Raw genomic sequence first — 72089 nt, 5'->3', positions numbered from 1 at the left:
TTGCACTATTGCTGACTGACTAAATACTTTTTTGCCCCACTGTATGCACGCGTACACCCCTTAGGGCAGGGGTGTCAAACTGCATTCCTCGAGGGCTGCAACCAGGTCATGTTTTCAGTATTTCCTTGTACTGCACAGGTGATAATTTAATCACATAATGATTGCAGCACCTTGTGCAATGCTAAGGAAATCTTGAAAACACGCATGGTTTGCGGCCCTCGAGGAATGCAGTTTGACACCCCTGCCTTAGGGGGTAAACATATAGAACCCCAACAAAATCATAAGTACATACATAATCTCAGATAATAAAGAATATATATATGCATGTACATTCACATAGCCATATCTACCCACCCACCGAAACTAGTAAGCATCATGCATAGTCCATAAGAAACAGGAGATGGTGTCCATGGTCCACAGTAGACATCCCATCACGCATAGTCCCAATGTTGCACTTCAACCTGCGTGACCTGGTGTTGGTAGCAGCGTCATCTTCCAAAAATCTTGACAATGGTCCACAGAGGTCAGTGTCCTCCCTAAGTGTTTACAAAAACAGTCACCCATCCTCACGTGCCACAATCACTAGTACTAGAAAAAGATTAAAACCCATTAAAACCACATAAAATAAAGCACATGCGGGAGTGTGCACGAAGAATAAAACAGCAGCAACCAGTGGATTACAAATATGGGGCAAAAGAAATGTTCTCATTCAGACCCTCAGGCTGGATGGTCTGGAGACGCCATATCCACTGCGTCTCAAGCCTCCCAAGCCTCTTAGAAAGGTGACCACCCCTAATGTTAATTTTTAGAGCATCTATCCCCCTGACCCTCAGAAGCGCCGCATTGCATCCATGAAAATCCTTAAAGTGTCTGGGTAAGGTTTTAATTATAGATCCATCCGTGTGGCAAGAAGGTCAGGGGATGCTGGTTCACATGGTGGCTACGAACCAAATGATCCCGAAGGTTTCTGGCACGTCTGAATGTCACAGAGGGTCGAGCCGGGAGGAATTTCTTAATGGTAGGGTCTACCATTAGTATTGGCCATGCTTTTTCCAGTACCTGGCGTATCTGATCAGATTGCGAACTGAAGGTAGTAATGAACCTCATTTTACCGTTACTGTCGCTAATAGAGCGATCAGGAGCCTCATATATAAGATTTTCACGTGGGGTATGTTTGGCTCTCAGGTATGCTTTTTAATGGATCTACCACTACCATATATTTACTCCCCAAGATACATAAAGGCCTCCAGTCCCCACCTGGCATTCCCATTATTTCGGGTAGGGATAACCTGCTGGAGCATGTCAATAGGAGGATAAATTTCCACTTCCAGCCACTTGTAACTAGCCTTCCGTCCTTCCTCAAGGATAATGGGGATCTATTGCGTAGGGTCGACGGATTGTGTTTAGAGGGTGGTACTCTATTGGTTTCAGCAGACGTTGAGTCCATTTACACCAATATCAGGCAGAAAGATGGTATTTGTGCCGTAAGATTCTTTTTGGAAACCTCGTCACTCTCTATGGGCATGAGATAACTTCTGCTGGAACTTCTGGAGTTCACCCTCACCCACAATTTTTTTGTGTTCAAGGGGTCCTTCTACCTACAGCTCCAGGGGACCGCCATCGGAGCGGCCTTCATGCCTGCCTATTCCAGTCTCTCTCTGAGGCTGTGGGAGAGGGACCTCCCCCTGTAAGATGAACAGGGATCAATCGACCGTGTCCCATTATGGATAAGGTATATTGATGACATCTTCTTCATCTGGCAGGGCACATCCGTCGACCTTGGGCATTTTATGTCTCTCCTGAACAGCAGCAACCATAATATTCATCTTACGTTTGTATTCGATACTGAATCTATAGATTTTTTGGACGTGATGATTAAGAGAGACCCTATGGGTATCTTAATTATGGATATTTTCTGTAAAAAAACATCGTCTAATACTCTTTTGCATGCTACTTTGGGACACCCGAGGCATATGATAAGATCCATTCCAGTGGGGCAATTCCTTCGCCACCTTCCTTTGACGGATTTGTTCCACCAACGAGGATTTTGAAAAAATGGCTGAGGAGTTGTGGGTACGATTCAGGGAACGTGGATATAGCAGTAGATCAATTAAAAAAGCATACCTGAGAGCCAATCATTCCCCACGTGAAAATTTTATATATAGGGCTCCTGATCGCCCTATTGGTGACAGTAACGGTAAAATGAGGTTCATTACTACCTTCAGTTTGCAATGTCTGGCTGTAGGTTCAGCAGTAAGAGCCATAGATCTGTCTGGTCTGTTATTTCTTTCAATAAGTCTGCTGAGGCAGTGCTGCAGAGCTTCCAGCTTCCTGCTCATGTGAATGACATGCCCTGAGAAAAAAACGGAGATAGAGAATGAGGAGGAGCAGGAGAGGGTGCAGGAACAAGTGTATGAGGTAGAGGAGCCACTGATAGGAATAGGGCTAGCAATCCTCGGTGTCGGTAGCACATGTGCTGTGCCAGGATGGGACTTAGCCCATGCCTCCACATTGATTACCCAGTGGGCCTTCAGGGAAATGTACAGTCCCTGGCCACAAATGCTTGTCCACGTGTTAGTCATTAAGTGTAAAATCCCAGTACCTGCATTGGTAAGGGCATGGGTGATGTTACTGAAAACATGAAGGTACAGGGCGGGACACCACACTGTGAGAAATAGCTGCTGCCATGAATCAATGGAAATTCTCCATGTCTACAAGCCTAAACTTAAACATTTACATGGCAAGAAGCCTGGAAATGTGCCTGTTTAACATTTGGGCCTGTGGGTGGGTGACTGAGAATTTTCTTTTGAGTTACAAGGCTTGTGGTATGGACACCTGAACGCTCTGCTGGGACAAGATTTGAAAGTGCCTGATGATGGTGCCTCAGAATGTGCAAGTACAGGTGTAAGGCAGGAGGCATCTGCACCAGTGTCATGGACAGGGAATTGAGATGCACCTAGCACAGGGAAAGAAGCAGTGGTGTCATCCGCTGGCACCAGTGATGGACCCAGGTATTTGGCCCATTGAGTCAGATGCTTAGTTGACATGTGCCTGATCATGCTGGTGTTGGTTAGGCTCTTAGTGGTCATGCCCCTGCTGATCTTGGCATGGCACAGGTTGCAAATGACATTTTCTTTGTCTCGGAACTCTCTTTAAAAAAAGTCCCAGACTGGGGAACACCTAACTTTTACGGACAAATTCACGACTGCATAAGAGTTGCCCGACCTCCTCCCTATGGTTACCCCACTGCCTCTTCCTGCTTGTTTCAGTGCTGCTAATCCTTACCCCTCGCAACTGCCAGCCTCGCTCTGCATTCCAAAATCCCAGTTTGCGTTGGTAACTTTGTCATCCGCAACCTTGTATTCCACTGCTGCACGCTGGTCCTCATGACTTAACAAAAACCTGACTTATCTGCAACTGTATCTTATCGTCATCTACCTCCTTGGCTGTTCCTCACAGTCATCTTCTTGTGACCATGGCTGCTCTAAGTTTTGTGCATCACTATACAGCATTTTTTTTGTAGTTTATATACCACTGTAATGTAACACTAATAGCCACGTTAAAGTCGATGGATAACTAACTGAATATAGAAAAAAAAGTTACGTTCTTATGAGTTTTAAATACCACCGTAATGTAATACTAACCACTTTAAACTCTATTAATGATTAATCCAATCCAGAAAACAATTGTGAAATTTTCTTGGCGGTTTGATATACCACCATAATGTAACACTAACCACGTTAAACTGTATGAATAACTAACTGCATCTACAAAAGATGTTGAACTTATTTTGGAGTTTTATATATTTTTATATATCACCACAATGTTAGACTAATCACATTAAAATGTATTGAATCCAGAAAAAAATGTAGAACTGGCCAATAGTGATGAGCGAGCACTAAAATGCTCAGGTGCTCACTGCTCGGGGCGAGCAAATTGGAATACTCGGGTACTCGACCCGAGCAACGAGCCCAATGTACGTCTATGGGAAACCCGAGTATTTTTATCACGCTCCCCTCCCAGGGGTCATTTTAACCCCTTCCCGACCTGTGATGCCACGTAGGCATCATGAAAGTCGGTGCCAATCCAACCTGTGATGCCTATGTGGCGTCATGGAGAGATCACGTCCCTGCAGATCGGATGAAAGGGTTAAGTCCAATTTCACCTGATCTGCAGGGACAGGGGGAGTGGTACTTCAGCCCAGTGGTACTTCAGCCCCCCGTGGCTATGATTGGCTGTTGAAAGTGAAACAGCTAAGCGATTTGTAATATTTCACCTATGAAAACTGGTAAAATATTACAATCCAGCCATGGCCGATGCTGCAATATCATCGGCCATGGCTGGAAACACTGATCTGCCCCCCCCCCAACCCCCACCCCAGCACCGATCTCCTCCCCAGTCCTCCATTCTGTGCTCCGCTCCCCCTCCGTCGTCCTCTCTGCTCCCCCATCCTCCTGTCTACTCCCCCCGTGCTCCGATCCCACCCCCCCGTGCTCTGATTCCCCCGTGCTCCGATCTCCCCCCTCATACTTACCGACTCTCCTGGTGTCCGTCCGTCTTCTCCATGGGTGCCGCCATCTTCCAAAATGGCGGGCACATGCGCAGTGCGCCCGCCGAATCTGCCGGCCGGCAGATTCGTTCCAGGTACATTTTCATCACTGTGATAAAACCTATCACAGTGATCAAAATAAACAAAATAGTAAATTAACCCCCCCCTATCACCCCCATAGGTAGGGACAATAATAAAATAAAGAATATATATATTTTTTTTCCACTAGGGTTAGGGTTAGAACTTGGGTTAGAGTTAGGGTTAGGGCTAGGGTTAGAATTAGGCTATGTGCACATGGTGCGGATTTGACTGCGGATCTGCAGCGGATTGGCCGCTGCGGATTCATAGCGGTGTTCCATCAGGTTTACAGTACCATGTAAACCTATGGAAAACCAAATCTGCTTTGCCCATGGTGCGGAAAATACGGTGCGGAAACGCTGCATAGTGTTTTCCACAGCATGTCAATTCTTTGTGCAGGTACTGCAGCATTTTACACCTGTTCCTCAATAGGAATCCGCAGGTGAAATCCACACAAAAAACACTGGAAATCCACAGTAAATCCATAGGTAAAACGCAGTGCCTTTTACCTGCGGATTTTTCAAAAATGGTGCGGAAAAATCTCACACGAATCCGCAACATGGTCATATAGCCTTAGGGTTAGGGTTGGAATTAGAGTTAGGGTTGGAATTAGGGCTAGGGTTGGAAATAGGGTTAAGATTAAGCTTGTGGTTAGGGTTATGGTTAGGGTTAGGGGTGTGTTGGGGTTAAAGTTGGGGTTAGGGTTGGGATTAGGGTTAGGGTTGGGATTAGGGTTATGGGTGTGTTGGAGTTAGGGTTGTGGTTAGGGGTGTGTTGGGGTTATGGCTGTGATTAGGGTTATCGCTAGAATTAGGATTAGGTTTAGGGGTGTGTTGGGGTTAGTGTTGGAGTTAGAATTGAGGGGTTTGCACTGTTTAGGCACATCAGGTGTCTCCAAACTCAACATGGCGCCACCATTTATTCTAGCCAATCTTGCGTTCAAAAAGTCAAATGGTGCTCCCTCTCTTCCGAGCCCTGACGTGCGCCCAAACAGTGGTTTACCCCCATATATGGGGTTTCAGCATACTCAGGACAAACTGGGCAACAAATATTGGGGTCCAATTCTCCTGTTTCACTTGTGAAAATAAAAAATTGCTTACTAAAACATAATTTTTGAGGAAAGAAAAATGATTTTTTATTTTCACGGATCTGCATTGTAAACTTCTGTGGGTTCAAAGTGCTCAACACATATCTAAATAAGTTCCTTGGGGGGTCTAGTTTTCAAAATTTGGTCACTTGTTGGGGGTTTCTACTGTTTAAATAAAGTATAAAACACTGCACTCTGCTGGATGGTGAGATATGGCGCTCAAGTAGGGTCTCCAACCCGTCAATCAATGTATACAATAAACTTGGCACTCAAATCGGTTGTAAGGTGAAGTTAATTGACTTTATTGCACGTCCCAGATACAGTTTCAACAGTTAAACGTTTTCGGTCCCACTGGACCATCTTCAGAACAATTTCCAATTTATCTGGTTATGCTGGTTATAACATGTGGAAGGAAAAATCACCTTCTAACGAGAAACTGTGGAGCAATGCAATAAATGAGAAAACTAAGGGGCTCTAGGCGAACTAAGCCGCTAATGGAGTCTGTGGCCCATAATCAGGATGAGGAGCTCAGATCTGCGTGACGCTGGATCGCCAGAGAGGGACGCACTTTCTCGTTAGAAGGTGATTTTTCCTTCCACATGTTTCTACTGTTTAGGCACATCAAGAGCTCTGCAAACGCAACGTGACGCTCGCAGACCATTCCATCAAAGTCTGCATTTCAAAACGTTACTACTTCCCTTCTGAGCCCCGACGTGTGCTGTTGTGAATTTCGCTCTTGGGCTCCCTCCGGTGGTTGTAAGTGGCACTTTTGTGAGTTCTGCTCTTGGGCTCCCTCTTGTGGTTTCTAGTGGTATGGCTGCTCCTTGGAGTTAGCTGTCATCAGCTGCCTCCACTTATCTTCTCTTCTGCTCGGCTATTTAGGCCTGGCTCTTTCTTCAGCCAGTGCCACTTGTAAATGGTTCCTGGTTGGATTCACATCTCTTTGGAGTTCCCTGTTATCCTGACCAGTTCAGCAAAGCTAAGTTTTTGCTTGCTCTTTTCTGTCCATAGATTGTGGACTTATCCATTCTGTGCTTTCTATGTTTGTCCAGCTTATAAGTGTGAATTAATTCTGTCTTGCTGGAAGCTCTGGGAGGCAGATTTGCCCTCCACACCTTTAGTCAGGTGGGAGATTTTTTGTAAACTCTGCGTGGATTTTTGTAGTGTTTTATACTGACCGCACAGTATTCCATCCTGTCCTATCTATTTAGCTAGACTGGCCTCCTGTGCTCATCCTGGTTTCATTCTGTGTATGTCTTTTCCTCTCCACTCACAGTCATTATTTGTGGGGGGCTAATCTATCCTTTGGGGATTTTCTCTGAGGCAAGATAGCTTTCCTGCTTCTTTCTTTAGGGGTAGTTAGCTCTTAGGCTGTGACGAGATGCCTAGGGAGAGTTAGGAGCATTCCACGGCTACTTCTAGTGTTGTGTTGAGCTTAGGGACTGCGGTCAGTACAGTTACCACTTCCTTCAGAGCTCATTCCATGTTGCTCCTAGACCACCGTATCATAACAGTACAAGTGGCCTAAAATGAATTAAATGCATCTCAAAAGAAGGAAAAGAAAGTTCTGAACCATTTTTTTTCTGTGCTCTGGTTTGTCTTTTTTTTCCTCTTGATATCTGGGTGGTTCAGGTTATATGCTTTGGCATGGATGTTCAGGGTTTGTTTTCTCGTGTGGATCAACTTGCTGCAAGAGTACAGAGTATCCAGGACTATGTTGTCCAGACTCCTGCTTTAGAGCCTAGAATTCCTACTCCTGATTTGTTTTTTTGGGGACAGATCCAAGTTTTTGAACTTTAAAAATAACTGCAAATTGTTTTTTGCTTTGAAACCCCGTTCTTCTGGTGATCCCATTCAGCAAGTAAAAATCATCATATCCTTGCTGCGTGGTGACCCTCAAGACTGGGCTTTTACTCTTGAAACAGGGGATCCGGCATTATTGAATGTAGATGCATTTTTTCAAGCGCTCGGATTATTGTATGACGAACCTAATTCTGTGGATCATGCAGAAAAAACCCTGTTGGCCTTGTGTCAAGGTCAGGAAGTGGCAGAGTTATACTGCCAGAAATTTAGGAAATGGTCTGTGCTCACTAAATGGAATGAAGAGGCTCTGGCTGCTATTTTCAGAAATGGTCTTTCTGAAACCCTTAAAGATGTTATGGTGGGCTTTCCTACGCCTGCCGGTTTGAGCAAATCTATGTCTCTAGCCATTCAGATTGATCGGCGTTTGCGCGAGCGCAAAGCTGTGCACCATATGGCAGTATCCTCTGAGCAAAGTCCTGAACCTATGCAATGTGATAGGATTTTGACTAGAATAGAATGGCAGGAATTCAGACGTCAGAATAGGCTGTGTTTTTACTGTGGTGATTCGGCTCATGTTATCTCTGATTGCCCTAAGCGTACTAGGAGAGTCGCTAGGTCTGTTACCATTAGTGCTATACAGCCTAAATTTCTCTTGTCTGTGACCCTGATTTGTTCATTGTCGTCCTTTTCTGTCATGGCATTTGTGGATTCAGGCGCTGCCCTGAACTTAATGGACTTAGAATTCGCCAGGCGCTGTGGTTTTTCCTTGCAGCCTTTGCAGAGCCCTATTCCTTTGAGGGGTATTGATGCTACACCCTTGGCCAAGGATAAACCTCAGTACTGGACACAGATGACTATGTACAAGGCTCCTGCACATCAGGAAGATTGCCGTTTTCTGGTGTTGCATAACCTGCATGATGTTGTTGTACTGGGATTTCCATGGTTACAGGAACATAATCCGGTGCTGGATTGGAAAACTATGTCGGTGACTAGTTGGGGTTGTCGAGGAGTACATAGTGACGTTCCTTTGATGTCAATTTCCTCTTTCCCCTCTTCTGAGGTCCCTGAGTTTTTGTCGGATTTCCAGGATGTATTTGATGAGCCCAAGTCCAGTTCCCTTCCTCTGCACAGGGACTGTGATTGTGCTATTAACTTGATTCCTGGTTGCAAGTTCCCTGAGGGCCGACTTTTCAATCTGTCTGTGCCAGAGCATGCCGCCATGCGGAGTTATGTTAAGGAGTCTTTGGAGAAGGGGCATATTCGGCCCTCTTCTTCACCATTGGAAGCGGGTTTCTTTTTTGTTGCTAAGAAGGATGGCTCCTTGAGACCCTGTATTGATTATCGTCTTCTTAATAAGATCACGGTCAAATTCCAATACCCCTTGCCTTTGCTTACTGATTTGTTTGCTCAGATTAAGGGGGCTAGTTGGTTTACTAAGATTGACCTCCGAGGGGCATATAATCTTGTTCGTATTGAACAGGGTGACGAATGGAAAACTGCATTTAATACGCCCGAAGGCCATTTTGAATACCTTGTGATGCCATTTGGGCTCTCTAATGCTCCATCTGTGTTCCAGTCTTTCATGCATGATATTTTCCGCAATTATCTTGATAAATTCATGGTCGTATATTTGGATGATATTTTGATTTTTTCCGATGATTGGGAGTCTCATGTGAAGCAGGTCAGGATGGTGTTCCAGATCCTTCGTGATAATGCTTTATTTGTGAAGGGGTCTAAGTGCTTATTCGGAGTTCAGAAGGTCTCTTTTTTGGGTTTTATTTTTTCTCCCTCGTCTATAGAAATGGATCCTGTTAAGGTCCAAGCTATTCATGACTGGATCCAACCCACATCTGTAAAGGGTCTTCAAAAATTTTTGGGCTTTGCTAATTTCTATCGCCGTTTCATTGCCAACTTTTCCAGTGTGGTTAAGCCCCTTACTGATTTGACGAAGAAAGGCGCTGATGTGACAAATTGGTCCTCTGAGGCTGTTGAGGCCTTTCAGGAGCTTAAACGCCGATTTACTTCTGCCCCTGTGTTGCGTCAGCCGGATGTTTCTCTTCCTTTTCAGGTTGAGGTCGACGCTTCTGAGATTGGGGCAGGGGCCGTTTTGTCTCAGAGGGAGTCTGATGGCTCTTTGATGAAACCGTGTGCTTCTTTTTCCAGAAAGTTTTCGCCTGCGGAACGCAATTATGATGTTGGCAATCGGGAGTTGTTGGCTATGAAGTGGGCATTTGAGGAGTGGCGACATTGGCTTGAGGGAGCTAAACACCGTGTTGTGGTCCTGACCGATCATAAGAATCTGATTTACCTCGAGTCGGCCAAGCGGCTGAATCCTAGACAGGCTCGATGGTCCCTGTTTTTCTCCTGTTTTGATTTTGTGGTCTCGTATCTTCCGGGATCTAAGAATGTTAAGGCTGATGCCCTCTCTAGGAGTTTTTCGCCTGATTCTCCTGGAGTCCTTGAGCCGGTTGGCATTCTTAAGGAGGGGGTGATTCTTTCTGCTATCTCCCCTGATTTGCGGCGGGTGCTTCAGGAATTTCAGGCGGATAGGCCTGACCGCTGTCCAGTGGGGAAGCTGTTTGTTCCTGATAGATGGACAAGTAAGGTAATTTCTGAGGTTCATTGTTCAGTGTTGGCTGGTCATCCTGGGATTTTTGGTACCAGAGATTTGGTTGCTAGGTCCTTTTGGTGGTCTTCCTTGTTGCGCGATGTGCGTGCTTTTGTGCAGTCCTGTGGGACTTGCGCCCGGGCCAAGCCTTGCTGTTCCCACGCTAGTGGGTTACTTTTGCCTTTGCCGGTCCCTGAGAGGCCCTGGACGCATATTTCCATGGATTTTATTTCGGATCTTCCTGTTTCCCAGAAGATGTCTGTTATCTGGGTTGTTTGTGACCGGTTCTCTAAAATGGTCCATCTGGTACCTTTGCCTAAGTTGCCTTCCTCCTCAGATCTGGTTCCATTATTTTTTCAGCATGTGGTTCGTTTGCATGACATTCCGGAGAATATTGTGTCTGACAGAGGTTCTCAGTTTGTCTCTAGATTTTGGCGGGCCTTTTGTGCTAGGATGGGCATTGATTTGTCTTTTTCTTCGGCGTTTCATCCTCAGACTAATGGCCAAACTGAGCGAACTAATCAGACCTTGGAGACCTATTTGAGATGCTTTGTGTCTGCTGATCAGGATGATTGGGTGTCTTTCTTGCCGTTGGCCGAGTTTGCCCTTAATAATCGGGCTAGTTCGGCTACTTTGGTTTCACCTTTCTTTTGTAATTTTGGCTTTCATCCTCTTTTTCTTCTGGGCAGGTTGAGCCTTCTGATTGTCCTGGTGTTGATTCTGTGGTGGACAGGCTGCAGCAGATTTGGACTCATGTGGTGGACAATTTGACGTTGTCTCAGGAAAGGGCTCAACGTTTTGCTAACCACCATCGGTGTGTTGGTCCCCGGCTTCGTGTGGGGGATTTGGTTTGGTTGTCTTCTCGTCATGTTCCTATGAAGGTTTCTTCTCCTAAGTTTAAGCCTCGGTTTATTGGTCCTTATAAAATTTCTGAAATTATTAAGCCGGTGTCTTTTGGTTTGGCTCTTCCAGCCTCTTTTGCCATTCATAATGTTTTCCATAGATCTTTGTTGCGGAGATATGTGGTGCCCGTTGTTCCCTCGGTTGACCCTCCTGCCACTGTGTTGGTTGAGGGAGAGTTGGAATATGAGGTTGAGAAGATTTTGGATTCTCGTTTTTCGAGGCGGAGGCTTCAGTATCTTGTCAAGTGGAAGGGTTATGGCCAGGAGGATAGTTCTTGGGTTGTTGACTCTGATGTCTATGCCGCCGATTTGGTTCGTGCTTTTCACTTAGCTCGTCCTGATCGGCCTGGGTGCTCTGGTGAGGGTTCGGTGACCCATCCTCAAGGGGGGGGTACTGTTGTGAATTCCGCTCTTGGGCTCCCTCCGGTGGTTGTAAGTGGCACTTTTGTGAGTTCTGCTCTTGGGCTCCCTCTTGTGGTTTCTAGTGGTATGGCTGCTCCTTGGAGTTAGCTGTCATCAGCTGCCTCCACTTATCTTCTCTTCTGCTCGGCTATTTAGGCCTGGCTCTTTCTTCAGCCAGTGCCACTTGTAAATGGTTCCTGGTTTGATTCACAACTCTTTGGAGTTCCCTGTTATCCTGACCAGTTCAGCAAAGCTAAGTTTTTGCTTGCTCTTTTCTGTCCATAGATTGTGGACTTATCCATTCTGTGCTTTCTATGTTTGTCCAGCTTATCAGTGTGAATTAATTCTGTCTTGCTGGAAGCTCTGGGAGGCAGATTTGCCCTCCACACCTTTAGTCAGGTGTGGAGATTTTTTGTAAACTCTGCGTGGATTTTTGTAGTGTTTTATACTGACCGCACAGTATTCCATCCTGTCCTATCTATTTAGCTAGACTGGCCTCCTGTGCTCATCCTGGTTTCATTCTGTGTATGTCTTTTCCTCTCCACTCACAGTCATTATTTGTGGGGGGCTAATCTATCCTTTGGGGATTTTCTCTGAGGCAAGATAGCTTTCCTGCTTCTTTCTTTAGGGGTAGTTAGCTCTTAGGCTGTGACGAGATGCCTAGGGAGAGTTAGGAGCATTCCACGGCTACTTCTAGTGTTGTGTTGAGCTTAGGGACTGCGGTCAGTACAGTTACCACTTCCTTCAGAGCTCATTCCATGTTGCTCCTAGACCACCGTATCATAACAGTACAAGTGGCCTAAAATGAATTAAATGCATCTCAAAAGAAGGAAAAGAAAGTTCTGAACCATTTTTTTTCTGTGCTCTAGTTTGTCTTTTTTTTCCTCTTGATATCTGGGTGGTTCAGGTTATATGCTTTGGCATGGATGTTCAGGGTTTGTTTTCTCGTGTGGATCAACTTGCTGCAAGAGTACAGAGTATCCAGGACTATGTTGTCCAGACTCCTGCTTTAGAGCCTAGAATTCCTACTCCTGATTTGTTTTTTTGGGGACAGATCCAAGTTTTTGAACTTTAAAAATAACTGCAAATTGTTTTTTGCTTTGAAACCCCGTTCTTCTGGTGATCCCATTCAGCAAGTAAAAATCATCATATCCTTGCTGCGTGGTGACCCTCAAGACTGGGCTTTTACTCTTGAAACAGGGGATCCGGCATTATTGAATGTAGATGCATTTTTTCAAGCGCTCGGATTATTGTATGACGAACCTAATTCTGTGGATCATGCAGAAAAAACCCTGTTGGCCTTGTGTCAAGGTCAGGAAGTGGCAGAGTTATACTGCCAGAAATTTAGAAAATGGTCTGTGCTCACTAAATGGAATGAAGAGGCTCTGGCTGCTATTTTCAGAAATGGTCTTTCTGAAACCCTTAAAGATGTTATGGTGGGCTTTCCTACGCCTGCCGGTTTGAGCAAATCTATGTCTCTAGCCATTCAGATTGATCGGCGTTTGCGCGAGCGCAAAGCTGTGCACCATATGGCAGTATCCTCTGAGCAAAGTCCTGAACCTATGCAATGTGATAGGATTTTGACTAGAATAGAATGGCAGGAATTCAGATGTCAGAATAGGCTGTGTTTTTACTGTGGTGATTCGGCTCATGTTATCTCTGATTGCCCTAAGCGTACTAGGAGAGTCGCTAGGTCTGTTACCATTAGTGCTATACAGCCTAAATTTCTCTTGTCTGTGACCCTGATTTGTTCATTGTCGTCCTTTTCTGTCATGGCATTTGTGGATTCAGGCGCTGCCCTGAACTTAATGGACTTAGAATTCGCCAGGCGCTGTGGTTTTTCCTTGCAGCCTTTGCAGAGCCCTATTCCTTTGAGGGGTATTGATGCTACACCCTTGGCCAAGGATAAACCTCAGTACTGGACACAGATGACTATGTACAAGGCTCCTGCACATCAGGAAGATTGCCGTTTTCTGGTGTTGCATAACCTGCATGATGTTGTTGTACTGGGATTTCCATGGTTACAGGAACATAATCCGGTGCTGGATTGGAAAACTATGTCGGTGACTAGTTGGGGTTGTCGAGGAGTACATAGTGACGTTCCTTTGATGTCAATTTCCTCTTCCCCCTCTTCTGAGGTCCCTGAGTTTTTGTCGGATTTCCAGGATGTATTTGATGAGCCCAAGTCCAGTTCCCTTCCTCTGCACAGGGACTGTGATTGTGCTATTAACTTGATTCCTGGTTGCAAGTTCCCTGAGGGCCGACTTTTCAATCTGTCTGTGCCAGAGCATGCCACCATGCGGAGTTATGTTAAGGAGTCTTTGGAGAAGGGGCATATTCGGCCCTCTTCGTCACCATTGGAAGCGGGTTTCTTTTTTGTTGCTAAGAAGGATGGCTCCTTGAGACCCTGTATTGATTATCGTCTTCTTAATAAGATCACGGTCAAATTCCAATACCCCTTGCCTTTGCTTACTGATTTGTTTGCTCAGATTAAGGGGGCTAGTTGGTTTACTAAGATTGACCTCCGAGGGGCATATAATCTTGTTCATATTGAACAGGGTGACGAATGGAAAACTGCATTTAATACGCCCGAAGGCCATTTTGAATACCTTGTGATGCCATTTGGGCTCTCTAATGCTCCATCTGTGTTCCAGTCTTTCATGCATGATATTTTCCACAATTATCTTGATAAATTCATGGTCGTATATTTTGATGATATTTTGATTTTTTCCGATGATTGGGAGTCTCATGTGAAGCAGGTCAGGATGGTGTTCCAGATCCTTCGTGATAATGCTTTATTTGTGAAGGGGTCTAAGTGCTTATTCGGAGTTCAGAAGGTCTCTTTTTTGGGTTTTATTTTTTCTCCCTCGTCTATAGAAATGGATCCTGTTAAGGTCCAAGCTATTCATGACTGGATCCAACCCACATCTGTAAAGGGTCTTCAAAAATTTTTGGGCTTTGCTAATTTCTATCGCCGTTTCATTGCCAACTTTTCCAGTGTGGTTAAGCCCCTTACTGATTTGACGAAGAAAGGCGCTGATGTGACGAATTGGTCCTCTGAGGCTGTTGAGGCCTTTCAGGAGCTTAAACGCCGATTTACTTCTGCCCCTGTGTTGCGTCAGCCAGATGTTTCTCTTCCTTTTCAGGTTGAGGTCGACGCTTCTGAGATTGGGGCAGGGGCCGTTTTGTCTCAGAGGGAGTCTGATGGCTCTTTGATGAAACCGTGTGCTTCTTTTTCCAGAAAGTTTTCGCCTGCGGAACGCAATTATGATGTCGGCAATCGGGAGTTGTTGGCTATGAAGTGGGCATTTGAGGAGTGGCGACATTGGCTTGAGGGAGCTAAACACCGTGTTGTGGTCCTGACCGATCATAAGAATCTGATTTACCTCGAGTCGGCCAAGCGGCTGAATCCTAGACAGGCTCGATGGTCCCTGTTTTTCTCCCGTTTTGATTTTGTGGTCTCGTATCTTCCGGGATCTAAGAATGTTAAGGCTGATGCCCTCTCTAGGAGTTTTTCGCCTGATTCTCCTGGAGTCCTTGAGCCGGTTGGCATTCTTAAGGAGGGGGTGATTCTTTCTGCTATCTCCCCTGATTTGCGGCGGGTGCTTCAGGAATTTCAGGCGGATAGGCCTGACCGCTGTCCAGTGGGGAAGCTGTTTGTTCCTGATAGATGGACAAGTAAGGTAATTTCTGAGGTTCATTGTTCAGTGTTGGCTGGTCATCCTGGGATTCTTGGTACCAGAGATTTGGTTGCTAGGTCCTTTTGGTGGTCTTCCTTGTTGCGCGATGTGCGTGCTTTTGTGCAGTCCTGTGGGACTTGCGCCCGGGCCAAGCCTTGCTGTTCCCACGCTAGTGGGTTACTTTTGCCTTTGCCGGTCCCTGAGAGGCCCTGGACGCATATTTCCATGGATTTTATTTCGGCTCTTCCTGTTTCCCAGAAGATGTCTGTTATCTGGGTTGTTTGTGACCAGTTCTCTAAAATGGTCCATCTGGTACCTTTGCCTAAGTTGCCTTCCTCCTCAGATCTGGTTCCATTATTTTTTCAGCATGTGGTTCGTTTGCATGGCATTCCGGAGAATATTGTGTCTGACAGAGGTTCTCAGTTTGTCTCTAGATTTTGGCGGGCCTTTTGTGCTAGGATGGGCATTGATTTGTCTTTTTCTTCGGCGTTTCATCCTCAGACTAATGGCCAAACTGAGCGAACTAATCAGACCTTGGAGACCTATTTGAGATGCTTTGTGTCTGCTGATCAGGATGATTGGGTGTCTTTCTTGCCGTTGGCCGAGTTTGCCCTTAATAATCGGGCTAGTTCGGCTACTTTGGTTTCACCTTTCTTTTGTAATTTTGGTTTTCATCCTCTTTTTCTTCTGGGCAGGTTGAGCCTTCTGATTGTCCTGGTGTTGATTCTGTGGTGGACAGGCTGCAGCAGATTTGGACTCATGTGGTGGACAATTTGACGTTGTCTCAGGAAAGGGCTCAACGTTTTGCTAACCACCGTCGGTGTGTTGGTCCCCGGCTTCGTGTGGGGGATTTGGTTTGGTTGTCTTCTCGTCATGTTCCTATGAAGGTTTCTTCTCCTAAGTTTAAGCCTCGGTTTATTGGTCCTTATAAAATTTCTGAAATTATTAAGCCGGTGTCTTTTCGTTTGGCTCTTCCAGCCTCTTTTGCCATTCATAATGTTTTCCATAGATCTTTGTTGCGGAGATATGTGGTGCCCGTTGTTCCCTCGGTTGACCCTCCTGCCACTGTGTTGGTTGAGGGAGAGTTGGAATATGAGGTTGAGAAGATTTTGGATTCTCGTTTTTCGAGGCGGAGGCTTCAGTATCTTGTCAAGTGGAAGGGGTTTATGGCCAGGAGGATAATTCTTGGGTTGTTGACTCTGATGTCTATGCCGCCGATTTGGTTCGTGCTTTTCACTTAGCTCGTCCTGATCGGCCTGGGGGCTCTGGTGAGGGTTCGGTGACCCATCCTCAAGGGGGGGGTACTGTTGTGAATTCCGCTCTTGGGCTCCCTCCGGTGGTTGTAAGTGGCACTTTTGTGAGTTCTGCTCTTGGGCTCCCTCTTGTGGTTTCTAGTGGTATGGCTGCTCCTTGGAGTTAGCTGTCATCAGCTGCCTCCACTTATCTTCTCTTCTGCTCGGCTATTTAGGCCTGGCTCTTTCTTCAGCCAGTGCCACTTGTAAATGGTTCCTGGTTGGATTCACAACTCTTTGGAGTTCCCTGTTATCCTGACCAGTTCAGCAAAGCTAAGTTTTTGCTTGCTCTTTTCTGTCCATAGATTGTGGACTTATCCATTCTGTGCTTTCTATTTTTGTCCAGCTTATCAGTGTGAATTAATTCTGTCTTGCTGGAAGCTCTGGGAGGCAGATTTGCCCTCCACACCTTTAGTCAGGTGTGGAGATTTTTTGTAAACTCTGCGTGGATTTTTGTAGTGTTTTATACTGACCGCACAGTATTCCATCCTGTCCTATCTATTTAGCTAGACTGGCCTCCTGTGCTCATCCTGGTTTCATTCTGTGTATGTCTTTTCCTCTCCACTCACAGTCATTATTTGTGGGGGGCTAATCTATCCTTTGGGGATTTTCTCTGAGGCAAGATAGCTTTCCTGCTTCTTTCTTTAGGGGTAGTTAGCTCTTAGGCTGTGACGAGATGCCTAGGGAGAGTTAGGAGCATTCCACGGCTACTTCTAGTGTTGTGTTGAGCTTAGGGACTGCGGTCAGTACAGTTACCACTTCCTTCAAAGCTCATTCCATGTTGCTTCTAGACCACCGTATCATAACAGTGTGCCCAAACAGTGGTTCCCCCCCACATATGGGGGATCAGCGTACTCAGTACAAACTGGACAACAACTTTTGGGGTCCAATTTCTCCTGTTACTCTTGTGAAAATAAAAAATTGCAGGCTAAAAAATAATTTTTGAGGAAGGAAAAATGATTTTTTATTTTACGGCTCTGTGTTATAAACTTCTGTGAAGCACTTGGGGGTTTAAAGTGATCACCGCACATCTAGATTAGTTCCATGGGAGGTCTAGTTTCCAAAATGGGGTCACTTGTGGGGGAGCTCCAATGTTTAGGCACACAGAGGCTCTCCAAACGCGACATGGTGTCCGCTAACGATTGGAGCTAATTTTTCATTCAAAAAGTCAAATGGCGCTCCTTCCCTTCCAAGCCCTGCGTGTGCCCAAACAGTGAATTACCCCCACATGTGAGGGATCAGTGTACTCAGAAGAAATTGCCCAATAAATGTTAGGATCCATTTTATCCTGCTGCCCATGTGGAAATGAACAAATTGAGGCTTAATTTTTTTGTGAAAAAAAAGTACTTTTTCATTTTTACGGATCAATTTGTGAGGCACCTGGGGGTTCAAAGTGCTTACTATGCTTCTAAATAAGTTCCATGGGGGGTCTAGTTTCCAAAATAGGATCACTTGTGGGGGAGCTCCAATCTTTAGGTACACAGGGGCTCTCCAAACGCGACATGGTGTCCGCTATTGATTGGAGCTAATTTTTCATTCAAAAGTCAAATGGCGCTCCTTCCCTTCCGAGCCTTGCCATGTGCACAAACAGTGGTTTGTGACCACATATGAGGTATCGGTGTACTCAGGAGAAATTGCCCAACACATTTTAGGATCCATTATATCCTGATGCCCAAGTGGAAATGAACAAATTGAGGCTAAAATAATTTTTTTGTGAAAAAAAGTACTTTTTGATTTTTACGGATCAATTTGTGAAGCACATGGGGGTTCAAAGTGCTCACTATGCATCTAGATAAGCTTCTTGGGGGGTCTAGTTTCCAAAATGGGGTCACTTGTGGGGGAGCTCCAATGTTTAGGCACACAGGGGCTTTCCAAACGCAGCATGGTGTCCGCTAAAGAATGGAGCCAATTTTTCAATGAAAAAGTCAAATGGCGCTCCTTCCCTTCTGAGCCCTGTTGTGCGCCCAAACAGTGGCTCCCCCCACATATGGGGTATCGGCGTACTCAGGACAAATTGTAAAATTACTTTTGGGGTCCAATTTCTGTTTTTACCCTTGGAAAATAAAAAATTGTTGCTTAAAATCATTTTTGTGTCTAAAAAGTTGAATGTTCATTTTTTCCTTCCATGTCGCTTCTGCTGTTGTGAAGCAGCTGAAGGGTTATTAAACTTTTTGATTGTGGTTTTGAGTACCTTGAGGGGTGCAGTTTTTAGAATAGTGTCACTTTTGAGTATTTTCAGCCATATAGACCCCTCAAACTGACTTCAAATGTGAGTTGGTGCCTAAAAAAATGGTTTTGTAAATTTCGTTGTAAAAATGAGAAATCGCTGGTCAAATTTTAACCCTTATAACTTTCTAGCAAAAAAAATGTTGTTTCCAAAATTGTGCTGATGTAAAGTAGACATGTGGGTAATGTTATTTATTAACTATTTTGTGTCACATAACTCTCTCGTTTGACTGAAGAAAAATTCAAAATTTGAAAATTGCGAAATTTTCAAAATTTTTGCAAATTTCCATTTTTTTCACAAATAAATGCAAAAATTATCGACCTAAGTTTACCACTATCATGAAGCTTAATATGTCACGAAAAAAAAAATCTCAGAATCGCTAGGATCTGTTGAAGCATTCCCGAGTTATTACCTCATAAAGGGACACTGGTCAGAGTTGCAAAAAACAGCCAGGTCATTAAGGTCAAAATAGGCTGGGTCATGAAGGGGTTAAGGTCTAAAAACGTCTGAAACTGATGGAGACACTGCTCAAATGACATGGGAACATCATGGGGATTGCCATTGGAAGCATTTCTGACTCCAAGGTCACAACTTAAACAATGTTGTCAGAGTTTCACGCCATTTTTACAGGTGCACCAAAAAACATACAAAAACTAAACCAAAATGGATTTTGCTGGAAAATATGTTAAGGTACATCCTTTCCAAGGTAATGACTTATATATAAGGCAAAATAATTAACCCCAGACCAAAATGTTCCTCCACCACTTGGGCAATGTTCACACGCAGCGTTTTTGATGCGTTTTCAACTTTAACATTGCTTTCAATCAATACAAATGCATTCACTGGGAAATGTCATTGTAACATTTAACAACCCTAGCTGGTCATGTGGTGTGTGACACAAAAGGAGACACATCTTGTTTCATTTATGAAGGAGGGACACTTAAAGTCGCAAAGCCTATTTTTAGAGGGGCATCAGGTGGCGTTAATATTCTTAAAGGGCCATTATTAAACAGTGGGTCTCCTATGCTGTCATTGCCTATGAAGTGAGTGGCTGGGCTGCCAACAATTACAATGCACCACAATACCCCTTTCACGAGAGGTACAGGAGGGCTTCCTGAAAAAATGTTGCATTGAATGCAAGGCCTGCCCTGCTACCAAGTTGTATGCACCCCAATAAGCCTTTGAACCCAGGTACTGGATGGCGACAGGAAAACTGAATTCACATTCTTCAGTTGGTCCTACCATACTGTTTTGTTATGCATTACCTGCAAGACCTGTCCTGCTATCAAGTCATATGCACCCCAATAAGCCTTTTATCCCAGGTACTGGATGACCACAGGAAAACTCACTTCACATACTTCAGTTGGTCCTGCCATACTGTTTCCTTATGCCTTGAATGCAAGTTCTGCCTTGACCCTAATTTGCACGCCCCCCCAATCCCCTTTTGAAGAAACATGGAGGAAGGCCTCATAAAAAAATGGTCCCATTACAAAGGAGTGTGTCTCCTAGACTTTTAATCCCTATACACTAAGTGTATGAGTTGACAAACCTTTCCCCATGGGGGTTACATTTATAAACAATAATTTATGGGGATCATAGACGCCCTTGGCCAAAAATTGAATGGCTGTAGCACCATGGTGTTCTAGTGGCGGATAATGATGATATGTGGAGGAAGCCATTATTAAAAACTAGGTCCAATGTTAAGGAGCTTGTCTCCTAGACTTGTAATGCCCATACACTAAGTGTATGGGCTAACAAACATTTCCCCATGGGGGATACATTTGTAAAAAATATATTTAAAGGGAGGGTGCCGTGATTTTAGTTTTTGTATTAATAATTATTGATTATATAATCAATTATTTTTAATACAAAAGTAAATGTAGTACTTTAATACTTTTTTATTTATTCATTTTTACTTTTGCCACTGGAGGCCGCCATTTTCATTAGTGTGGGTGTAAGTGTCTGGGCACGACACTTGCACACCTCACTTACGGCAGCCATGGGCATAGGAGCCAACAGTCGGGCTCCGACCGCTCCTCCTGCCTCTCAGCTGTGACTTGGGCACGCCCCCTGGGCTGCTACGTCACAGCTGTGAGAGGAGATCGCGGCCATTTTGTTTTTTTCCTCTGTCATTGCACACATAGCTCAGTGTGTGCGATCATAGCAGGAGCTGCCAGGGAGAAGCTGCTGCTGGGAGCGAGGTTCAGGGTGAGTATCTGCAGCCAGGAGCTGTGATTGCAGCCTGTACTTAGTATTACAGCACAGGCTGCAATCACTGCTCACTGCCGACCTGTTCAGAGCAGGGAGATGTCACACTGCTCTGCCCTGAACATGATTCAGCACTTCCTGGAAGAGGACGGAAGGTAAGTACAGAGTTTTTATTTTCTTATGCATCTACCACTGCTACCTGCCCCTATATACCACTGCTACCTGCTCCTATATACCACTGCTACCAGCCCTTATATACCACTGCTACTAGCCCTTATATACCACTGCTACTAGCCCTTATATACCACTGCTACTAGCCCTTATATACCACTGCTACCTGTCCCTATATACCACTGCTACCTGCTCCTATATACCACAGCTACCAGCCACTATATACCACTGCTACCTGTCCCTATATACCACTGCTACCTGCTCCTATATACCACTGCTACTAGCCCTTATATACCACTGCTACCTGTCCCTATATACCACTGCTACCAGCCCTTATATACCACTGCTACTAGCCACTATATACCACTGCTACCTGTCCCTATATACCACTGCTACTAGCCACTATATACCACTGCTACTAGCCACTATATACCACTGCTACTAGCCCCTATATACCACTGCTACTAGCCCCTATATACCACTGCTACCTGCTCCTATATACCACTGCTACTAGCCCCTATATACCACTGCTACTAGCCCCTATATACCACTGCTACTAGCCCCTATATACCACTGCTACTAGCCCCTATATACCACTGCTACCTGCTCCTATATACCACTGCTACCTGTCCCTATATACCACTGCTACCTGCTCCTATATACCACTGCTACTAGCCACTATATACCACTGCTACTAGCCCGTATATACCACTGCTACCTGCTCCTATATACCACTGCTACCTGTCCCTATATACCACTGCTACCTGCTCCTATATACCACTGCTACTAGCCACTATATACCACTGCTACTAGCCCCTATATACCACTGCTACTAGCCCCTATATACCACTGCTACTAGCCACTATATACCACTGCTACTAGCCCGTATATACCACTGCTACCTGCTCCTATATACCACTGCTACCTGTCCCTATATACCACTGCTACCTGCTCCTATATACCACTGCTACTAGCCACTATATACCACTGCTACTAGCCCCTATATACCACTGCTACTAGCCCCTATATACCACTGCTACTAGCCACTATATACCACTGCTACTAGCCCCTATATACCACTGCTACTAGCCCTATATACCACTGCTACTAGCCCCTATATACCACTGCTACTAGCCCCTATATACCACTGCTACTAGCCCCTATATACCACTGCTACCTGTTCCTATATACCACTGCTACTAGCCCCTATATACCACTGCTACTAGCCCCTATATACCACTGCTACCTGCCTCTGTATACCACCGCTACCTGCCTCTGCATACCACCGCTACCTGCCTCTGTATACCACCGCTACCTGCCTCTGTATACCACCTACCACTGCTGCCTGCCTCTATATACCATCTACCACTGCTGCCAGTCTCTATATACCATCTACCACTGCTGCCTGCCTCTATATACCATCTACGACTGCTGCCTGCCTCTATATACCATCTACGACTGCTGCCTGCCTCTATATACCATCTACGACTGCTGCCTGCCTCTATATACCACCAACCACTGCTGCCTGCCTCTATATACCATCTACGACTGCTGCCTGCCTCTATATTCCATCTACGACTGCTGCCTGCCTCTATATACCATCTACGACTGCTGCCTGCCTCTATATACCACCTACCACTGCTGCCTGCCTCTATATACCATCTACCACTGCTGCCTGTCTCTATATACCATCTACCACTGCTGCCTGTCTCTATATACCATCTACCACTGCTGCCTGCCTCTATATACCATCTACGACTGCTGCCTGCCTCTATATACCATCTACGACTGCTGCCTGCCTCTATATACCATCTACCACTGCTGCCTGCCTCTATATACCATCTACCACTGCTGCCTGCCTCTATATACCATCTACGACTGCTGCCTGCCTCTATATACCATCTACGACTGCTGCCTGCCTCTATATACCACCTACCACTGCTGCCTGCCTCTATATACCATCTACCACTGCTGCCTGTCTCTATATACCACCTACCACTGCTGCCTGTCTCTATATACCATCTACCACTGCTGCCTGTCTCTATATACCATCTACCACTGCTGCCTGCCTCTATATACCATCTACGACTGCTGCCTGCCTCTATATACCATCTACGACTGCTGCCTGCCTCTATATACCATCTACGACTGCTGCCTGCCTCTATATACCATCTACGACTGCTGCCTGCCTCTATATACCACCTACCACTGCTGCCTGCCTCTATATACCATCTACCACTGCTGCCTGCCTCTATATACCATCTACGACTGCTGCCTGCCTCTACATACCATCTACGACTGCTGCCTGCCTCTATATACCATCTACCACTGCTGCCTGCCTCTATATACCATCTACGACTGCTGCCTGCCTCTATATACCATCTATGACTGCTGCCTGCCTCTATATACCATCTACGACTGCTGCCTGCCTCTATATACCATCTACCACTGCTGCCTGCCTCTATATACCATCTACCACTGCTGCCTGCCTCTATATACCATCTACCACTGCTACCTCTGTCCTGTGTAGCTAATCTAATCTTGTGTAGCTAATCCTGTCCTGTGTAGCTAATCCTGTCCTGTGTACAGTATTACACAAGATAGGATTAGATACACGGCGCAGCACAGTATCACACAGGACAGGATTAGATACACGGCTCAGCAGTCAGTATCTAATCCTCTCTTATGCACTCCTCTCCCCCCTGCGTGTCTTTCCCCATTGTGGTTTATTATTTTTGTTGTGGGAGATGAGGGAGTCGAGGATTATGCGTTCGGTATGGTATAAAAAAGATTAATAAAGGACTTTATTCTGGCCGAGTCTTTATTTACAATACATGTGAGATCTATGTGGCGGCATTATGGGTGATTATATGGCGGTATTATGTGAGAAGCATATGGTGGTATGTGAGAACACTGGCAGTATTATGTGTGATCTATATGGCGGTATGTGAGAACACTGGCGGTATTATATGTGATCTATATGGCGGTATGTGAGAACACTGGTGGTATTATGTGTGATCTATATGGCGGTATGTGAGAACACTGGCGGTATTATGTGTGATCTATATCGTGGTATTATGTGAGAACTGTATGACAGTATTGTGTGATCTATTTGATAGTATTGTGTGTGATCTATATGGCGGTATTATGCGAGAACACTATGGCAGTATTATCTTCAGAAAGCGGACCCATTCTATGGTGGTTCTGGCTGAGCACCTGCACGCGGGTCTGGGGTAATAGAGGGTAAAGCATGACCTCCAGTTAGGTGCAGTCAGGGCTGGTGAGGCAGCTGAAGAGAGGGGTCTCATTTTTATCGTTACTATATGGCTACATTTCCTTCCCAGCGTCACCCCGTACTTCGCCTGTCGCCTCGCTTTCACACATCGCCAGGACAGGATGGAGAAGACAGGATCTGAGGAGGGGAATGGGGTCTGCATGCAAAGTCTGGATCAGACCAGGCCATCAATCCGCAGAAATGTTTCCTGGATTTCTGTGGAGCAGACGGTCCATCCATGTGTATAAAAGACAGCGCTCTATGTACAATCCCTGGCTGCTCCGCACACCGAACAGGGGGCCCCTATAGACCAGCACACCACTCTCCTGAAATACTCTGTGCTGCTGTCACCCTGCTCCCTCCACCACATATCTCCCAGAAACCTTTTGCTGCCTGCCATCCTTGGTGACTGTCTACTTGTCAGTATAAGGCTGCCTTCACACTATCATTATTTGGTCAGTATTTTACCTCAGTATTTGTAGCCAAAACCAGGAGTGGGTGATAAATGCAGACGTGGTGCATATGTTTCTATTATACTTTTCCTCTATTTGTTCCACTCCTGGTTTTGGCTTACAAATACTGAGGTAAAATACTGACCAAATACTGATAGTGTGACGGCAGCCATACTCTGCAGTCACCAACAAAATGGCTGCTCACTGGGTTCCTGAATATCATCCTCTCTAATCCCTTAGCAAACACCAGAAGGGGAGGAGAGGAGACATCACACACGTCAGCAGACTCCGCCCATAATTACTGCAGTGAAGTAATGTGAGCTAGTTGTACACTAGGTTTTCCTGAAATTTCAGCAGCTGCTCCCCCTAGTGTTGAAAAGTGGAAATTCCAAAACTTTTCAAATTATTTTTCATATTTTACTAAATTATAAACAAATGATAATATTTTTTAAGAAAATGTAATCATTAATTCTTTACATTTTTACAATTTCTGAAAAAAAAATTTTTTTGATGGCACCTTCCCTTTAATTGGGATCACAGTCACCCTTGCCAAAAAATTGACTGTCTGTAGCAGCATGGAACACGTGAACTCTGGTGATCTAGTGGTGGAAAATGATGAGAGGTGGAGGAAGGCTTCATTAAAAACTAGGCCCAATGATAAGGAGCGGGTCGACTAGGCTTGTAACGACCATGCATGAAGTGCATGGGCTGAGAAACATTTCACCATGGGGGTACCTTTTTAAAAAATCTTTTATGGACATCATAGACAGGCTTGGAAAAAATTGTACTGCATGTAGCATCACAGAACACGTTAAGCGTGGTGATCTAGTGGTGGAGAATGAGGAGACATTGCTGAAGGCCTCATTAAAAACTAGGTCAAATGTAAAGGAGTGTGTCTCCTAGAGTTGTAATGCCCATGCACGCAGTGCATGGGCTAGCAAACATTTCCCCAAGGGGGGTACATTTTTAAAAAATATACTATGGGCATCATAGACACCCTTGCCAAAAAATTGACTGCCTGTAGCAGCATGGAACACGTGAATCCTGATGATCTAGAGGTGGAAAATGATGAGAGATGGAGGAAGGCCTCATTAAAAACTAGGCCCAATTTAAAGGAGTGGGTCTCCTAGACTTGTAATTCCCATAGACTTAGTGTATGGGTTGACAAGCATTTCCACATGGGGGGTAATTTTAAAAAAAATATATTATGGGCATCATAGACACCCTTGCCCAAAAATTGACTGTCTGTAGCAGCACAGAAGATGCTAAGCATGGTGATCTAGTGGTGGAGAATACGGAGACATTGCTGAAGGCCTCATTAAAAACTAGGCGCAATGTAATGGAGTGTGTCTCCTAGACTTGTAATGTCCATACATGCAGTGCATCGGCTGACAAATATTTACCCAAGGAGGTAAATTTTAAAAAGATATATCATGGGCACCATAGACCCTTGCTAAAAAAAATGACTTTCTGTAGCAGCCCAGAAGACGTTAAGCCTGGTGATCTAGTGGTGGAGAATGAAGAGACATAAGGATAAATCATAATGAAATAAAACAAATAAATAAAAATGGGAATTCATTGATGAAATTAAATAACAAAAGGGAGGGGCGAACACAGGTTCACAGATTTGAAGCCAGAATGTGTCCAACGAGATGTGTTTGTTCCTAGCAACAGCTCAGAGATAGGGCTATAAATAAAAATATAATATAAAAGCCTTTGAATTATGTTCTATTGTAGAGGTATACACTACCTAATTAGAGAACTGTCCAGAGATAGGGAAAATGGAAAATATAAGAATAAATGGGAATAATAGACATACATCTCTGTTTTATGACATTTTCCCCTGTGTTAGTAACATTTGTTTTGGATTATAATTAGTAACGAGCATCATAAAAACACCCTCGCACAAATAAAATTGTGACATTGGCATCACGGAATCCGTTCATCCTGGTGCTCTTCTGGTTGTGGATGATGATAATGAGGATGAGGATAAGGAGGATGGTAACAACAAACAGACCAAATCTGGAAACATATAACCATGTGTGGTTATGAAGAGGTGCCTGAGAGTACACCTCCCCAAAAAAGAGAATGTATTAGAGGTTATGTTTCACTGTTTTCACTTGGTGGTGTACAGAAGTCTTTCCCAATCCAGCCGTTGTTCATTTTCATAAGAATCAGCCTGTCAGCATTTTCAGTTCACAGGTGGATGCGCTTATCTGTTATAATTCCACCAGCGGCACTAAAAACCCGCTCTGACAGAACGCTAGCAGCAGGGCAGGCCAGGACCTCCAAGGCGTAGAGAGCCAGTTCATTGCACGTGTCCAGCTTGGATACCCAATAATTGAAAGGCACAGAGGAATCCCTGAGGACGTTTGTAAGATATGCAAGGTACTCCCTCACCATCTTTTCAAACATTGCACGTCTTGTGACAGTACCCCTTGCCTCTGTGCCGGCACGATGGGAGGGTCTGAGAAAACTGTCCCAGAACTTTGCCATTGTTCCCCTGCCTGAGCTGGATTGTACTTCTGTCTCTCTCGCTTTGACTCCTTGGTTGTACAACAAACTCTGACGTCTGCTGCCAGCGTTCTCATATGGGAATTTTCTAAGTAATTGCGCTACAAGCGCTCTCTGGTACTGCAACATTTTAGTACACCGCTCTGCCTCTGGCAGAAGAGATTGAAAGTTCTCCTTGTAGTGTGGGTCTAGAAGTGTCATCAACCAGTAATGAGTGTCACCAAAATTTTTATAATGCGAGGGTCACTTGAAACGCAATGCAACGTAAAGTCAGCCATGCTTGCCAGACAGCTAACAGGCAAGACTTCCGTGTCCTCAACAACAGGACGACTGCCCATGCTGTCCTCCTCCTCCTCATCCTCATTCTCCTCCTCCCTGTCCTCAGGCCATCCCGGTTGAACAGACGGCATGACAGCTGTGCTTGTAGTACCGTATATAGCGTATGAAAGTAGCTCCCGTTCTTCCTCCTCATCCTCCTCTTCATTGCCTACCAATCCATGTTGGGAAGACATGAGGCTGGGCTGAGCGTAATCCCCCTGTGTGATTCCTTGATCCATGTCCTCGTGCTCTGCCTGCAATGCATCCTCTTTAATTGTGAGCAGAGGTTTTCAGAATCCTGAGAAGCAGGATGGTGATGCTAATTATGGCATCATCGCCGCTCACCATCTTGGTGCAGTCCTCAAAGTTTTGTAGGATAGTAGATATGTCTGACATCCATGTGCACTCCTGAGGTCTTATGTGTGGAGTCTGAACTGAATATCGACCACCTTGTTGATGTTGGTAGTCAACAACTGCCCTCTTCTGCTCACAAATCCTTTCCAACATATGCAGCATAGAGTCCCAGCGCGTTGGGACATCACACACCAGTTGGTGAGCCGGAAGCTGCAAATGCTGCTGAAGCACGGCAAGGGTGGTCGAAGCTGTAGCTGACTTTCTAAAATGGGCAGACAGATGGCGTACTTTCACTAGCAGATCAAGCAGCTCCGGGTATCTTTTCAGAAAATGTTGAACCACGAGGTTAAGCATATGGGCCAAGCAAGGTATGTGTGTGAGCTCACCTTGTCTCTGAGCCGCCACCAGGTTCCGGCCATTGTCACACACGACCATGCCTGGCTGAAGGTTCAGCAGTGTCATCTAAGTGTCTGACTGCTCTTTCAGCGCTGTCCACAACTCTTCTGCATTGTGCGGTTTGTCACCTATGCAGATTAGCTTCAGCACAGCCTGTGGCCACTTGGCTGAGGCAGTGCTGAAGTGCTTCCAGCTTCTGACTAATGTATTGATTTCAGAGATGGAGGCTGGAGAGGAGGAGGAGGAAGAGGTGCAGGAGCTGTAGACTGTGGGGGAAACTCCGATTGATGTACGGCCCGCAATCCTCTGTGTGGGGAGGATGTGTTCAATCCAAAGGTCCGAGGGGGTCCTGGCTTCCACTATGTTAACCTAGTGTGCCGTCAGTGAGATGTACCGTCCCTGGCCACAAGTGTTGTGAATTCTGTGTTCAAGCTCCCTCCTGTGGTCACGAGTGGTACTGCGGCTTCTGAGTTTCCTTCCTCAGGTGATGAGGTTAAGTCGTTAGGTGCTGCTCTATTTAACTCCACCTAGTGCTTTGATCCTGGCCTCCAGTCAATGTTCTAGTATTGGTCTTGCTTCCTCCTGGATCGTTCCTGTGGCCTGTCTGCTCAGCATAAGCTAAGTTCTGCTTGTATTACTTTTGTTGCTATATTTTCTGTCCAGCTTGCTTTTTTGGTTTTGCTTGCTTGCTGAAAGCTCTGAGACGCAGAGGGAGCACCTCCGTACCGTTAGTCGGTGCAGAGGGTCTTTTTGCCCCTCTGCGTGGTTGTTTGTAGGTTTTTGTGTTGACCGCAAAGCTATCTTTCCTATCCTCGGTTTATTCAGTAAGTCGGGCCTCACTTTGCTAAATCTATTTCATCTCTGTGTTTGTATTTTCATCTTAATTCACAGTCATTATATGTGGAGGGCTGCCTTTTCCTTTGGGGAATTTCTCTGAGGCAAGGTAGGCTTATTTTTCTATCTTCAGGACTAGCTAGTTTCTCAGGCTGTGCCGAGTTGCATAGGGAGCGTTAGGCGCAATCCACGGCTACCTCTAGTGTGGTTTGATAGGTTTAGGGATTGCGGTCAGCAGAGTTTCCACGTCTCAGAGCTCATCCTATGTTTTGTGGTTTTTGTCAGGTCACTTGTGTGCTCTGAACTTCAAGGTCCATTGTGGTTCTGAATTACCTTTTCATAACAGTACTGGAGGCCCAAAGTACTATGCTTCTCAATAGAGGGAAAAAAGAAGTTCTGAGACCATTTTTTTTTCTTTGCACTGTGTTTTGCCTTTTTTTTCCCCTAGACATTTGGGTGGTTCAGGACACAGGTGTGGTGATGGACATTAAAGGTCTGTCTTCATGTGTGGATCTTCTTACTGCAAGAGTACAAAATATTCAAGACTTTGTGGCTCAGAATTCTATGTTAGAACCAAGAATTCCTATTCCTGATTTGTTTTCTGGAGATAGAGCTAAATTTCTGAGTTTCAAAAATAATTGCAAACTGTTTCTGGCGTTGAAACCTCGCTCCTCTGGTGACCCAGTTCAACAAGTTAAGATTATTATTTCTTTATTACGTGGCGACCCTCAAGACTGGGCATTTTCCCTTGCACCAGGAGATCCTGCATTATGTAATATTGATGCGTTATTTCTGGCGCTCAGATTACTGTACGATGAACCTAATTCAGTGGATCAGGCAGAGAAAAATTTGCTGGCTCTGTGTCAGGGTCAGGATGAGATAGAGATTTATTGTCAGAAGTTTAGAAAGTGGTCTGTGCTCACTCAATGGAATGAATGTGCTTTGGCAGCAATCTTCAGAAAGGGTCTCTCTGAAGCCCTTAAGGATGTCATGTTGGGATTTCCTATGCCTGCTGGTCTGAATGAGTCTATGTCTTTGGCAATTTAGATCGGTCGACGCTTGCGTGAGCGTAAATCTGTGCACCATTTGGCGGTATTATCTGAGCATAAACCTGAGCCTATGCAGTGCGATAGGACTTTGACCAGAGCTGAAAGGCAAGAACACAGACGTCAGAATGGGCTGTGTTTCTACTGTGGTGATTCCACTCATGCTATCTCCGATTGTCCTAAGCGCACTAAGCGGTTCGCTAAGTCTGCCACCATTGGTACGGTACAGTCGAAATTTCTTTTGTCCGTTACTTTGATCTGCTCTTTGTCTTCCTATTCGGTCATGGCATTTGTGGATTCAGGTGCTGCCCTGAATTTGATGGACTTGGAGTTTGCTAGGCGCTGTGGGTTTGTCTTGGAGCCCTTGCAGTGTCTTATTCCATTGAGAGGAATTGATGCTACGCCTTTGGCCAAGAATAAGCCTCAGTATTGAACCCAGCTGACCATGTGCATGGCTCCTGCGCACCAGGAGGATATTCGCTTTCTGGTGTTGCAAAATCTGCATGATGTGGTCGTGTTGGGGTTGCCATGGCTACAAGTCCATAACCCAGTATTAGATTGGAAATCAATGTCTGTGTCCAGCTGGGGTTGTCAGGGGGTACATGGTGATGTTCCATTTCTGTCTATCTCATCATCCACCCCTTCTGAGGTCCCAGAGTTCTTGTCTGATTACCGGGATGTATTCGATGAGCCCAAGTCCAATGCCCTACCTCCGCATAGGGATTGTGATTGTGCTATCGAGTTGATTCCTGGTAGTAAGTTTCCTAAGGGTCAACTGTTTAATTTATCTGTACCTGAGCACGCCGCTATGCGGAGTTACGTAAAAGAATCCTTGGAGAATGGTCATATTCGGCCGTCGTCATCGCCATTGGGAGCAGGGTTCTTTTTTGTGGCCAAGAAGGATGGTTCGCTGAGACCTTGTATTGATTACCGCCTTCTAAATAAAATCACGGTCAAATTTCAGTACCCCTTGCCGCTGCTATCTGATTTGTTTGCTCGGATTAAGGGGGCTAGTTGGTTCACCAAGATAGATCTTCGTGGTGCATATAATCTTGTGCGTATTAAACGGGGCGATGAATGGAAAACTGCATTTAATTCGCCCGAGGGCCATTTTGAGTACCTAGTTACGCCATTCGGACTTGCCAATGCTCCATCAGTATTTTAGTCCTTTATGCATGACATCTTCCGAGAGTACCTGGATAAATTCCTGATTGTATACTTGGATGATATTTTGGTCTTCTCGGATGATTGGGAGTCTCATGTGAAGCAGGTCAGAATGGTGTTCCAGGTCCTGCGTGCTAATTCTTTGTTTGTGAAGGGATCAAAGTGTCTCTTTGGTGTTCAGAAGGTTTCATTTTTGGGGTTCATTTTTTCCCCTTCTACCATCGAGATGGACCCTGTTAAGGTCCAGGCCATTCATGATTGGACTCAGCCGACATCTCTGAAGAGTCTGCAAAAGTTCCTTGGCTTTGCTAATTTTTATCGTCGCTTCATCTGTAATTTTTCTAGTATTGCTAAACCATTGACCGATTTGACCAAGAAGGGTGCTGATGTGGTCAATTGGTCTTCTGCTGCTGTAGAAGCTTTTCAAGAGTTAAAGCGTCGTTTTTCTTCTGCCCCTGTGTTGTGTCAACCAGATGTTTCGCTTCCGTTCCAGGTTGAGGTTGATGCTTCTGAAATTGGAGCGGGGCTGTTTTGTCGCAAAGAGGTGCTGATTGCTCGGTGATGAAGCCATGCGCCTTCTTTTCCAGGAAGTTTTCGCCTGCTGAGCGAAATTATGATGTTGGCAATCGAGAGTTGCTGGCCATGAAGTGGGCATTCGAGGAGTGGCGTCATTGGCTTGAAGGAGCTAAGCATCGCGTGGTGGTCTTGACTGATCACAAGAACTTGACTTATCTCGAGTCTGCCAAATGGTTGAATCCTAGACAGGCTCGTTGGTCGCTGTTTTTCTCCCGTTTTGACTTTGTGGTTTCGTACCTTCCGGGCTCTAAAAATGTGAAGGCGGATGCCCTGTCTAGGAGTTTTGTGCCCGACTCTCCGGGTTTGCCTGAGCCAGCGGGTATTCTCAAAGAGGGAGTAATTGTGTCTGCTATCTCCCCTGATTTGCGGCGGGTGCTGCAAAGAATTCAGGCTGGTGGACGAATAAAGTTATCTCTGAGGTTCATTGTTCGGTGTTGGCTGGTCATCCTGGAATCTTTGGTACCAGAGATTTGGTGGCTAGATCCTTTTGGTGGCCGTCTCTGTCGCGGGATGTGCGTTCTTTTGTGCAGTCCTGTGGGATTTGTGCTCGGGCTAAGCCCTGCTGTTCTCGTGCCAGTGGGTTGCTTTTGCCCTTGCCGATTCCGAAGAGGCCTTGGACACATATCTCTATGGATTTTATTTCGGATCTCCCCGTCTCTCAAAAAATGTCGGTCATTTGGGTAGTTTGTGATCGCTTCTCTAAGATGATCCATTTGGTACCCTTGTCTAAATTACCTTCCTCCTCTGATTTGATGCCATTGTTCTTCCAGCATGTGGTTCGTTTACATGGCATTCCAGAGAACATCGTTTCTGACAGAGGTTCCCAGTTTGTTTCGAGGTTTTGGCGAGCCTTTTGTGCTAGGATGGGCATTGATTTGTCTTTTTCCTCGGCTTTCCATCCTCAGACAAATGGCCAGACTGAACGAACCAATCAGACCTTGGAAACATATCTGAGATGTTTTGTTTCTGCTGATCAGGATGATTGGGTGTCCTTTTTGCCATTGGCTGAGTTCGCTCTTAATAATTGGGCCAGCTCGGCTACCTTGGTTTCACCATTTTTCTGCAATTCTGGGTTCCATCCTCGTTTCTCTTCAGGGCAGGTTGAGTCTTCGGACTGTCCTGGTGTGGATACTGTGGTGGACAGGTTGCAGCGGATTTGGACTCATGTAGTGGACAATTTGACCTTGTCCCAGGAGAAGGCTCAACGTTTCGCTAATCGCAGACGCTGTGTGGGTCCCCGACTTCGTGTTGGGGATTTGGTTTGGTTGTCATCTGGTTATATTCCTATGAAGGTTTCCTCTCCTAAGTTTAAGCATCGTTTCATTGGTCCGTATAGGATTTCTGAGGTTCTTAATCCTGTGTCTTTTCGTTTGACCCTTCCAGATTCTTTTTCCATCCATAACGTATTCCATAGGTCATTGTTGCGGAGATACGTGGCGCCTGTGGTTCCATCTGTTGATCCTCCTGCCCCGGTTTTGGTGGAGGGGGAGTTGGAGTATATAGTGGAGAAGATTTTGGATTCTCGTGTTTCGAGACGGAAACTCCAGTATCTGGTTAAGTGGAAGGGTTATGGTCAGGAAGATAATTCCTGGGTCTTTGCCTCTGATGTCCATGCTGCCGATCTTGTTCGTGCCTTTCATATGGCTCATCCTGGTCGGCCTGGGGGCTCTGGTGAGGGTTCGGTGACCCCTCCTCAAGGGGGGTACTGTTGTGAATTCTGTGATCAAGCTCCCTCCTGTGGTCAGGAGTGGTACTGCGGCTTCTGAGTTTCCTTCCTCAGGTGATGAGGTTAAGTCGTTAGGTGCTGCTCTATTTAACTCCACCTAGTGCTTTGATCCTGGCCTCCAGTCAATGTTCTAGTATTGGTCTTGCTTCCTCCTGGATCGTTCCTGTGGCCTGTCTGCTCAGCATAAGCTAAGTTCTGCTTGTATTACTTTTGTTGCTATATTTTCTGTCCAGCTTGCTTTTTTGGTTTTGCTTGCTTGCTGGAAGCTACGAGACGCAGAGGGAGCACCTCCGTACCGTTAGTCGGTGCAGAGGGTCTTTTTGCCCCTCTGCGTGGATGTTTGTAGGTTTTTGTGTTGACCGCAAAGCTATCTTTCCTATCCTCGGTCTATTCAGTAAGTCGGGCCTCACTTTGCTAAATCTATTTCATCTCTGTGTTTGTATTTTCATCTTAACTCACAGTCATTATATGTGGGGGGCTGCCTTTTCCTTTGGGGAATTTCTCTGAGGCAAGGTAGGCTTATTTTTCTATCTTCAGGACTAGCTAGTTTCTCAGGCTGTGCCGAGTTGCATAGGGAGCGTTAGGCGCAATCCACGGCTACCTCTAGTGTGGTTTGATAGGTTTAGGGATTGCGGTCAGCAGAGTTTCCACGTCTCAGAGCTCATCCTATGTTTTGTGGTTTTTGTCAGGTCACTTGTGTGCTCTGAACTTCAAGGTCCATTGTGGTTCTGAATTACCTTTTCATAACACACAAGCACTTGTCCATGTGTCCGTGGTTAGATGGACTTTCCCAGTAACAGCATTGTTGACGGCATAGGTAATGTTGTGGGACACATGCAGGTGTAATGCCGATTCGGCACACTGGGAGAAATAGAGGCAACTGGGGCCTGAGTACCTTGAGATGGCCACCACCATCAGGCTGCGGAAAGCTTCCATCTCAACGAGCTTAAAAGGCAACATTTCGAGTGCAAGCAGAAGAGAAATGTTATAATCAGTGGTGTTACCTGGATACAGTGTTCCTGTAGCTGGGGGGTCGGCCCACAAAGTCGGGTGCTTTGCTGCCATGTGCCTGATCATGCTGGTGGTGGTCAGGTTGGTAGTTTTGCTACCCCTGATGATGCGGGCATGGCAGGTGCTGCAAATGGCCTGTTTGGGGTTATCGGCAGAGTCTTTAAAATAACCAGACTCGGCAAGGTCTAACAGTTGAAATGGCAACTTCCCTCATGTTGGTGCTACAGGGAACAGATGCACGCCTTCTGTCTGTGGCCACCACACTGCTTCTTCCTGCCTGTTGGGGTGATATGCCTCCTTCCCCATGTGTGCTGCTGTCCTCGCTCTGCATGTTCTCCTAACAGGTTGGGTCAGTCACTATGTCATCCACCACCTCATTTTCCACATCTGCACCTGCTCCTCCTCCTGACTTTCTGGCAATTGTGTCTCATCATTGTCCACCTCTTGTGACTCTTTCCCACCATCGCCTTTTTGTGTTACTGTGGCTGTTCAAATGTTTTGGCATCGCAACATGCGATCTCATCTGGCCCCACTTCAAGTTGACCGGCCAAGAGTCCGAAATCTTGAAAGGGTAAACTGAACAGCTCTTCAGAGTGTCCAAGTGTAGGATCAGTTTTCTGAGGGCACTCGGCATGGTGGGAGGAAGGAGGATCAGGGTGAGGAATATCCAGTCCACATTCACGGCTACTCAAACATGACCATGTGGAAGACATGGTGGTGGTGGCTAAGTGACTGGAAGCATTATTCGCTATCCAACTAACAACAATTTCACACTGCTCTGGCTTCAATAGTGGTGTGCTGCGATCCCCTAGAAACTGGGACAGGAAGGTCAAACGAGAAGATGTGGGTCTTTGTTATGGCCCACTTTCAGCTTGACCACGGCCTCATCCTCTGCATGCACCATCAGCATCATGTCCACTTCCCCGTCCCTTGCCCCTTGCCTTGCCCATTTTAAGTGGACTACTGAATTATTTCAAAAGCTCAACACAAATGTATTTATTTGAAGCAAAATTATATCTGATCAGTATGCCTTCAAAACTGTGATTTTTACACCACAGATACACCAGGCCTCAGCCTGACATAACAGACTGTATAAAAATGATTTAAAAAAAAAAAAGGAGACCAAGGCAAAAACACAGAACTATGATACTCATGCTTGCGAAGCTATGATTTTTCAAACACAGATACAACAGGCCTTAGCCTGACATAACAGACTGTGTAATTTTTGGGGGGTGGTTTGGATATTTTTTTTATTTTTTTTTTAAAGTGGAACAAGGCTAGCAGGCAGAACTATGAAACTTATGCCTGCGAAGCTACGATTTTTCCACCACTGATACAACAGGCCTCAGCCTGACATAACAGACTGATTAATTTATTTTGAGGGGGGGGTATGGAGAATTTTTAAAATAACAAAAAAGAGTGGAACAAGGCTAGAAGACAGGACTATGAAACTTATGCCTGCAAAGCTACGATTTTTCCACCACAGATACACGAGATGTCAGCTTCAGATTACAGACTGATGTAAATGTGGCCTTGATTTTTTTGGGCACAACTAAATTGTGTCAGCTAGTTGGCTATGACACACAAAAAAAGATTTTTTGGCGCACTCTCCTCTGGTGTCTGGGACAAAAAAAAAAGGAAATTTGCATGTTCTTAGATTTCAATAACCTGACTGTAGTAGGCAGCGTGAGCAAGCAAATAAATGCTAAAATAAGATTGATTGCCTTAGAATAAAAGGAACAGGTATCAGGTGAAGAAAAAAAAAGCCACAGAAAACTGCAGCTAGATATATATTAAATAAGCAGCAGCAGACAGTAATGGAGCTTTTGGAGGTATGCAGTGAGAGCTATGTGGATAAGTCCACATAGACTCCCTGCCTACCTAGCGCTGCAATCTCGGGACCCCCGAATTAGCCCTAAAAAGGACTCTTGGTTTCTCAGGAGTTGTGGACTGAACAGTTGCAGACCTACACTAATTCTTAAAACGACGATTCTGACCCTATCTCAGCAGCAGCTCTCCCTACACTCGCTAAGTCCGGAGCAGAATGCGGCAAGCAAGGCGGCATCAAGTCTCCTATTGAACTGATGACACTGTGCAGCCAGCCAGTCACTGTAATACCACAACAAAGATGGCTGCGGCATGGCTGAGAATCCCTGCACTATCATTGGCGCTCTAAAGAGCGCCAGAATTGCAGGGCGGAGACCCGAGCTCCCACCAAATAATCCCGGAAATACTCGGTGCTTGCCAAGTACACTGAGCATAGTGATACTCGGGCGAGTACCGAGTAGTGGTGAGCACATTCGCTCATCACTATTGGCCACATAAAACTGTATGGATGACATTCAATGCATAAAAATTTTCAACTTTTTTTAGTTTTAAATACCACCGTAAAGTAACACTAAACACATTAAATTGTATGAATTATAATATAATCAATTTTTTCACACAAAAAAAAGAATGTGGTCACGTGCACCAGCTTTATATTTAGCAATGGACTACCAAGTCCTAAGCCCTGCCTAGAGGCTGTTTTTGTCACTCTCTCTGCTCCTGCAACTGTCCCAAGGCTAAATTCAGAATGTATCTGATACAAACAGCAAAGCACAAGATTAGCCCTTAGAAGGACTGTTAGTTTGATTGTTCAGTATCAGAACCAGTATCAACTTTGATTAGTTAAACTGTGCACACACAGGCATGGATGAATGCTCTCTCCCTCCAATACAACTGTTTCTGAGCTGTGCAATGGAGTCAGTGTGCCAAGAATGGCCATGCCTGTCCTTTTATAAGCTCTGATGAGGTAATGCAGCAACCACAGTAATGCCACTACCAAGATGGCTTCGGCATTACAGTGACTGTCAGGCAATCCCCGCATGTTTATTGGGTGTGTAACAGGGGCCAAACATGCCGGCAGGGATTCGAGCTTCAAATCCGATCACCAGCCAATGGTCGTTGAGTGCCGAGCACATCCAAGCACCCAGATACTTGAATGATGTATAAGTATCACTGAGCATGTTAGCTCATCTCTAACAGCTAACCATAGCAGACATAATTGGGCACCTTGAATGTCATCAGAATCTTGATTGTGTGTTATGATGTTCAATATTGTAAGCTACAGAATTACACCTGTTACCATCTTTTATACATATTTTTGTAACATGATACAGTATTCTATTGTAATATGCATTTGCAAGTTAATAAACCTTTCAATTACTTTCACTTCACCTTCTGTTACAGAAAAAAAGAATGCTCATACACAAGTCATGGTTTCTTTATTTTGCCAAACTCTGTCTTAGAGAGAGAACCCTGAAGTATATCATTGTGGGAAATGATCCAGTAAGTTCATTTTTCCCTGTAGCAAAACTTACTAGCGTTAAATAGAAAGTTTAAAAAGAAAACATTTTATGTGTGTAACATTGATTTCTTCTGGTTAATCTTCCAGAAAACTGCCTGCCGTTTTGTCTTCCAATTGCTATCAGTGTTCGACAGTGTAATATCAGTGACTTTTGGTTTATTACTTGCTGGCTTTTAGTGCTCTCAGTGTGATTATTTGTATATGTAAATGTATGCTCGTACTTCTTTATTCCTTTTACACTGAGACACATAGTGTTTTATTATTAACATAGCTTTTGAGGATACAACATAACCTACAACATACTAAAAGCAAGGAAGTTGCAAAACTATTGTTTTAATATCGCAGTAATACAGTAATACTTCAAATCCATTTTAGTCTTTTGTAGTTTACTATGCAGAACCAAGTGTAGCTTATTGCTGAACTATTAAAAAAATCTTTTATATTGTAGATGTCAGTGTTCATGGAAACAAGAACAAAATTACATTTCTGTAATACAACTATCCCTTGGTGGGAATTATGGCAGTACTAAATGGCTTAAGATGAGAAGATTCCCATAACTACTTAGTGGAATACATTGCACCAAAATTGGGTTGATTCAATGTCTGATCATCGTACTGACCCGAAGAATAAAGCTGCCCTATCAATATTATCACATGTGGAATGGTATAAATAATAAACCCCAAATTGCTGGTTTTCGTTCATTCTGTCTCCCAAAAAGCAGAATAGAAAGCAATCAAAAATGTCATGTGCCTGAAAATGGTACGAATGAAAACGTCATCTCGCCCCACAAAAAAATAAGCCATAACATGACTCTGTCGGTCAAAATATGGAAAAATTATAGCTCTCAAAATATGGTAACGCAAAAAAGCATCTTTTAGTGTGCGACAGCTGCCAAACATAAAAACTCAATATAAATCTGGTATTGCTGTAATCGCACCGACCCGAAGAATAAAGTCACTCAATCACTTATACCGCAGGAGCAACGGCATAAAAAATAAATAAAACCAATTCTTCACATGCAGTTGTTTTTTTCATTCTGCTTTCCAAAGGTCACAGTAAGGCTTGGCGCACATTTATCCTGCACTCTACACTGAGCGCTTATACCAGAGTTTCTGTGTAAATTTCTGAAATACGAGATTCACACAGAATCCCTGGCAGAATATTCCCTATAATGAGGCAGATGGAAACACTGTGAACGCCGTTAAGACCTGTGATCCGGCAGTGTCTGTGCTTTTAGGATTGCATAAAAGTGCGGTTGGACAAAATTTTGTGCACTTCTGAAAAGTACACCGCTGAACAGAGGCCAGACAGAGTTCAGAGTAACTCTGCTGTCTCATTATAGTAAATGGAATCCTCAGGGGTTTCGTCTGAATCACGTCACGCAGAAATTTAGATGGAAACCCCAAAGTAAGTTCTCATCGTAGAGCGCCCAATAAATGTGATCCCAAACGCTATGTAAAATGTTTCCAATAAAAGCTTCAACTCAATCCACAAAAAAGCAAGTCACCACTCAGATCTGTCATCTGTTATTGGAACTATAGGGGGCTTCCACCTTACTGGTAGCATAAAGGCTCTGGAAAAGCTAAATGGCTCCTCACTCCCCAAAAAGAAATTCAGCAAATTCTCCACTCCTAAATTCAAATGCCCCCCTCTTGTCTGAGCCCAAGTGTGCCTAAAGCACATTTAGTGCCCACATGTTTGGCTTTTCTGTAGTGCTGAGAACCCACCTAATTTACAGGTGCGTGTCTCCAGAAGCATGAGCTGGGCACAGAGTACTGGTGACTGCAACGTACTGGTCACTACAACGGCAGTTTGCAATTTTCAGTCAGCAACATCCATTGCTACTTGTTTCTGGAGAACACCCATGAAGTCAAAATCATCACTATATCTGTAGATAAATTCCCAAAGGGTTATAATTTCCAAAATGTGGTCACTTGAGTGGAATTCTGCTTTTCTAGCACCTAGGGGCTCTTTATATGAAATCCACAAACTAGTCTTGGAAAATCTATGCTCCATATATGTAAATATATTCACTGCACCCCTAGGTTAATTCATTGAGAGGTGTAATTGGTAAAATGGGGTCACATATGGGGGTTCTGCTGTCCTGACAGCTTAGGGGCTCTGCCAATGTAAAATGGCACCCTCAATCAAGTGCAGCAAAATCAGCTTGAAAAATGATTTTAAAATCCGAAATGTTGGCTTACTGAAATATATGTTAAGTAAATGCACTTGGTTCGGGCTCCTTTTGCATCGATTACTGTATCAAAGTGGCGTGGCATGGAGGCAATCAGCCTGTGAAACTGCTGAGGTGATAAGGAAGCCCAGGTTGCTTTGATAGCAGCCGTCAGCTAATCTGCATTGTTGATTCTGGTGTCTCACCTTCCTCTTGACAGTACCCCATAGATTTTCTATGGGGTTAAGGTCAGGCGAATTTGCTGGCCAATCTAGCACAGTGATACTGTTGTTTTCAAACAAGGTATTGGTACTTTTGGCAGCGTGGATAGGTGCCAAGTTTTGCAGGAGAATGAAATTTCCATCTCCAAAAAGCTTGTTGGCAGAGTGAAGCATGAAGTGCTCTAAAATGTCCTGATAGACGGCTGCGCTGACTTTGGTCTTGATAAAACACAGTGGACCTACACCAGCAGAGGACATGGCTCCCCAAACCATCACTGATTGTGGAAACTTAACACTAGACCTCAAACACCTTGGATTGTATGCCCCTCCACTTGTCCTCCAGACTCTGGGATCTTGATTTCCAAATTAAATTAAAAATTTACTTTAATCTGAAAACAACATATTGGACCACTGAGCTCAAGTCCAGTTCTTTTTCTCCTTGGCCCAGGTAAGATGCTTCTTGCATTGTCTATTGGTGATGAGTGGCTTGACACAAGGAATTCGACACTTGTAGCCCATGTCCTGGAGATGTTTGTGTGCATAGAAGCAATGACTCCAGCAGCAGTCCACTTCTTGTGAATCTACACCAAAATTTTTGAATGGCCTTTTCTTAACAATCCTTTCAAGGCTGCTGTTATCACGGTTACTTGTGCACCTTTTTCTACCACACTTTTTTCTTCCACTCAACTTTCCATTAATATGCTTGGATACAGCACTCTGTGAAGAGCCAGCTTCTTTACTAATGACCTTTGATGGCTTACCATCCTTGTGAAGTGTGTCAATGACTGCCTTCTGGACATCTGTTAAGTCAATGGTCTTCAATAGGGTTGAGCGAAACGGGTCGTTCATTTTCAAAAGTCGCCGACTTTTGGCAAAGTCGGGTTTCATGAAAACCGATCCGACCCCTGTGCGGGGTCGGCCATGCGGTACGCGACTTTCGCGCCAAAGTCGCGTTTCAATGACGCGAAAAGCGCCATTTCTCAGCCAATGAAGGTAAACACAGAGTGTGGGCAGCGTGATGACATAGGTCCTGGTCCCCACCATCTTAGAGAAGGGCATTGCAGTGATTGGCTTGCTGTCTGCGGCGTCACAGGGGCTATAAAGGGGCGTTCCCGCCGACCGCCATCTTACTGCTGCTGATCTGAGCTTAGGGAGAGGTTGCTGCCGCTTCGTCAGAAGCAGGGATAGCGTTAGGCAGGGTCCATTAACCACCAAACCGCTTGTGCTGTAGCGATTTCCACTGTCCAACACCACCTTCGGTGTGCAGGGATAGTGGAAGCTACATTTTTTTTTTCTCAGTGCTGTAGCTCATTGGGCAGCCCTAGAAGGCTCCCTGATAGCTGCATTGCTGTGTGTACGCCGCTGTGCAAACCAACTGCATTTTTCAAAGCACAAATCCTCTTGTTCCTTCCTTTCTGCACAGCTATCTTGTTTGTTTGTCCACACTTTTTATTTAATTTGTGCATCAGTCCACTCCTTATTGCTGCCTGCCATACCTGGCTGAGATTACTGCAGGGAGATAGTAATTTTAGGACAGTTCCTTTTTTTTTTTTTTTTTTTGTGGGAGATTAAGATTGGCATTTCTGCTAGAGTGCCATCCCTGTCTGTGCCATCTCTCACTCAGTGGGCCATAGAAAGCCTATTTATTTTTTTTGCTTGATTTGGGTTCTAAAATCTACCTGAAAAAATCACTACATCAATCAGTGGGAGAAAAATATTGGCCTCAGGGCTTGTGTGCCACTCCTGACTCCTGTGTGCATCATCACTCACTCAGTGGCCATAGAAAGCCTATTTATTTTTTTGGTTGATTTGGGTTCTAAATTGTACCTGAAAAAATCACTAAATCAATCAGTGGGAGATTAATATTGGCCTTTGGGCTTGTGTGCCAGTCCTAAGCGTGCCATCTGTCTCTCAAATAGTGGGCCATAGAAAGCCTATTTATTTATTTTTTTATTGGGTTTATAAATTTTCCCTGAAAAAAAAAAACAAAAAGTGGGAGATTAATATTGGCCTCTGGGCTTGTGTGCCAGTCCTGAGCGTGCCATCTCTCTCACAAATAGTGGGCCATAGAAAGCCTATTTATTTTTTTTTTTTTGGTTTTATAAATTCTCCCTGAAAAAAAAAGGGAGATTAATATTGGCCTTTGGGCTTGTGTGCCAGTCCTAAGCGTACCATCTCTCTCTCAGATAGTGGGCCATAGAAAGCCTTTTTTTTTTTTTTTATTGGGTTTATAAATTTTCCCTGAAAAAAAAAAAAAAAAGTGGGAGATTAATATTGGCCTCTGGGCTTGTGTGCCAGTCCTGAGCGTGCCATCTCTCTCACAAATAGTGGGCCATAGAAAGCCTATTTATTTTTTATTTTTTGGTTTTATAAATTCTCCCTGAAAAAAAAAGGGAGATTAATATTGGCCTTTGGGCTTGTGTGCCAGTCCTAAGCATGCCATCTCTCTCTCTGAGATAGTGAGCCATAGAAAGCCTATTTATTTTTTTTGGTTGATTTGGGTTCTAAATTCTACCTGAAAAAATCAATAAATCAATCAGTGGGAGATAAATATTGGCCTCTGGGCTTGTGTGCCACTCCTGACTCCTGTGTGTGCGTCATCTCTCACTCAGTGGGCCATAGAAAGCCTATTTTTTGTTTTATTTGTTTTCTAAATTCTCCCTGAAAAAATCATTTTATTTTATTTGGTTTCTAAATTCTTCCTGAAAAAATCATTTTATTTTATTTTGTTTTGTTTCTAAAGTCTCCCTGAAAAAAATAAATAAATCAGTGGGAGATTAATATTGCCCTTTCTGCTTGTGTGCCAGTCTTGACTCCTGGGTGTGCCATCTCTCTCTCTCAGATAGTGGGCCATAGAAAGCCTATTTATTTTTTTGGTTGATTTGGGTTCTAAATTCTACCTGAAAAAATCAATAAATCAATCAGTGGGAGATAAATATTGGCCTCTGGGCTTGTGTGCCACTCCTGACTCCTGTGTGCGTCATCTCTCACTCAGTGGGCCATAGAAAGCCTATTTTTTGTTTTATTTGTTTTCTAAATTCTCCCTGAAAAAATCATTTTATTTTATTTGGTTTCTAAATTCTTCCTGAAAAAATCATTTTATTTTATTTTGTTTTGTTTCTAAAGTCTCCCTGAAAAAAAAAAAAAAATCAGTGGGAGATTAATATTGCCCTTTCTGCTTGTGTGCCAGTCTTGACTCCTGGGTGTGCCATCTCTCTCTCTCTCTCTCTCTCTCAGATAGTGGGCCATAGAAAGCCTATTTATTTTTTTGGTTGATTTGGGTTCTAAATTCTACCTGAAAAAATCAATAAATCAATCAGTGGGAGATAAATATTGGCCTCTGGGCTTGTGTGCCACTCCTGACTCCTGTGTGCGTCATCTCTCACTCAGTGGGCCATAGAAAGCCTATTTTTTGTTTTATTTGTTTTCTAAATTCTCCCTGAAAAAATCATTTTATTTTATTTGGTTTCTAAATTCTTCCTGAAAAAATCATTTTATTTTATTTTGTTTTGTTTCTAAAGTCTCCCTGAAAAAAAAAAAATCAGTGGGAGATTAATATTGCCCTTTCTGCTTGTGTGCCAGTCTTGACTCCTGGGTGTGCCATCTCTCTCTCTCTCTCTCTCTCTCTCTCTCTCAGATAGTGGGCCATAGAAAGCCTATTTATTTTTTTGGTTGATTTGGGTTCTAAATTCTACCTGAAAAAATCAATAAATCAATCAGTGGGAGATAAATATTGGCCTCTGGGCTTGTGTGCCACTCCTGACTCCTGTGTGCGTCATCTCTCACTCAGTGGGCCATAGAAAGCCTATTTTTTGTTTTATTTGTTTTCTAAATTCTCCCTGAAAAAATCATTTTATTTTATTTGGTTTCTAAATTCTTCCTGAAAAAATCATTTTATTTTATTTTGTTTTGTTTCTAAAGTCTCCCTGAAAAAAAAAAAATCAGTGGGAGATTAATATTGCCCTTTCTGCTTGTGTGCCAGTCTTGACTCCTGGGTGTGCCATCTCTCTCTCTCAGATAGTGGGCCATAGAAAGCCTATTTTTTTGGTTGATTTGGGTTCTAAATTCTACCTGAAAAGATCAATAAATCAATCAGTGGGACATAAATATTGGCCTCTGGGCTTGTGTGCCACTCCTGACTCCTGTGTGCGTCATCTCTCACTCAGTGGGCCATAGAAAGCCTATTTTTTGTATTATTTGTTTTCTAAATTCTCCCTGAAAAAATCATTTTATTTTATTTGGTTTCTAAATTCTTCCTAAAAAAATCATTTTATTTTATTTTGTTTTGTTTCTAAAGTCTCCCTGAAAAAAAAAAAAATCAGTGGGAGATTAATATTGCCCTTTCTGCTTGTGTGCCAGTCTTGACTCCTGGGTGTGCCATCTCTCTCTCTCAGATAGTGGGCCATAGAAAGCCTATTTATTTTTTTGGTTGATTTGGGTTCTAAATTCTACCTGAAAAAATCAATAAATCAATCAGTGGGAGATAAATATTGGCCTCTGGGCTTGTGTGCCACTCCTGACTCCTGTGTGCGTCATATCTCACTCAGTGGGCCATAGAAAGCCTATTTTTTGTTTTATTTGTTTTCTAAATTCTCCCTGAAAAAATCATTTTATTTTATTTGGTTTCTAAATTCTTCCTGAAAAAATCATTTTATTTTATTTTGTTTTGTTTCTAAAGTCTCCCTGAGAAAAAAAAATCAGTGGGAGATTAATATTGCCCTTTCTGCTTGTGTGCCAGTCTTGACTCCTGGGTGTGCCATCTCTCTCTCTCAGATAGTGGGCCATAGAAAGCCTATTTATTTTTTTGGTTGATTTGGGTTCTAAATTCTACCTGAAAAAATCAATAAATCAATCAGTGGGAGATAAATATTGGCCTCTGGGCTTGTGTGCCACTCCTGACTCCTGTGTGCGTCATCTCTCACTCAGTGGGCCATAGAAAGCCTATTTTTTGTTTTATTTGTTTTCTAAATTCTCCCTGAAAAAATCATTTTATTTTATTTGGTTTCTAAATTCTTCCTGAAAAAATCATTTTATTTTATTTTGTTTTGTTTCTAAAGTCTCCCTGAAAAAAAAAAAAATCAGTGGGAGATTAATATTGCCCTTTCTGCTTGTGTGCCAGTCTTGACTCCTGGGTGTGCCATCTCTCTCTCTCTCTCCAATTGTGGGCCATAGAAAGCCTATTATTTTTTTTGGTTGATTTGGGTTCCAAAATCTACCTGACAAAATCACTACATCAATCATTGGGAGAAAAATATTGGCCTCTGGGCTTGTGTGCCACTCCTGACTCCTGTGTGTGGCATCTCTCACTCAGTGGGGCATAGAAAGCCTTTTTTTTTTTTTTTTGGTTTCTAAATTGTCATTGGAAAAATAATTTTATGTTATTTGGTTTCTAAATTCTTCCTGAAAAAATCATTTTATTTTATTTTGTTTCTAAAGTCTCCCTGAAAAAAAAAAAAAACAGTGGGAGATTAATATTTACATTTGTGCTTCAGTGACAGTCCTGCGTGTGTGGCATCTCTCTCATTTGGTGCCACCAAAAACAGAGTGTGTAACATTGTTCCTGATTTTCGTTGTGGTCTCACCCACCTGTAAAGGGGTAGCTAAATCATACTGAAGTTATAGCTCACTGTGTAAGTTGTGTGACAGCAACAAATACCGTTAGTTTGGTTACGTTTTTAAAACAATGAGGAAGTCTGGTGGAAGAGGTAGTGGCCGGGGGCGTTCATTGTCAGCTGGTAATGAGGGTAGTGGTAGTGGTGGAGCATCTGGTGGTCGTGGGAAAAAAAATATTGCACCTAAGTCTGGAGCTGTGGAGCCAGGTTCGTCGTCTGGCTACACAAGGCCTCGAACGCTCCCTTTTCTGGGAGTAGGAAAACCGCTTTTAAAGCCGGAGCAGCAAGAGCAAGTTTTGGCTTATCTTGCTGACTCAGCCTCTAGCTCTTTTGCCTCCTCTCGTGAAACTGGTAAATGTAAAAGCAGCGCGTCGTTAGTGGATGTTCACGGTCAGGGACAAGTCGCTTTCTTGTCCTCTTCAGCAAAAACAATAACAGAGAAGAATGCAGCAGGCGACACAACGGGTTACTCCATGGAGCTCTTTACACATACCGTCCCTGGCTTAGAAAGTGAAGCAGTTAACAGTCCATGCCCATTACAAGTTGAATCTGACATGGAGTGCACTGATGCACAGCCACAGCCAGACTACTATGCTGGTCCTTTGACTCAGACCACAACATTGCCCTCGCAGGGTAATGATCAAGAATCAAACCCTGATGAGACTATGTTGCCCCGTCACGAACGCTCTCCCACCGACTTACACGGTGACACAGACGGAGTTGTGCACGAGCTAGAAGAGGAGGTCATAGATGACCCAGTTGTTGACCCCGATTGGCAGCCATTGGGGGAACAGGGTGCAGGCAGCAGCAGTTCTGAAGCGGAGGAGGAGGGGCCGCAGCAGGCATCAACATCGCAACAGGTTCCATCTGCCGGGCCCGTATCTGGCCCAAAATGCATGGCAAAGCCAAAACCTGTTGGAGGACAGCGTGGCCATCCGGTTAAAGCTCAGTCTGCAATGCCTGAAAAGGGATCCGATGCTAGAAAGAGTGCAGTCTGGCATTTTTTTAAACAACATCCAATTGATCAGCGCAAAGTCATCTGTCAAAAATGTTCAACTACCTTAAGCAGAGGGCAGAATCTGAAAAGTCTCAATACAAGTTGCATGCATAGACATTTAACCACCATGCATTTGCAAGCTTGGACTAACTACCAAACGTCCCTTAAGGTTGTAGCACCCTCGGCCAATGAAGCTAGTCATCAACGCAACATCCCTTCCGGCAGTGTAGGGCCACCATTTTCCGCACCACCTGCAGTATCTGTGCAGGTTTCTTTGCCAGGCCAAAGCAGTCAGGGTCAGGGAATCACCAGTTTCGTAGTAGGAAACACTGCATCTAGGGCACCGGCGGCAACAATACCATCTCCCACCGTCTCTCAGTCTGCCATGTCCACTGGCACCCCCGCTAGTTCCACGATCTCCAGCTCTCCAGTCCAACTCACCCTACATGAGACTATGGTTAGAAAAAGGAAGTACTTAGCCTCGCATCCGCGTACACAGGGTTTGAACGCCCACATAGCTAGACTAATCTCGTTAGAGATGATGCCCTACCGGTTAGTTGAAAGTGAAGCTTTCAAAGCCCTGATGGACTACGCTGTACCACGCTACGAGCTACCCAGTCGACACTTCTTTTCCAGAAAAGCCATCCCAGCCCTCCACCAGCATGTTAAAGAGCGCATCGTCCATGCACTCAGGCAATCTGTGAGCACAAAGGTGCACCTGACAACAGATGCATGGACCAGTAGGCATGGCCAGGGACGTTACGTGTCCATCACGTCACACTGTGTGAATGTTGTGGATGCAGGGTCCACAGGGGACATCAATTTTGGGACAGTTCTGCCTAGCCCAAGGTCTAGGAAACAGTTGGCTGTAGCCGTTCGCACCCCCTCCTCCTCCTCCTGGTCCTCCTGCAGAAGCGAGAGCTCGTCCACAGACCGCAGTCGCACAACCACTCCATCCGCAGCTGCCACTGTTGCACACCAGGTCTCCCATTATGGGGCAGCTACTGGCAAACGTCAGCAGGCTGTATTGGCTATGAAGTGTTTGGGCGACAACAGACACACCGCGGAAGTTCTGTCCGAGTTCTTGCAGAAAGAAACGCAGTCGTGGCTGGGCACTGTAGATCTTGAGGCAGGCAAGGTAGTGAGTGATAACGGAAGGAATTTCATGGCTGCCATCTCCCTTTCCCAACTGAAACACATTCCTTGCCTGGCTCACACCTTAAACCTGGTGGTGCAGTGCTTCCTGAAAAGTTATCCGGGGATATCCGACCTGCTCCTCAAAGTGCGTGGACTTTGCTCACATATCCGCCGTTCACCCATACACTACAGCCGTATGCAGACCTATCAGCGTTCTTTGAACCTTCCCCAGCATCGCCTAATCATAGACGTTGCAACAAGGTGGAACTCAACACTGCACATGCTTCAGAGACTGTGCGAACAGAGGCGGGCTGTTATGTTTTTGTGGGAGGATACACATACACGGGTAGGCAGTAGGATGGCAGACATGGAGTTGTCAGGTGTGCAGTGGTCGAAGATTCAAGACATGTGTCAAGTCCTTCAGTGTTTTGAGGAATGCACACGGCTGGTTAGTGCAGACAACGCCATAATAAGCATGAGCATCCCCCTAATGCGTCTGCTGATGCAAAGTTTGACGCACATAAAGGATCAGGCGTCTGCAGCTGAGGAAGAGGAAAGCCTTGATGACAGTCAGCCATTGTCTGGCCAGGGCAGTGTACAGGACGAGGTAGCGGGCGAAGAGGAGGAGGAGGACGAGGAGGATGATGGGGATGATTATATTTTTAATGAGGAAGCTTTTCCGGGGCCACTGGAAATTGGTGGCGCGGCAAGGCCGGGTTCTGGTTTTTTGAGGGACACAAGTGACGTGGATTTGCCTGAAACTGCCCCTCAACCAAGCACAACCGCAGATTTGAGAACTGGAACTTTGGCCCACATGGCGGATTATGCCTTACGTATCCTCAAAAGGGACACACGCATAACTAAAATGATGAACGATGACGATTACTGGTTGGCCTGCCTCCTTGATCCTCTCTATAAAGGCAAATTGCAAAATATAATGCCACATGAGAACTTGGAACTAATATTAGCAACCAAACCATCAACTCTTGTTGACCGTTTGCTTCTGGCATTCCCTGCACACAGCGCCCGTGATCGTTCTCACACGAGCTGCAGGGGCCAGCAGACCAGAGGTGTTAGAGGGGCAGAAATCAGAAGTGGCGTTGGCCAGAGGGGTTTTCTGACCAGGTTGTGGAGTGATTTTGCTATGACCGCAGACAGGACAGGTACTGCAGCATCAATTCAAAGTGACAGGAGACAACATTTGTCCAGTATGGTTACAAACTATTTTTCATCCCTTATCGACGTTCTCCCTCAACCGTCATTCCCATTTGATTACTGGGCATCCAAATTAGACACCTGGCCAGAATTGGCAGAATATGCATTGCAGGAGCTTGCTTGCCCGGCAGCTAGTGTCCTATCAGAAAGAGTATTCAGTGCTGCAGGTTCAATACTAACAGAAAAAAGGACTCGTCTGGCTACCCAAAATGTAGATGATCTAACCTTCATTAAAATGAACCACAACTGGATTTCAAAATCTTTTGCCCCACCTTGCCCGGCTGACACCTAGCTTTCCTATGAAAAGGTCTTGCCTGTGGACTATTCTGAATGACTTTTCCAATCTCGTAATTTTCTGCACCTGATTATCCAGCATACGACATGTTTACACCTCCCTAAATGGCCAAACTCCCCACACAGGGCCGTGGTATCGCCACTTGGCGCCAGCACCCGTGAGAGTGCTGTTTGTCTGAAGAGGTGGGTGTGCCCGCTTTTGGTCGACGGCACTGCCACTGGGTCCCTCATAGTACAATAAAGTGTCTCTGGTGGTGGTGGTGTGCACCTAACGTCAGACACACCGTTGTAATATGAGGGGCCCTGGGCCTGTACCGCCGGCCACAAGACAGTTCCCCCCCAGCTCAAACAGTGCTCTACCACTTGCAAAATTATCTCTCACAGCTCCACCAATGTTTAGTCTATGCGCTGACATCCTTCAATGCCTGGCACTGACAATACCATTGTATTGACATTTTTGTTATGTTAGGCCTTCGAAGCCTGTCTGCGGGCCCTCCTTCCACTAGGCCTCCACTGACCATTGTACTGCTGCCCTTGTACCCCTGGAACCAATTTTAAATTGCCAACAGCCCTATTTTTTTATGTTAGGCCTTCGAAGCCTGTCTGCGGTCCCTCCTTACACTAGGCCTCCACTGACCATTGTACTGCTGCCCGTGTACCCCTGGAACCAATTTTAAATTGCCAACAGCCCTATTTTGTTATGTTAGGCCTTCGAAGCCTGTCTGCGGGCCCTCCTTCCACTAGGCCTCCACTGACCATTGTACTGCTGCCCTTGTACCCCTGGAACCAATTTTAAATTGCCAACAGCCCTATTTTTTTATGTTAGGCCTTCGAAGCCTGTCTGCGGTCCCTCCTTCCACTAGGCCTCCACTGACCTGTCTACTGCTGCCCGTGTACCCCTGGAACCAATGTAAAAGTGCCTACAGCCTGTCCAATTTTTTATGTTAGGCCTTCGAAGCCTGTCTGCGGTCCCTTCTTTCTACTACTACTACACTGACCAGACCACTGCCGCCCGTGTACCCCTGTAACCTATTTTAAAGTGCATACAGCCAATTTTTTTTCTCTATTTTACAATTTTAAAGCCCAGATGGACTACGCTGTACCACGGTAAGAGCTACCCAGTCGTCACTTCTTTTGCGAGAAAAGCCATCCCAGCACTCCAGCATCATGTAAAAATCCACATTTTCCATGCTCTCTGGCTATCTAATAGTAGAAAGGTGCACCTGACAACAGATGCATGGACCAGTAGGCATGTCCACGAAAGGTTAGATGTCCATTACGGCGCACTGGGTTAATGTTGTGGATGCATGGTCCACAGGGGACAGCCTACAAAGTCTGTCTGCAGTCCCAAATATAAATTGTCCTCCGCTTACCACACCAATGCTGCCTGTGTACCCCTGGAACATTTCATAAACTCCATTGACCAAAATTTGGGGTTTACAGCCTACTACCAGTGTCTGCCGCTCCAAGGTGTTCCCCGGGTTGCCTTTTCTGAGCTTTGATCTTCAGGCTCTTCTCAAGTAGTTGTTGAAAACAACACTGCATTCGGCCTACAAGTTGGGTCTGGGGTGTAGAGATGGTGTGTTCCACTCCAAGGTGTTCCCCAGGTTTCCTCGCCATTGCTGCGATCTTAATGCTCTCGTTTAGTAGTTGTTGGAAACTACACTGCATTAGGCCTACAAATTGGGTATGGGGTGTAGAGAGATGGTGTGTTCCACTCCAAGGTGTTCTCCAGGTTTCCTCGCCATTGCTGCGATCTTAATGCTCTCGTTTAGTAGTTGTTGGAAACAACAGTGCATTAGGCCTACAAATTGGGTATGGGGTGTAGAGAGACGGTGTGTTACACTCCATGGTGTTCCCCAGGTTTCCTCTCCATTGCTTCGATCTTCTGGCTCTCGTTTAGTAGTTGTTGGAAACTACACTGCATTAGGCCTACAAATTGGGTATGGGGTGTAGAGAGACGGTGTGTTACACTCCAAGGTGTTCCCCAGGTTTCCTCGCCATTGCTTCGATCTTAATGCTCTAGTTTAGTAGTTGTTGGAAACTACACTGCATTAGGCCTACAAATTGGGTATGGGGTGTAGAGAGATGGTGTGTTACACTCCAAGGTGTTCTCCAGGTTGCCTTTCCTGAGCTTCTATCTTCAGGCTCTCATTAAATTGTGGTTAAATGGAACAACTGCATTTGGCGTACTAGTTGGTTTGGGGCCTACTATCGGTGTCTGCCACTCCTTGCTGTTCTCCTGGTTTCCTGTCCTGAAATTCCATTTTCAGGCTCTTGTTAAGTAGTTGTTAATGTTAGACTGCATTTGGCCTACTAGTTGGGTTGGGGCCTACTATCGGTGTCTGCCACTCCTTGCTGTTCTCCTCCACTGAACAAAGCTGTGCCGCCTGTTTACTACGGTTGCCAATTTTGAACTGCATTTCGACTACTTACTGATTTGGGCCTACTCTCTGTGTCAGCCTCTCATTCCAGTTGTCCTCCACTGCAATGCCCCCTGGTTAGTCCTGTGCTACCAATTTTGAACTGCATTTAGCCAACTTTATTCTTTGGGCCTATATCTGTGTTTCCTCCTCATCCTGCCCATTGCCCAGTCAGTGATAGATGAGTCTGCTGGTACATTGACCCATAACGCAAAATTCCCCGTGCACGCTACACAGCAAGATTGTGACCCTGCTGAAAGTCAGGTTCCTCTTCCCGCATACCATACCACCTTACACGGGGACAAAGAGGAAGGTGCAGATGAAAGTGCAGGTTCCTTCATCAGGTGGGGGGAGGAATACTAGTTGACGACGTCACTGGCACGGGGTCTCTCATAGTACGCAAAAGTGTTGCTGCTGGTGGGAGGCGCCCCCGCCGTGCAAACACACCCCTGTACTTTGAGGGGCCCTGTGCCAGTGCCAATGCCAACGAGTGGGCCCCCCCTGCTTGCTCAGGATCACAGCACTTGCAAAGTTGAAATACTTACCTCTCCCTGCTCCACTGCCGTGACATGGTCCAGATTTACTGGGCCCACTAATTACTTGAACCAGCCCTACCCCCCACAACTTTAGCCAAATGACCCCCAATTTCAAATGCCTTCCAATTATTATAAGCTAAATTACGATTGACAAGCTTCTGTAACAAGAATGGATGTTTTTGCCATCAAAATGGGCAGTGTAGGTGTTTTCCTGGCCTCCACTCACTGCCGACTATGCTCCCCCATTGACTTGCATTGGGTTTCGTGTTTCGGGCGATACCCGACTTTTCGCGATAATCGGCCGATTCCACTCGACTCGACTTCTAATATAATCGGGTTTCGCGAAACACGACTCGACTCTAAAAAGGTCAAGGTCGCTCAACCCTAGTCTTCAATATGATTGCGAAGCCTACTGAAACAGACTAAGGCTGGTTTCACATTTGCGTTTTTTTTGCGTTTTTGCGCAAAAAAGGCCTGCATTTTTTTCCCTATACTTAACATTAAAAACGCATGCGTTTTTTTGCATGCGTTTTGATGCGTTTTGACAACGCATGCGTTTTTTCTCTGCATGCATTGTGTTGCAGAAATGCAACATGTAGTAATTTTAGCGGCTTTTTTGCCGCAAAAAACGTATTGATGTCTATGTAAACGCATGCGTTTTTAAGCACATGCATTTGCATGCGTTTTTATAGAAAAACAAGAATACACACTAAAAAGCCACCCCCCAACCCTAACCCTAAGGGATCCTAACCCTAACCCTAACCCCAAGGGTTAGGGTTAGGATCCCTAGGGTTAGGGTTAGGGTCCCTAGGGTTAGGGTTAGAATTTGTGTTTTAGGGTTAGGGTTAGAGTTTGTGTTAGAGTTTGTGTTAGAGTTTGTGTTAGGGTTAGGGTCCGAGTTTGTGTTTTAGGGTTAGGGTTAGAGTTTGGGTTAGGGTTAGGGTTAGAGTTTGTGTTTTAGGGTTAGGGTTAGAGTTTGGGTTAGAGTTTGTGTTAGGGTTAGGGTTCCTAGGGTTAGGTTTAGGGTTAGAGTTTGTGTTTTAGGGTTAGGGTTAGAGTTTGAGTTAGGGTTAGGGTTATAGTTTGTGTTTTAGGGTTAGGGTTAGAGTTTGGCTTAGAGTTTGTGTTAGAGTTTGTGTTAGGGTTAGGGTCCCTAGGGTTAGGGTTAGGGTTAGAGTTTGTGTTTTAGGGTTAGGATTAGAGTTTGGGTTAGAGTTTGTGTTAGAGTTTGGGTTAGGGTTAGGGTCCCTAGGGTTAGGGCTAGGGTTAGAGTTTGGGTTAGGGTTAGAGTTTGTGTTTTAGGGTTAGGGTTAGAGTTTGTATTTTAGGGTTAGGGTTAGGGTTAGGATCCCTAGGGTTACTAGGGATCCTACCCATAACCCTAACCCTAGGTATTTCTGTTTATAGTGGGTTTTCTAGTTGATTTTTATGATTGGCAGCTGTCACACACTTCTCATCATGCGTTTCAAAAACGCAAACGCAACAAAAAACGCATGTAAACGCGTCAAAACGCCGCGTTTGTGTTAAAACATGCAAAAACGCATGCGCCTAAAAAACGCAGCGTTTAAACGCCTTTTTTCACCAAATGCATTTGCATTTAAAACGCTGCGTTTTTAAACGCAAATGTGAAACCAGCCTAAGGGACCTTTTTAACCCTAATATGCGTGACATCAGAAATCTTCATATCAACGTATTGGGGGCCTTTTAGGCCCCCATGCAAATCATATGGAAAAACACACTTATATAACTTTTACAAGTTTATTTTAAAACTGCTAAATAAAATATGATTAGTAAACAAAATTTTAATTATAATTTTTCACCAAAAGCACCAAATAAAATGTTTTTTTCAAAATTTCACACAAACATATGAAAAAACGCACAAAAACGCATAGAAATCTATACCAAACTAGCTGCAGCTACATTTCTATTATGCTTCTTTTCTATTATATTAGTCTTCCAAACAATTTTGACAAGCTATTTTTTTGGAAGATTGTTCTTTGCAGACATTTCCTTACAAATTGAACAAAATCTCTCAGTGTTCCTTTCTATGTTTCTTGGACACATGAAACAGCGCTTTCTTTTTCTTTCTCCTGGCCCTAGAATCATCTGAAACTGTACGCCACACTGCTTCATTGCTTCTTTAGTTTGCCTTAGCAAGACTTTCAAGTCACTTCGCTGTATCATGTGAGGCATTACAAGTTCATGACAAAGGTCCTTCAAAAATAGGCGTCTCCTGCCGTTCCTCCGTGCATGGAATGAGTTGGATGGATGAGTTTCTGTATAAATGATGAATGAATTTAGGACTGCTACATCAAGCATATTGGAAAAAAGTACTACAGGCCATCGTTTTGTTTGCCTCTTGCATGAATATTCTCCCACCATCTCATCCATTTTGTCTACACCTCCTTTTGTTTTATTGTAATGCAGGATGATTTCTGGTTTTAATTTTCTGTCATTGCTGTCAATACTGCAATTGTGATGCATGGTACTGAGTAAAATCACTGATTTCTCCTTCTTCGCTTTGTAAGATACCAAAGTCGCTTTGTTATTGAATCCAAAGACACTCTCATAAAGTGCTCGCTGGCAATTGTGTTTCAGTGCTTCTGGAATTTCTCGTCGGTTTGGCTTGATAGTACCAACAAGTGTAATAGCTTTTTGAAGCAGAAAATTGCCTAGTTCAACATAGGTGAAATAATTGTCCATGGTAATGTTTCTACCTGAATTGAATATTGGAACTGCAAGAGTTTTGACAATTTTAGACCCCAGATCCTTCTGTACTGGTGCACCAACCTCTTTGCCACAGTAGATTACTCCATTTATGCCATAATAATTTGCAGAATCACACATCCAGAAGATTTTGATTCCATATTTGACTGGCTTGGTGGGCATGTATTGTATGAACTTGCAATGATACAAGTTGCTCATCTACTGTAACATTAGTACTAGGATTGTAAAGTTTGGTGCAATTTTTGATAAATATGTTCCAGATATAACTAATAGGGGCTAATTTGTCTGTTTCAAACCTCAATGCACGTGTTCGCTTATCATCAAATCGAATCGAATCAAATGTCTTCTAATTTCCTCATATCTGTCCACTGACATTGTCGCCTGATAGTGTGGATCAGAAAGTGGGTCCAGAAATAGTTCTCATATTGGAACATCATATGATTTTTGACTCCCTGCCAGCAGTAAATGTCCAATCTATGCATAAAGTTCCTCTTTTGAGATATTTTTCCAGGACTTATTTTTTGCAGAAGCAATACGCCTTCCTTCTAGGTTTGAAAATAAAAGGACCTCTTCTGCAATATTGTCAGAAAAAAATGTACAGAATACGTCTTTGGGGGAATAGTAACTGGGACTTCCCACAGCTTCTTGAGCCTGTATCAAAATATTATGGATTGCAGTATGTCCAACTAATCTAGGATTACTGTCACAAAAAACATTCGTTTTGGATGTTCTACTTATCACTTCTTGAGGAGCCACTGTATTCACTTCATCATCAGAAGAAGAATCACTTGAGGATGTTTGATTCTCTGGTGGCAGGTACTCATCATCGGACAAAGATAGTTCACTTTCATCATCACTTTGAAACACAATTGCTTCAATCTCTTGGTCACTCAGACGCATGGAGGAAGACTGTGCCATTGCTGACTAGATGTTAGCAAACTAAAAGAAAAACAATGAACACAATCAGGGTTGTCCACTCTTTGCTTGTGTATGACACACTGTAAGTGTAAGTGTAAAGTGCCCCCTCTCTCCTCCCACCCTCAGCACCTCTTACCTTTTATACTTTCTTTTAGGTGCAGGGTGGAGCGCGGTAATTTGCTTTTTTGCACTGCATGCTGTGGCGGCACTGTCGGTCGAAGAGAGGGGAGAGTGGGTGTGGCTTACAGTGGCTGATGGGAAATTTGTATTCCTCTGCCTTTCAGTTGCCATCATGCAGTGGACACGTGAGGAGAGGTCATTTTGTGTTGAAGCGTATTTTTCAAATGCCCACTCGATCATTGCAGTGCAGCGTGCTTTTCGTTTACAATTCGCTGTTCCTCCACGCGGACGTGTTCCTGGACGGCAATCAATTGTAAATTGGGTGAATGCATTCAGAACAGCAGGGAATGTGTCATGTGTACGAAGGGGACCTGAGAGAAGGATTAGAACACCACAAAACATCGCGAGAGTTAGAGCAGCAGTACTGCAATCTCCGAAACGCTCTGCTCAGAAGCAATCATTTGCTCTTGGCATTTCAAGACGTTCTCTCCACTGGATTCTTCATGATGAACTGAATTTTCACCCGTATAAAATGTGCGTGGTCCAACATTTGTCAGCATGGGACTATTTGACACGGCGGACCTCTTGTGAAGACATGTTAGCAACGATACCCCGTGACGCAATTGTGTTTTTTTCTGATGAGGCACATTTTCACCTCATTTTCACTGTGTGGTGCGCCATATCACAAGTAGGCATCATTGGTCCTTACTTTTTTCAGGATAATGGTCGTGCCATAACTGTGAACTCCGAACGGTACTTGTCTATGATACAGGATTATTTTCAGCCGGCTCTTGAGGCAATGGAACTAGAGGATACATGGTTGCAACAGGATGGTGCCACTGCACACACAGCGAGGGTTACCATGAATTGTTTGAGGCAAATGTTTCCTGGACGGCTTATCTCTTTGAGGGGAGATGTGAACTGGCCAGCACGCTCACCAGATTTAGCCCCATGCGATTTTTTCCTTTGGGGTTACTTGAAGTCTAAGGTGTATATCAACCGTCCCAACACCTTGGAAGACCTAAGGAACAATATTGAAGCTGAAATTGGCAGAATACCAGTGGACATGCTTGTTAGAGTTCATGAAAACTTCAGAAAACGTATGCAGCAGTGTGTGGATAGCGAAGGTCGACATTTGCCAGATACACTATTTAAAACCATGTAATTTAAAAATTCCATTACTGTTCAGTATAATTAAAATATGAAATAAATTTTTCTAATGATCATAATATTTTTATTTCATTCCCAAATCAGCAAATTACCTCGCTCCACCCTGTACAATTCTCTGGATGTCTGTAGCTCAATAGCTTTACCCTTTGCAGGCTTCATAAGGTACCGTCACATTTAGCGACGCTGCAGCGATCTAGACAACGATGCCGATCGTTGCAGCATCGCTGTGTGGTCGCTGGAGAGCTGTCACACAGACAGCTCTCCAGCGACCAACGATGCCGAAGTCCCTGGGTAACCAGGGTAAACATCGGGTTACTAAGCGCAGGGCCGCGCTTAGTAACCCGATGTTTACCCTGGTTACCAGTGTAAATGTAAAAAAAAAACAAACACTACATACTTACATTCCGGTGTCTGTCCCCTGGCGTTCTGGTTCCCTGCGTTCTGCTTCCCTGCACTGTGTAAGCGCCAGCCGTAAAGCAGAGCGGTGACGTCACCGCTGTGCTTTACGGCCAGCCGGCGCTCAGTCAGTGCAGGGAAGCAGAACGCAGGGAAGCAGAACGCCGGGGGACAGACACCGGAATGTAAGTATGTAGTGTTTGTTTTTTTCTACATTTACACTGGTAACCAGGGTAAACATCGGGTTACTAAGCGCGGCCCTGCGCTTAGTAACCCAATGTTTACCCTGGTTACCAGTGAAGAAACAGTCCGATTCAGCGATGTCTGCGGGAGATCCAGTGATGAAATAAAGTTCTGGCCTTTCTGCTCCGACCAACGATGTCACAACAGGATCCAGATCGCTGCTGCGTGTCAAACACAACGATATCGCTATCCAGGACGCTGCGACGTCACGGATCGCTAGCGATATCGTTGTTAAGTTGTTCAGTGTGAAGGTACCTTTAGAATCAGAGAAACTGAAACTGAATCAGACTTCCTCTCAACATCTTATCTTATCTCAGGTCCTTCACAATTAAGGTACCTTCACACATAACGATATCGTTAACGATATTGTTGCAGTGTCACGCTTTTTTGTGACATAGCAACGATCTTGCTAACGATCTCCTTATGTGTGACAGCGACCAACGATCAGGCCCCTGCTGGGAGATCGTTGGTCGTGGGGAATGATCAGGACCTTTTTTTGGTCGCTGATCACCCGCTGTCATCGCTGGATCGGCATGTGTGACGCCGATCCAGCGATGTGTTCACTTGTAACCAGGGTAAACATCGGGTTACTAACTGCAGGGCCGCGCTTAGTAACCCGATATTTACCCTGGTTACCATTGTAAAAGTTAAAAAAAAACACTACATACTTACATTCCGATGTCTGTCACGATGTCTGTGACGTCACCGCTGTGCTCTGGCTCTGCTTTACGGCCGGCGCCGCTGACACAGTCAGTGCAGGGAGGGAAGCTGACGGCGAGGGACGTGACAGACATCGGAATGTAAATGTAGTGTTTTTTTTTAACTTTTACAATGGTAACCAGGGTAAATATCGGGATACTAAGCGCGGCCCTGAGCCTAGTAACCCAATGTTTACCCTGGTTACCCAGGGACTTCGGCATCATTGAAGACAGTTTCAACAATGCCGAAGTCTTTCCCCGGATCGTTGGTTGCTGGAGAGAGCTGTCTGTGTGACAGCTCCCCAGCGACCACACAACGACTTACCAGTGATCACGGCCAGGTCATATCGCTGGTCGTGATCGTTGGTAAGTCGTTTAGTGTAACGGTACCTTTAGCTCACAGTGTATACTGTCCTCATTACTCACTACACAGCTCATTACTGTGTTCAGAAGGACCTGAGATGATGTCATGGCCTTATCTCTCCCTCCAAAAATCACATGACATCCTCATATGGCATTATCCACACCCTGGCCCCTCCACCAGCATTACTGAGTACAAATAAAGTAACTTGAGACACAAACACTACTGAGAACATGATAAAAAATACATGGGGGCCTAAAAGGTTCCCAATCTGTACAGATGTGGTTTTCACCAAAAAAGCATTGTTACACCAAAATGCCTAATACAAAAAAATTATATGAACAACTGGATATTACCAACAAAGACACACTTGAGGATTACCTGGAGTTTTAAAATTCTAACTAATTTGCAGATAATAGCAAAAAAGTAAGTATGGGGGCCTAGAAAGCCCCCAATACGCAAACTAGGGTTAAATGCTTAGGAAGCCTTTGCAGGTGTTTTTTTCTTAATTATTCTAATTTATTGAGATAATGGCCTTTGGGTTTTCATTGGTTGTAAGCCATAATCATCAACATTAACAGAAATAAACACTTGAAATAGATCACTCTGTTTGTAATGGCTCCATACAATATATGAGTTTCACCTTTTGTATTGAAGAACTGAAATAAATTAACTTTTTGATGATATTCTGAGTGCTGTGGAGGCATCCACGAGGTGTACCCCAGGGAAGGGGTGGTGGCCCTGAAAGAGGTGGTGTCCCTAAAAGTGGGTGGTGACTCAAACGGGGATGGTTGCCCAAAAGGGGGCAGAGTCCCAAAAGGGGGCGGTAACCCAAACAGGGGTAATAGCCCAAAAAGGGGTGCAATGCCAAAAGGGGCTGTAACCCAAACAGGGGCTGTGTCAAAAATCAGAGCACTTGCTTAAAAGGGGGCAAAGCCAAACAAGGGGCGGCAATCAGTGAGGAGTCATGACTGTGCCCTTTTTGGCTGGATGGAGAGCGTGTGCGAGGGCTGTTAGACCCGGGGAGGGAGGCGTCTTTGCTGAGGACCCTTCCAGGAAGTTCTGTGTCACCTGGGACAAAGGCGAAAGTAAGTGACATAAGTAGGGCCACTAAAGGACTTCAGGTAGCTACTCTCTACATTGTCGCAGCTGATGTTTCCACATACCATGAGGTGGCTGTAGTCCAGAACTTGCCGTGTCCTATGGTAATAGGACAAGATTTGGAAGCATTGTGGGACTGGTGGAAAAAGGGTGAAGTGTTTGTGGAAATTATGTGTATGGGAGGTAGTAATGTTGAGAATGCGCCCGCTAGAGTTGACAGTCCTAAGGTGGGTATGACCAAGGAAAATGGTGAACAGGCCCAACTTAGTGACACAGCGTTACCGTTTGTTCCTCCCAAAGTTGAAGGGTCAGACGTTGGGTTGACCAGTGGGGAGGGAGCGTCTGCCCAACTTACGGACATATTACCTGATGTGTACGCCAAGATGTCTTTAAGTGACATAGTTAATAAAGCCTGTGAAGTTGACACCCGGTTAGGGTGTGACTTAGGGGTTCGCCATACTGTGGGGTATGACACAGAATACGAGGGTGACTGTGACTCTGAGGAAGTAGGAGAGCACAGTAAAGAAGAGACCCACAAGAAGGGCAAATCCTTTGGTCGCCGGAGATAAAAAAGGCTCCAGAAACCCTGGTACTGAGGACTGAGAGTATCTGAAGTACTTTAAAGACCCAGGGAAAAGGGATGAACCTAAAGATGTCACTGCTGAGACTCAAGAGAGGGCTGACGCTGTCAATGCAGAGTCTGAGGGTGCAGAAGTGAAGGAGGCCACCAAAGAAGTGGTGCCTGAAGAAAATACCTCCTCAAGTGATGGATGCTCCACCAGTCCAGAGGTAGGCAGAAGCGAGATAGAGCTCCTTAAAGAGTCGGTTGAACAAGAAGGAGTTCTAAGACAAGCGGTTATGCACAGAGTGGACGAACTGGAGAGGGAGGTCTTTGAGCTCAGACGTCACCTGTCGGTGTGTCAGGCCATGAATAGGGCCATATTGAAAGATATGGACGTGCTCAGAACGGCTCAAGAAAAGCATCAGCAGGAGCTTCTCCAGAGGGAGGAGGAGCATCGCTGCTTGGCAGAGGAGATGCCAATGCCCATCTTGGCGAAGGCTCAAGCAGAAGAAAAGACTGAGGAAGAGTTTGTGCTAAAAGCGGAACAAGACCGTCACCCGGTCGTGACAGATGTCTTGATGGAAGTTTCAGAGGTAAACCAGGAGACATTTGTCCATGAAGAAAATGAGACCTCGTTCTTCAAGTGTGTGGTGGAGATACCCGAGGTCGTGCGGGGTGCATGTGCCAGTGAGGGTGCGCATGAGGCTTTTAAAAAGGTAGTGGAGGCATGTAGTGTGCACTGGGCGCCTGAGACTCAGCAATTGGTCATACTGTCATCTAAGGAAGTCACAGTGAAGCGGGTTGCTGTCCTGAGAGAGATGCATCTACAATGCCTCCGCACAAAACAAATGATCATGTTGAAGAAAGAGGAAGCCGCTCAACGTCTGGAGCTAGCGAAAGAAGGTCAAAATCGGCTCGGCTTGGTGGAAGACGTCATTCTGGTACCCAGAAGTTTGGTAGGAAAAGTCACCGGAAGGCTTGGGCGAGTGATGCAGGAGATAGTGAATAAATCCGGTGTGAAGAGACTGAGGATTCTGGCTGATGACAAGGCCCAGGATGTGGGTGAAGATGGGATGGTTCAATTCCTTGTTGTCGGGTCCGTAGAAAGTCTTGAGAATATCCGGATGCTCCTGCGGTATCGCGTGGCGTACCTAAAAGAAATCGAGCAGCTAAGACGTGAGAGGGAGCAGATCAATTAAGAACTGCAGAAAATGGGAAACAGATCGCCGCCAGCATCATCTCACAGGATAGAAAGTCGAAGAGGCTCGCTAAGGGCTGAAGGTCCTCAAGGTGAAGCTAACAGAGGACATAAAGACCATGGAAGAAATTGCCAGCATAGAGGTTACAGAAAGAGGCATGGTAAAAGAGATAAAAGTAGTATCTTTTCAGTTAGCTCAGGGCTGAGTGACTTAGGTGGGAGACCCAGTAGCGAACATGTTGACAAAGAGTCAGTTCAGACAGGTCATTTGGGTGCCAGGGGATTGCGACGCCAGATTGACCATTATGCCCAAACCCGACTGAGAGGGTTCTCTCGACTAGTAGGGCAAGGTGACTTGGGTACCCGGTCTCGAGGCCCCTGGGTTAAGACAAATGTTCAACCACACAAGTTTGAACAGAGGGGGGTATGTGATGCAGTGACCCATGTAACAGGTAGGGGGCACTGCATGGTCTCCCAGTATACGCACGGAGGCGTATTGAGGCTGTGAGAGTGCATGGCAGTTGCATGCATGGATGTGATAATGTGACAAAGTCCGGCATTGTGGTGAATGGCCGATATGTGTGTCGCAGAGGAGGAGACTCTGCGCTGCCAGCCTGAAGCGATGTGGTGTTGTGGGACTATAGGTCCCAGAAGTATTTTGTATGTTTATAATGGGAGGTTGGCAGGGCTAGTTATGTGAGACGGGCGGGACAAACTAGCCACACACCCACACTCCCACCCAGGGGAGTGGTTAGAGGTATATGATGTGACCAGGGTGTGGGTCACATGTCGCTGTGAGTTTCCTGTTTGAAGCCTATGTTGGAAGACCTGGGAGGAGGCTTCCTGGAGAGCACATGGTGGGGCTTTGCTACTGGTGGCCTGGGTATTGGACGGTCCCGGCCGAGGATGGACTCCCTGAATAGTACCCGGACAGGCCACCTGTGTGATCCTGACTAACCTGGGTGTTGGGAGGTCCTGGGAGTAGGACCGGATCCCTGAACAAGGTGAGGACAAGGATCTGCAGAGCCAGTGACAGCTACTGTGTGGGGAAGCTACAGTCCTCCGGTGGGTCTGGACTGACTAATGTGTGCCAACCTGGCAAGTTGGTGATCCCCGTGAGGCAGCCTTCCCAAGAAAGAGGACTGACAAGGAGTCAGCAGGTGGAGCAGGAGTACCATAAGGCACCATTAATCGTTGGTGCTTCTTATGTTATATGAACTGTGTGGTAACCCACGGCAACTGGTCAGAGGAGGACCAGCATGTTTAGTTGCCGCAGACTTAATGTGATATCCTGATGGAATGTGTAATGGACTGTTCCTGATGCGGTTTATGAGTCTTTAATAAACCAAAGGGACTATTTTGCTCAAAATTTGTGCCCATGTGCTTGAATCCCGTGCCAAGCAAGTGATCCACTACCTGTTAAAGAGTGCAATCTCACAATACCTTGAAACTAATTGCGTTGCATAATGCACACCTGATTTTGTCTGCAACATGTGTGTGAAGGGCAGGGATAGTGTGATGGAAATATATATATTTGATATAGCTCTCACTTGCATATATACTCATATGTAGTGTTGAGCGATTCCGTCCGATATTTGAAAGTATTGGTATCGGATGGTATCAGCCGATATCCGAAAAATATCGGATATCACCGATACCAATATCCGATACCAATACAAGTCAATGGGACACAAATATCGGAAGGTATCCTCTATGTTTCCCAGGGTCTGAAGGAGAGGAAATTCTCCTTCAGGCCCTGGGATCCATATTGATGTGTAAAATAAAGAATAAAAATAAAAAATATTAATATACTTACCCTCGGACGCGCCCTGGTTGTCACCGCTGCATGATTCCCTTCCTAAGAATGAGCGCGTTAAGGACCTTCGATGACGTCGCGGCTTGTGATTGGTCGCGTGAGCGGTCACATGACGCTCACGCGACCAATCACAAGCCGCGATGTCACCGAAAGGTCCTTAACGCGCTCATTCTTAGGAAAGAGCGCCTTAATGACCTTCGATGACGTCGCGGCTTGTGATTGGTCGCGTGAGCGGTCAGATGACGCTCACGCGACCAATCACAAGCCGCGACGTCATCGAAGGTCGTTAATGCGCTCATTCTTAGTAACGGAAGCATGGCGGTTGCAGCGGTGACAACCAGGGCGCGTCAGAGGGTAAGTATATCAATATTTTTTATTTTTATTCTTTATTTTACACATGAGTCTTAATCCCGATACCGATTCCCGATATCACAAAAATATCGGAACTCGGTATCGGAATTCTGATACCGCAAATATCGGCCGATACCCGATACTTGCGGTATCGGAATGCTCAACACTACTCATATGTACTCACAGCTAATATATACACTATAATCAATTGCTTAAAATGGCTGACATAAACTGATATAAGCCAGACAGACTGTTTGGGGCTTTCCAGGCAAAAGCAGAACAACACCAGATGTACTAAGGTGTTCTAGATGCAGAAAAAGGTGACAGTTACACTTTAGTTGCTTAATCAGCATTCATATGTGCATTAATCACAATATTCCATATATATTTAGATAACCAATAACAGAGGAGCTTGACAATGTGGGTATTAACTAACCACCCCTAACCACCCCTTTTCTATATGCAATTATAAAACCATGTATGTACAATAAACCATCAAGATTGGTGAAATGTTATTCTGTCACCACGGTGTACAGTGTCATTATTGATGAGCGCTCAAAATACTCAGTCTAATTGGGAATAGCCACAGCACACACAGAGATCGATTTATCCAAACCAAATTTCCATAACAATAGCACACCAGGAAAAATAGTGGTGGCTGGAAAGAACATACTGCGGGACATCCATCGCCATCAGTTTTTTAAACTCTCTGTCTAAACCAGTCCGAATCCCATCATTTCAAAGGCCAGTCGTATGGAAATGCTGTCATTCAGGACCATGCCTCAAGGGTGGCTATGGGGGGTGGTATTTTCTCTTTCTCTCAAGGCTTTGGGGGATGAAAAGCTGAACACTTTCACAGGACAGTGTGGAGATGCTCCGCGAAACTGTTGGTGGTGGTGCTGTCACATCCTCTGATTGCAGGGAGGCAGGTGGCCCTGTTGATCGTGAGCGGGCCAACACCGCAGCAGAAGAAGGATCAGGAGGAGGCTCAGATCTGTCATGCTTTTTAAGGTGTATATTCCAGTGCACCTTGTGATTGGAATTCAGCTGCCACATCATGCACATAGTGCTCTGGTTCAGAATATTTATGCCTCGCTTCATAGTCTGACCACACAGCGTGTAAACCATCTGTCGCTTGTCATAAGCACATTCCCTGAAGAAATTCCATGCCAGGGAGCTCTTTTAAATGTCTTTGTTGTGCTTTTTTCAGCAGAGTGGTGGGCAGAAGCAGCAGACTTACTGTCTATGGGATGCCCACTATGCCTTTGCACTCTGCTCCCTCTATATTGGTGCTGCTGGGGCAGTGTTGCCACCTCCTCTTCCTCTGAACTGAGCATATTACTATTATGGCCTCTGCTCCATGGGAGGTCTAGAACCTCATCATCCTGTGTATCATCTTCCACCCACTTCTCATCCCTGCCCTCCTTGCCAGTCTGCACACTGCAGAAAGACGCTGCAGTTGGCAAGTGAGTTTCCTCATCATCTGACATATGCTGCAGTGGTCCACTGACCCTTTCACGTCCTCATCCTCCAACTTAAAAAGTGGTTGGGCATCAGTGCATTCAGTCTCTTTCACTTCTGGAGGGGGGGGGGGGCAGGAGGACAGACCACAGAACCCAAGACATCAAAGTTATCAAAAAGTAGAAGAAACTGCTGCATGACTTTGGACTGCTTGCCTGCTTGGCTGACTTGCAGGGGGGGGGGTGAGTTGGAAGCCAGATAACCATGGTCCTCAGGTGCCAACTCCTTTCTCTAGTTGACAGGGTGGAAGATAATGCGGAGGAAGATAATGCGAAGGACCTGGAGCCACTCTTAGCCATCCAATCTAACACCAACAGGCCTACGAAAGGACGCATAGTGTCCTGACACCTGCAAACACCAGAGGAAGCGTTGTATTTGGGTACATAGCAGATACAGAATGACTACGTCCTCTCTGTACAGCAGCTACACCACCACCACCAGCAGCTACACCACCACCATCAGCAGCTACACCAGCACCACCACAGCCACGTCCACATCCCCTGTTTGATGCTTTTATTTTGGAAGTGGTTTTTTGGCACACTACTTGCAAAGAGATGGCAGAAGAGTAAATTTATTTATTTACCACACTACTAGAAAACACACAGCGGTCCAGATAAATTATTTATTTGCCCTACAAATGGCAATGAGCCTGATGATGCCAATTATTTATTTCTCAGATTGCTAGAAAACAGACAGCGGTCCAGAAAAATTATTTCTTTGATCTACAAATGGCAACAATTTGGTTGATGCCAATTTTTTTATTTCTCAGGCTACTAGAAAACAAACAGCAGTTCAGAAAATTATTATTAATGAGATGGCTGATTCCAATTATTTATTTGCTACACTATTAGAAAACACAGGGAGGTCCAGAAAAATTAATTATTTAGCCTACAAAGAACTATTGTCACAGACGTGGTTCCAGAGTACACACAGCGGGTGTACGGACAGCTCTTCCAACTGGCGAGGTTAAAAAAAAAATTTTAGAAAAACCAAACTAAATTGTCATAAATGATTATAGAAGCTAATAGCATGTTAAAAAAAACTTTATTTAGACAAGTGGTTGGCGGTGGCATTGAGGAAAATTGTTTACACATACTGCACAGATGGAATCCACAAGAACGATAAAAACAGTTTAAAACAAATGTGAGACTGGAAAGAGTCAATAAACATGTATATCAAAAGGATAAATATATATATTAGGAGTCAATAAAAACAAGATATAAGTATAAATACAGTAATAGATATCTGCACAAATGTATGTATGTATGTATCTACATGAGAGGTATAAAATGTATAAATTATGCATAAATGGGACCTTTTTAATACACATGTCAATATGCTACTGTGGCACCCCAGGAGTACGGTCAAGGAGGGATGACATGCCTGGAAGCAAGGAGGGTTTCCCTGACTAGATAACACTTACTTTCAATACCTTTCCTGATTCCAGACCAGAAGGGGGAGCTCTAAACCCGGTTTCAGGGGAGCTCCTCTATTAGTTCTGGCCTGGAGGAATCAGTCAGTCAGTGTCTGGAACAGAGGAGAGAGGAGAAATGAAAGAGAACCTGGGAAGTGGAGCTGTGACCAAGCTCACCCCAGAGTAAAGCGCTAGAAGCCGAACACCGGAGTCCGTGGATGACGTGGATTATAAACTTTATTCCCCGTTAATAAACTTTATAAACTTTATTCCTCGTTAATCAACATTTTTCATTGGACACCCAGGGCCATAGACCGGGTCACTGCTGCCGTGACACATCGCTTTAAGAAACAGCCCGATACTGAGTATCCCCACGGCCCTGGCGGGCGCTCCATTACACTCATATGGTATCAATAGCATGGGTCCCCAATGACAGAATCAAAAATCATAGATTGTAAAAAAAATAACCAAGAGTTAGGTAAGAGTCAGGGGAACAAGGAGAGGGGAGGAGAGGAATATTGCAGTACGCCAATAGAGCATGAACCTCACACTGGATGTATGTGATGATCAGAGGTTTTTACAACAACTCTAGGTAGATGGCCAAAATACATTTCCCCAATCCACAAAATCCCCTCCCCTGGGGTAGTAGTCCCCTGGCAATACTCCCTATCTCCCAACTTTCGGTTGGCCCACAGATTTCGTACACCTGTCAGTATAGTCTGTAGTCACAGCCCACGCTCCTCCAGACGACAGATGACACAACCGAAACCCTTGAACCCAGCAGCAACAGTCCTTAACAAAGTTCCATAAATCCAGATGTCAGATCCCTCAACTGTAGCAGGGTGAGCAAAGCCATCCAGCAACCGATTTCCAAACTCCATAGGTCATCCATCCATGGGCTCCAGGACCTCAGCCCAGTTCTTTGCCTCTTGATGTCACTCCAACAACTCCCTGACTAGAAATGTGACTTCTTGTTCTCTCTCTCTGGGATCATCCCCCTGGATGGGCAGACACGCTCACATCCTCCGCCTTAAACATTTGCTTTTAGCTCAAAGAATGATGAATGTTCCAGAAGCCTGTCACCAGGAACTGCATGGGAGACCCCCTGTGGTGATGATTATTTTGGGTCTACTATCCCCACCCACACATAGGGTCTAGTGCCTGGGAGAACAATGGAATTGCGTTCTTTGATTACTAATCTTGGGTCTGGCTTTATGTCTGCATAAGATCCAGCCTGTACGTCTTCCTCTGCTTACTGTCACTGAAAGGAAACATTGATTCCTGAGGCTGAACAGACAAGCAAGCAAATCTCTAAAGGTACCGTCACACTAAGCGACACTGCAGCGATACCGACAACGATCCGGATCACTGCAGCGTCGCTGTTTGGTCGCTGGAGAGCTGTCACACAGACAGCTCTCCAGCGACCAACGATCCCGAGGTCCCCGGGTAACCAGGGTAAACATCGGGTTACTAAGCGCAGGGCCACGCTTAGTAACCCGATGTTTACCCTGGTTACCATCGTTAAAGTAAAAAAAACAAACGCTTCATACTTACCTACCGCTGTCTGTCCCCGGCGCTCTGCTTCTCTGCTCTGGCTGTGAGCGCCGGGCAGCCGGAATACAGAGCGGTGACGTCACCGCTCTGCTTTCCGGCCGCTGTGCTCACAGCCAGAGCAGAGAAGCACAGCGCCGAGGACAGACAGCGGTAGGTAAGTATGAAGCGTTTGTTTTTTTTACTTTAACGATGGTAACCAGGGTAAACATCGGGTTACTAAGCGCGGCCCTGCGCATAGTAACCCAATGTTTACCCTGGTTACCAGCAAAGATATCGCTGAATCGGTGTCACACACGCCGATTCAGCGATGTCAGCGGGAGATCCGGCGACGAAACAAAGTTCTGGACTTTCTTCCCCGACCAGCGACATCACAGCAGGGGCCTGATCGCTGCTGCCTGTCACACTGGACGATATCGCTAGCGAGGACGCTGCAACGTCACGGATCGCTAGCGATATCGTCTAGTGTGACGGTACCTTAATAAAACACTGCAAGCAAATCTCTTGATGTAAGATTGAGGTAACTGATGCCCCATGCTGGAAAAAGTCTGCATCTCTTAGAGATGCGGATTTCACTCTACATTCATTGGTCCAATAGTCTTTGAACAAAGCCAGCTCCTCACAATGTATATCAAGTGCAACCACATACCTCTTCATACAATATATCCCAATTTAAACCACATAGTTGAAATCACACAAGAGATCCCAATGAAAAACATGACGCATATAGACACACACAGAGAATTTATATGCAGTAACGCATAATACCTATACAGACCAGTCAGTGAGTTTGGCGCCACCCCGACACGAGTTTCGGTATTGCACCTTCATCAGAGGACAAAGTACTCCCACAAATCTATTTTGCAGAGTACACACAATGGCTTTTGACACAGTGCTCCCACATACGAGGTGGCAGAGAACATACAGTAGCTTTTGACACATTACTCTCACAGATGTGGGTTGCAGAGTACTCACAGTGGCTTTGGCACAGTAGTCCTACAGAAAAGGGTTGCAGAGTGTATACAGAGGCTTTTGACATAGTACTCCCACAGGTGAGGTTACAGGGTACACACAGCAACATTTTTGCAGAGTGCGCAGTCAGATTCTGTCCCTCATACCAGCTTTGCTCTATCCATAAACTAATAAGAGCTGGATGGCAGCTGCACTTGGGATCGGGCTTCTATAAAGGCCGGGTCACATGCTGCGCTGGCCTATCACAGCCATGCCAATACTTGGCATATTTGTGATTGCTCCAGAAATGCACACAGTCTAAAAGTTTGTTGATTGGCTGCACTGCCGCCTTTCAACAAGCTTTATTAGTCTGGCTAAGCCAAACAGGAAACTGATGTACACTAGAATATCCATGTTAGGGGGGACGGAACCTGAAGTTTACCATTCACGTTCACTCATCCCTAATGACAACCTATCAGTAACGTTATGTTTTACCACTACGAGGCTACTGTCACTACAAACAATAACATTTGAAGAATTTGAGTCATTCCATCCAACTCCTGCTGTTTATGGAGCAAGCCCAGCTACTTAGCTCACTCCACACAACTCCTTCTAACTTCTGCTGTATTCTGCTTTTTATTTTTTTCACTTTTATTTTGTAGTCACCTAACTAGGGCCAGTGGATTATGGGAAGGGGCTTCATATGTAATAGGTTTACATTTTTCATATTATATTTATTTTTTTCTGTGTTACTATTTCTTTAATATTATTTTACATTCCTTTCCAATTTTAGAAATAAAATGATATGAAACCATTCAAAATAAAAACTGACTACCACCTCCGAACAGTATAATGGAAGTGTGAACAGGTACAATCTGTTATGACTGCATAATATACAAACAAAAAAAATACAGCAGCGCTCTGTAAGCGATAAGATGCATGCAAACATTGAATATTGGAAATCTGAACAGCATTACTGCTATATAAATTATACTTATAAAAATTAAGGTACTTAGCGAATAAAATAATGAGAGCCCATCAGCTATGACAAGGCGTACCTCTCTTTGATGGTACGACTTGCCACAGCTGGTGAGCTCTCACTAATTTTCCTATTTACGAACTAAATAGCTTCATATTTATAAGTATATTCTATATAGCAGTAATGCAGTTCATATTTAATGTATTCAATTTGCATTAATCTTACAGTGTGCTGCTGTATTTTTTTTATTGATATAAAGACCATTATTATTTAAATGTACTCATGCCACTATATTTTGCTTCATTGGTATTTTATTTTTTAAATTCTGGCAGCTACCTTTTCTAAGTGACACACCGCCAGCAAAAGTATTGGTCACTGAACTTTCAGCAAATTGGCTTCTAGCTAAAGGCTGCTGTAATATTGGCCAAAAAGTAGCAAATGTAGCTAGGCATACTGACGATAAATGTCTACACTTCCGAGCTCTTCTATGCTGAAAATGGCTACAGGACAAACAGAACAAATGATTGTAGGGCCCATTGGGAAGCTTATTAATACATTTATAGATATAAATATGTTATAGTATGTTACTTCACTATGAAGTGCAAATTAAACATACACTGGTATACTGGGAAGTAAACCATAGAGTAATTTACCTACTTAATTTAAGTTCAAAGTTGCAATCTAATTTAGGATTGACAGAAACCTATCTATAACCTATTTGGTCATCATTCTAAACATATCCTAACAATACATTCACTATATTAGGATGTCAGCTCTCTGTGATCTGATATCTCTGGAGTGCATCCTGCTCATGTGAAATTCTATTCCTATCATTTGACAGCTAAATTGTTGACAATTATTGTTCTCTCCAAATGGTTACCCTGTTACTGTTACTTCTTGCTGTTAACAGTGTGGCATATAAGTGTTACATCAAGAATATCATCAGCTTTCAGGGTTTATATAGAAGTTTTGATGTTTCATCATAGCTATGATGCTTATCTGTTCCATTTTAGGATCAGACAAATAGAGATAAGCGAACCAGTTCGAAAAACATTCGCCAATCGCAAATGCGGCATGAATGTTGCATATTCGTGTCCAGTTCCCAAGCATTTTCCTCAAAATCGGCAAAATTCAGCCAAAGTTCGGTAAATAATCGAGTTTCCACGAATGCTTTTGTTAGGACTTTGGCTAGAATAGTGGTGCTGTATGATGAGTGTGAGGGACGTGTTTGATGATGGGGAGAGGGTAGAAAGAGGTCAGAGTAGCGGTGGACTGTATTTATTTATTTATTTTATTAACTTAATGTGTGGATACTCCGGCAACCAATAAGGGCACAGAAATTAATCAAAACGTCCAGACACAAGGGTTTCTCTCATTGGGTGC

This window comes from Ranitomeya imitator, chromosome 6, assembly GCF_032444005.1.
Source record: "Ranitomeya imitator isolate aRanImi1 chromosome 6, aRanImi1.pri, whole genome shotgun sequence".
In the NCBI taxonomy this organism is placed as follows: Eukaryota; Metazoa; Chordata; class Amphibia; order Anura; family Dendrobatidae; genus Ranitomeya; species Ranitomeya imitator.
The sequence above is the reverse complement of the archived record's forward strand: the minus strand, read 5'-3'. Positions refer to the sequence as shown.